The sequence below is a fragment of the Pristis pectinata genome, chromosome 7, assembly GCF_009764475.1.
Source record: "Pristis pectinata isolate sPriPec2 chromosome 7, sPriPec2.1.pri, whole genome shotgun sequence".
In the NCBI taxonomy this organism is placed as follows: Eukaryota; Metazoa; Chordata; class Chondrichthyes; order Rhinopristiformes; family Pristidae; genus Pristis; species Pristis pectinata.
In genome coordinates, this window is record NC_067411.1 from 22,227,042 (window position 1) to 22,296,711 (window position 69,670).

General features: G+C 40.1%; 1 protein-coding gene across 1 annotated transcript; it reads left to right on the forward strand.

The window, feature by feature from the left end:
- Positions 1-33,476: 33,476 nt before the first annotated feature.
- slc30a5 (solute carrier family 30 member 5) lies at positions 33,477-60,146 on the forward strand. The gene is made up of 16 exons (XM_052020210.1): positions 33,477-33,908; positions 37,277-37,399; positions 38,758-38,824; positions 41,699-41,784; positions 42,884-42,971; positions 45,135-45,222; positions 45,349-45,425; positions 46,448-46,618; positions 47,869-48,157; positions 50,035-50,243; positions 52,200-52,357; positions 53,074-53,203; positions 53,456-53,687; positions 55,580-55,806; positions 57,328-57,456; positions 59,064-60,146. Exons 1-16 carry the CDS (start codon positions 33,838-33,840, stop codon positions 59,232-59,234), a joined length of 2,316 nt encoding a protein of 771 aa, XP_051876170.1. The 5' UTR covers positions 33,477-33,837; the 3' UTR covers positions 59,235-60,146.
- The last annotated feature ends 9,524 nt before the right edge of the window (positions 60,147-69,670 follow it).

Here is a 69,670-nt window from a genome sequence, read left to right on the forward strand (position 1 = left end):
ACCTTAGAAACAGAGAATAATAGACCTTTACAGCATAGAGGCCATTTGGCCCATCGAAACTGTGATAGTTCTTTGTTCGAGCAATCTAATCAGTTCAAATCCCCCACTCTTTCCTCATTGTCCTGCAGTTTTTTTAAACCTTAAATTATTTACTTGACTCCCTTCTGAAAGCCACAGTTGAATCTGCACCCAGCACATTTTCAGGCGTGAATTCTCGGAAATATTGCTCAATGCATGAGAAAGTCTTTTTCTTACATCATCCCTTCATCCTTTGCCAATCAGCTTCACTTGGCATACTGTGGTCCCGGACTCCTTTGCTAATGAAAACTTATGTAGATGAGCTTTGACTTTGTATATCTACATCAAATCTCCTCTCAACTTTCTCTGCTTTAAGAACAACAATTCCTGGTGACATTGTTGTGACGATTTTTGTTTTCCGGGCGTTTTAAGAATGGTGGAACCTTTCATCATAGTCCCATTGTTATTAAGGCCCTCTAATGGATGAGTGCACACAAATAAAAAAATGACTTCTTACACAGCAGAATTACAAGTGTGTTTTCAGTCAGTGACTGAATATATTGAACAATGCCAGTATAACCCACTGAGTTCCTCCAGCAGATTGCTTGAATGCCAGCATGATAATTGGCAATGAGATTAATGAAGACTAACCATGATTGTTTAAGACGGAGATACAAGAGACTGCAGATGCTGGAATCTAGAGCAAAAACCAAACTGCTAGAGGAACTCAGGGGGTCAAGTAGCATTTGTGCAGGCAAAGGTATGGTCGCTGTTTTGGGTCAAGACCCTGAAACGATTGTTTAAGATTTGCCTTTCATGCAGTTTAGGGGTTCTTTCTCTGGAACTGTGGAGCAACAAGGTCTACAGAGTCCTGGTTGAACCATTATTTTGTCTTTGGTGCTTGCATCAATTGGGTGTGGGAAGGTGCTGTGGGGGGAAGAGGGAGGGGTTAGTTGGTGTGGGAACTGCTGAGGTGCCAAATATTAAAGCAGATGTTGATGCTTTAATAATATTGAGGCAATTTAGTTAGAAATCCCACAAAAAAGTCTGATGGAGTTAATTGCACTGATGAAGAGTCATTGACTCAAAACATTGTATTTCTCTTTCCACAGTGGCTACCTGCCCAGCTGAGTATTTCTGACACTTTGTTTTTACCGAACAGATGAAACTAAATTAAATCTACAGAAATGGCATATGACAATAAAACAAACAAAAAGCAACTGAATTATGGATAATAAACTTACAATATTTTCCAGATAGTAGACTGCATTCAAATTATCCTCAAGTAATGAAAAAAGATGAAGAACATTTGGTGTGTTACAAAAGGCATGTTTTGGGGCTCTGAAGCAGGTTTTAAATACAGAATTCTTCCATCTTTGAAGTGAGACTAAAATAACTATTAACAGGAGCGAAGATAATACTGTAGAACTAATCACTACATTACTTTAGCTCAGTAGAGGCACAAAACCTAAATAAGGACACAAGGCCTGAAGTTTTTGATTTGTAAAAATTCTGTTGGTAAATTAGCAGTGAACTTTCTGCCAGTACCCATGCATGTGAAATGTTGTATTCTCACTATAGTGAGGATTCCACTGGCACTATATGAAGTCGTTCAATCTACTGAACTTAATAATGAAAATCAATCAATTTGATGAGCAGGAATGGAATCTCTTGACTGTTTATGTTGGCAATCAGCACTGGAAAATGCAAGCTGCCAGGAAGCAGTGTGTTTTATGAGATTGAGGAGGACTTCATTATTCATGAAGTGTTAACATGGCATTTAGCCATGTCTAGTACAAAACATAATCGCCTTATCCCTATAGCGTGTAGAACTTTCCCTGCGGAAAATAACAAACTTAGTAAATCTTATCTTTAAAATATTAAGCATTTGAAGAAATTGATTAGTGAGTGATTAGATTTGAACTGGCATTTCAGTGGAATGGTAGAATGAGATCCTGGGCTTTTTACCAAGAATTATATTAGAGATGAAATTCATATGTTCCAAATGATGCCACATGTGATCTTATCTGAGATGGTGATACAACATCTATTAGCTAACAACAGTTCTGCTCTGACTGAAGTTAAGTTCTGTTCATGAACCAATCATGGGTATGTTAGACTCTTTATGGCAATTTACTTAACATGATAAACAAGAAAAGATAAAAAGTAGTTATAAAGATCTTGCAGTGACAATGGAGAGATTGTTAATGTTTCAGGTTGATGACCTTTAATCATAACTGTTAAAGGTTGGAGTTTTGACAAGTTTTCAGCAAGTGCAGGGGTGGGACAGTTGGCAGTGAAAGAACACACAAGGGAAGGTCTCTTACAAGATGAAAGGCAAAAAGGGTGACAATGCAGGGCAGAAGTGGCAGGTAATGGGACTGATAAAGTTGCGTCTAGAGGAGGTATACGTGTGAATAGCAGAATCATTATCTGAAATTGCTGAACACATATTGCCCGACTTGCTGAGTATTGTGTTTTTTTCAGTTAGAGATCTTTATTTTCAGCTGAACTGTAGCTGTCAATCTGTCTCTGTGAGTTTGTATGGGACAAAAACCCAACATCTATTCCCTTGCTCCCTTCTTAGTTTACTGTCTCAACTCTCAGCCCTAGGCCATCGTGGCAAGTATTCCTCAGGGCAGAGCATTCGGCCCAACTATCTTCTTCAGCTATTCTTCTGTGACCTTTCTTCTATTATAAGTTCGGGTATGAGGATATTTGCTAATGACTTCACAATGCTCTATTCCATTTGAAATTCCTCAACAAATGCAGCAAGACCCAGAGAAGATTAAGGCATGGGCTGTTAAATGGCAAGTACATTTGGCACGACAAATGGCACAACAAAAGTGCCAGGCAATGGCCCGCTCCACCAAAAGAAAGTTTAACAGCAACCATTGACATCCAGTCAATAACCTTGGGTTCACCATGGACCAGAACCTCAACTGGACCAGCTGCATAAAAATCACGGCTACAAGAGCAAGTCAGGGGCTGAGTATCCTGTTGAAAGTGATTCAGTTCCTGACACCCGAAATCCTTTCCACTATCTGCACAGTGCAAGTCAGGAGCCTGATGAAATACTCTCAATTTGCCTGAATGAGTTCAGCCCCAACAACTCAAGCTCAAGTTCAAGTTATTTTATTGTCATTCATCCATGCTATAAAAACACATGGCGGAATGAAATGTCGTTTCCCCCAGACTCACACAACGGAGGACATACATAGAACAGAAGACACACAATAAACACAAATGAAAAACAAAAAAAAATTGTGCAAGTACAAATAGTGCAAAAAAACGGTATATACAAAATACAAATTTAGTGCAGAGTTAGTGTAAAACCGAGTTGGACGAAGAGAAATACAAAGCTCAGTGTGTTGTACTAATTGTATAAACACGTTCAGCATCAGCCAAAGTTCTTATACACCGTTGTGCAAACCGGGGCTTTTGACGCGGCATTTGTCTACCAGGGTATTCAGGAGCCTGACAGCCTGGGGGAAAAATCTGTTGTGCAATCTAGTAGCTCTGGCCCGGATGCTCCAGTACCACTTGCCAGACAGCAGTGGGACAAATAGGTCATGGGAGGGATGAGAAGGGTCATCTATCATTCTGTAAACCTTACGTGTGCATCGTGTATTGTAAATATCTGAGATGGAGGGAAGAGGTGCTCCAATGATCTTTCTCGCTGTACAGGCAATTCTCTGCAAAGACTTACAGTCAGAGATGTTACAGTTACCGTACAGGCAGAGATGCAGCTGGTCAGGACACTCTCAATGGTACCCCTGTAGAATGTGGTGAGGGTGGGGGAGGGCAGGTTTGCTCTTTTCAGCCGCCGTAAAAAGTGGAGACGCTGCTGTGCCTTCTTGGCGAGGGAGGAGGTGTTAGTTGACCAGGACAGATCGTCTGCTATATGTATTCCCAAGATCTGTACAATGATGCCATTGAGGCACAGGGGTAAGTGGTCAGCCTGAGCCTTTCTAAAATCCACAATCATCTCTCTTGTTTTGTCCACGTTCAAGGAGAGATTGTTGACTGTGCACCAATCCGCCAGCCTCGCCACCTCCTCTCTGTAAGCTGTTTCATCGTTCCTGCTGATGAGGCCCACCACTGTTGTATCATCAGCAAACTTGATGATATGGTTGGAGCTTGAGTTGGCAGAACAGTCATGGGTCAACAGCGTGAACAGCAGTGGACTGAGCACGCAGCCCTGGGGGGGCTCCAGTGCTCGGCCTGGTGACTTTTGAGATGATATTTCCAATACAAACTGACTGTGGCCTTTCAGAGAGGAAGTCCAGAATCCAATTGCAGGTGGAGGTGCTAAGGCCCAGTAGGTGTAGCTTCCTTATGGGGTTCTGTGGGATGATAGTGTTAAAGGTGGAGCTGAAGTCTATGAAGAGCATCCTAACATGTGTCCTTTTGATCTAGGTGAGACAAAGCCAGGTGGAGGACAAAGGACACTGCATCTTCGGTTGACCGATTGGGGCGGTATGCAAACTGAAGGGGGTCCAGTAAGGGAGGGAGAATGGATTTGATGTGTTGCAAGACTAACCTCTCGAAGCACTTCATGATGACTGAAGTCAGTGCCACGGGGCGGTAGTCATTTAAACAGGTTACAGGCGTCTTTTAAGGCACTGGTATAATGGCGGTAGATTTGAAACATACAGGGACAACTGCTTGGCTCAAAGAGACGTTAAAGATGTTGGTGAATACATCTGCCCGCTGGTCTGCACAATCCCTGAGCACACGGCCAGGTATGTTATCAGGTCCCGCTGATTTCCGAGGGTCAACCCTGGATAATACCTTCCTCACACTAGCTGAGGACAGACAAAGTACCTGGTCATTGAGCGGTGGAGGTGTCTTGCTGGCAGGTTCATTGTTAACTCTCGAGAAGCTCGGGACCATCCAGGACAAACTTCATTGGTATCCCATCAACCTCCCTAAGCATGCATTCTTCCATCACCAGCACACAAAGGTACCATCTACAAAATGCACTGCAGTTACTCACCCTGACTACTTTGACGGCGCATACCAAACCCACAACCTCTACCATCAAAATGGACAAGGGCAGAAGGTGCAGGGGAAAATATAGATAGGGCAGAGTGGACAAGGTGGGCTGAAGGGCCTGCTTCTGTACCATGTGACTCTATGACACTACCTGCAGATTCACATCCAGGTTGCACACCATCCTCAACCGGAAATTTATTGCTGGTCCTTCTTCTTCACTGGATTTAAATGTCAGAACACCCTTCCCAACACAGTGGGACCAACTTCACCAGAAGGACTACAGCAGTTTAAGGACATCTCTCCAAGAGCAATTGGAGCTGAATAATAAATGCCGCCTCTGGCATGACTCCCAGATCCCCAAAATCAATACTAAAAAAAAATCTATTTCCCAACTTTGGCTCTGGACTCTGGATTGTCATCTGTACAGCTGTCGACAGCACATGAGGATTAAGTGAATTCATTCAGAGTTCAGTGAAGAAGTTGAAATGCTGGAAACATGGCCAAGCAGAGCTTCACTGGTCAAAAGCTGGAGGAAAGACAAAAGTTGGCGAGCTCTGATTCCCTAAAGCTGGGAGTCTGCACATGGAATAGGAAAAGTTGGTTTTACCCCCATTTGGAGGAGGAAAGAGTTGATGTGAATGTAAAGGTTGAGGAAATAGTTTAGGAAGGCCTGTGGTAGCACAACGGGGTGGGCACAGCAATGCATTCAGCAGAGTCCATAATAGAAGGGCATAAGAAGAGTTCTGAGGTGACAGCCAAAGTTTGGGGTTGATGGGACTCAGTGTTGAGCCTGCAGTGGAGTTTAGTGAGTAAGTATTGCCTTCAAAAATACTGTTTCTTTGTATCAGAGACAAGTGGCAACTTTTTTATCCAATGAGGTACAGCTATACATGTATAACCAATCCTGGAAAAGAACATGGCAGTCACCATATAGTTCCTGTAAAAGGCTGCCTCCAATTTTAATTGTTGTTTAATTTTATATTAACAGATTATAATTGAAGAAATCCAAGTGTGTTAATCAAAGGATGAATGAAAGAACTGTTCTGTGTTTAGCCACATTTCCCATGGGTTCTCTTAAACGTTAATTAACGTTATATATCCATAAAAGTATAAACCAGCAGAAAGGCTAGAATAGCTGTACTTGATTCTGGTAATAAAATTCCATTTAAATTCACATTATAATCCAACACTATGACTCAGATTTTAGCATTTGCATGGCTATCCCGGGAACTCTCAGCACAGCCAGTCTCTGCACCTGGATTGTACAGATGTGCAAATGGCCACACTGGTGAAGACTTGGTATAATTGTCCCTGTCTCATTTGTGTGGGGATTTCATAGGTTCCTGTGGGATGTTGCTAACGCTGCCATGAAATTTTGAGGCACTCAATTCTTCAGCCTTGAGCCACCAAATGTAATGTAAATGTCTGCACACCTGGCTGTGGGCAACGGATGTGCAGAATTCCATATAACATAGTGCTTTGTAACCGGACAGCACACTTCCACCATTCATGTGGAATTTGGTGGGTCAAGGCTGAAGAATTGAGTGCCTACACAAGGTCCGTATTTCTCCACTCTCTGCATGTTCGTGTGCCTATCTAGGAGCCTCTTAAATGCTTCTATCATATCTGCCTTCATCACCACCCCTGGCAGCGCATTCCAGGCACCCGCCACTCTGTGCAGAAAAACTTGCCCCACACGTCTCCTTTGAAATTTCCCCTTCTCACCTTTGCCGTTGGTATCTCCATTCCAGCCATCTCTGGATCTTTTGTTTCATTTATGGGATTATGGAAATATACAAATGTTATCAGCAAACTGTAAGCAAGTCCCAGTTCTTGGTTTTAGTAACTTTGAATAAAGGAGAAACAGGAGTCAACTGAGAACCAAGGTCTGTGGAAATCCTGCCATCATTAGGGATAGCTATGCCCATTCTGACAGCAATTGAATGCCTGTCAATAAACCTGACATCCATTGATGTATTTCAGTGAAGATGTTGAGCACTGAGGTTGCCTTAGTTAAAGCATATTCAATCGTCAGGCGCAATATCAACATATACGCCTTCTTATTACAAGTTCAGAGAATGTGCTACTTTACAGCAAGTATATCACATCTGTTTTTTTTTCTCTTCTGACCCGCACTGGACCTGAGCTGAAGATGTCAGTGTTCTCAAGGCGCTGTTGGTAACAATATGCCTTGATTCCTTCCAATATTCTAATAGTCAGTGTGGCCTGATTTTTGGGAAAACTTAAAAGCTATTTATAACCTTGTTAAACTTCCCAGGCTGTTCTGGTTCTTGAAGACTGATCTTAATTAATTTGAGAAGGTTGATTCCCATTGGTCTAAATGCAGCAAGCCTTTAAGCTAGGAAAATTTAAAGAGCTGAAACCAAAAGAAATTCAATTGGCCTTAGACATAAGTAGGCAAACATGAAGGGAAACAACAGACTTGCAGACTAAATAAAGAAGCTTGTCACATGTTGGAAATCTTCACAGTAAAGTATGCTGTCCCACATACAAAGGCAGCTCAATGCTAAACCAATTAAAATACTTTATTTAGTAGTTTGCTGACAAGTCAAATTTGCATGTGTTAGCAAAAATGGTTTAATATACCTTCCATTCGACGGAAAACTTACTTTCTCACACAGTCAAAGAAGGTTTCCAGTGAATGAGTCATCTGAACTATTTGCGGACACCTCAGATCTGGTGACCAGCTTTTTCATTACATTAGGAAGTCTGCCTGGTCCATTAGGCAGGATTTGGTATGTATGGGATTCCTAAAGCAGAAACTAAGTATTAAAGAATTTGGAAAGAGGATGGCAGGAGACTCTGAAAGAATGGAGATATCGATGATGAAAACTGCCAACCCCTGAAAATCACAGCGTGGTTTTTCCTCCTGTAGAGGACATAGTACCTAATACTTTAAAGTGGTCTTAGTTTCATGTTTCACTGCTGGATGCCCAAGATTTTCATGTCCCAAATTTGAATCAAATTAAAATTCATGGGGCCCCATAAACAAGATTTTTCAGTTCTGGGACTTATTACTAAATTGAATTCATTGCTGGAAGTGGGAGGCTCCACTTTTGAATCGGGAGAACAACAGGAAGGATTGAAAGATAAGTCACACAACAAAGTTAGAGAACACGCCTGTCTGCTGATCACAGAAGAGCAGCAGTTATGATGAAAGAAGTCCACCTCATTTTAATTTGTTAGCTAGAAGAGATTACTGATACATTTAGCAAAAAGCTGTATTCATTGGAAAGTAGGTATCTCGATATAAATCTGTCAAGCTTAGTTGTTGAACGTTTACTTTTTTGCCAGTGAGAAGGCAAAACACTGATGTTACTTTCAAAATCATCCCATTTCCAGACAGCAAGAGGGTTTCACCAGGACCATAAGCTCCAGACTTCATGACAGGTCCCAGCATGAACAAAAGAGTTGAATTCCAGAGGTGAGGTGAGAGTTAGTGACCTTGACACCAAGACAACATTTAGCTAAGAATAACATCAAGGAGCTCCGGTAAAGCTAAAGTCACTGGAAATCCAAGGAAAATCTCTTCGCTGGCGGAGACATACCTTGCACAAAGGAAAGTAATTGTGGTTGTGGAAGGCCAATCATATTAGCCGCAGCGTATTGCACTAAGGGTTCCTCAGGGCAGTATCCTTGGCCCAACCATCATCAGCTACTTCGTCAATGACTTTCTTGCATCAAAAGCTCAGGATTGTACAGTGTTCAGTTCCACTCACAACTCCTCAGATAATGAAGCATGTCTGTATGCAGTAAGGCCGAGGTAATATTCAGTCATGGTCTGGTAAGTGACATAAGACTGTAAGAAACAGGAGTAGGCCAATTGCCCATCTGAGCCTGCTCTGCCACTCTACGTTTAAGAGGCATTTAGACAGACACCTAAATAGGTAAGGCATAAGATATCTTTATTAGTCACGTACACATCAAAACACACAGTAAAATGCATTTTTTTTGCGTAGAGTGTTCTGGGGGCAGCCCGCAAGTGTCACCACTCTTCCAGTGCCAGTATAGCTTGCCCACAACTTCCTAACCCGTACGTCTTTGGAACGTGGGAGGAAACCGGAGCACCAGGAGGAAACCCACGCAGTCATGGGGAGAATGTGCAAACTCCTTACAGACAGAGGCTGGAATTGAACCCAGGTCGCTGGCTCTGTAATAGCATTACACTAACCGTTACACTACCATGCCTTTCCAAGAAGGAAATGATCCTAATGTGGGCAAATGGGATTAATGTAGGTGGGCAAAAAGGTTGGCATGGACATGGGTCAAAGGGCCCATTTCTGTACTGTCCAACTCTGACTCAATAAGATCACGCCTGAAGCAATCATTCCCATTCCCTCCCCGTACACATTGACTCAATTGTAATTAAAATATTTGTCAATCTTGATCTTGAATATATTCAATAACTCCGCTTCCACAACTCTCTGGGCAGGGAATTCCAAAGAGTCACCACCCACTGAGAGAAGAAATTCCTCCTGAGTTCAGTCTTGGAACATAGAACATTACAGCACAGTACAGGCCCTTCGGCCTACAATGTTGTGCTCATATTTTATCCAGCTCTAAGATCTATCTAACCCTTACCTCCCACATAGTCTCCTATTTCTCTATCATTCATATGTCTATCTAAGAGTCTCTTAAATGTCCCTAATGTATCTGCCCCCACAACCTCTGCTGGCAGTGCATTCCACGCACCCAGCACTGTGTAAAAAACTTACCCCTGACGTCCCCCTTATACCTTCCTCCAATCACCTTAAAATTATGTCCCCTTGTGTTAGCCATTGTCGCCCTGTTGTCTCTGACTGTCCACTCGATCTATGCCTCTTATCATCTTGTACACCTCTATCAAGTCACCTCTCATCCTCCTTCTCTCCAAAGAGAAAAGCCCTAGCTCACTCAACCCATCCTCATAAGACATGGTCTCCAATCCAGGCAACATCCTGGTATAAGGTCTTGGCCTGACCAAGCTCTCCCTATAACTCAGACCCTCAAGTCCTGGCTACATCTTCATAAATCATCTTTGCACTCTTTCCAGCTTAATGCTAACTTTCCTATAACAGGGTAACTTAAACTGTACCCAGTACTCCAGGCACAGCCTTGTACAATGGCAACATAATGTCCGAACTCCTATACTCAATAGGGTAGATTGTGAAGTTGTTCTCCTTAGCAGAGCACTTAAAACACCAAAGCATAAAAAGCTATAGACTAAGGATTGGAAAATGGGATTATTATAGTTAGGTACTTGACGGCTGGCATGGACATATGGGTGGAAGGGCCTGTTTCCATGCTGTATGACTACAAATCTATGATTCTGTGAGATGTCCAGGTCAGATATGGTATCTCTGAAGACCCTTTAGGAATACGCTTTTGGCAGATAGACATTTCTTTGCCTGTTGCGCTGATGTTTCTGACCTCTAATGGGTGGTTGGCCACACATCTCACAAAGCCTGCGGTAATGCAATGCTCTCAGTTGTGTCATCACTGAGGCAACAATGAAAAGAATGGATCATCAGCTCAGTGCTGGATAAAACACTCAATGTTAGTTGTAGCACACTGTGGATTTTGGAAGGTGCTGGATCAACTGAAGTCACTTCTGAAGGTCCCTGGTCAGATCTCCTGAAGTCATTGGTATTGGTTTATTATTGTCACTTGTACCGAGGTACAGTGAAAAACTTGTCTTGCATAACCGATCGTACAGGTCAATTCATTACACAGTGCATTGAGGTAGTACAGGGTAAAAACAGTAACAGAATACAGAGTAAAGTGTCACAGCTACAGAAAAAGTGCAGTACAGGTAGACAATAAGGTGCGAGGTCATAACAAGGTAGGTTGTGAGGTCAAGAGTCCATCTCACCGTATAAGGGAACCATTCAATAGTCTTATCACAGTGGGATTTAAGTAGTAAGAAATAGGAAAGGCTTTGATGGTGTCAGATGAGCAGATTTTCTGGATTATTGAACGCTGTTATATTAATATTCTAATACATTTTTAGTTATCATATTAGATTAGAATCATAAATTGTCCAGTAAACCTGGTAAATTTCAAGGGCATGTGGAAAATCGAACCAGATGAGTTTCAAGGGAGTGTGGGAATCGGGGCCCCAGTGGATTGAAGGAAATGCAGGAACCAGGGCCCTGGTGAGTTGAAAGAGAGTGCAGGAACAGGAGCCTCAGTAAGTGGGAAGGGGGTGTGGGAACTGGAGCCACTTTGAGTCAGAAGAGAGAGAGAACCCAGTGAGACTTCTAAAGCTGTCACTGAGAGGACCCTTCCAATTTATCGGCAGGAACCTCCATTGTGTCGTAAGTGATAATACTAGGAGCAAGCCTGATACCAAGAGGTCGTCGGGCACACTTAATGTGGCACAGTTTTATGCAGAACTTAATGTTAATGTGACCCATTGCAGGTAAAATCACTTTTTAATCCCATGGCACTTAGCGATGCATGATCTAATTTCTAGGCTGAGATATTTCAGGGCTTATATCTCAGTAGATAATGAAATATTTACACCAGTTCACTTGTTGGTAACTTAATGGTTCTTGCTAACATTACAAAGCCATCAAATATTTCTGTATGACCTTATTTAACTGCAGCATCCCACAATCACCTTTATCTCTGATACTACAGAAATTCTTGCTTAGTAAAATTCCAAAATCCAGTATCCAACTATTTGGAAATCCTAATGGTTCAGCATCTGGCCACTTGGTGCTGATTCCCACTTTCTGTTCTACTCACAGGGGCTTTGGTTCAGGCACCACCTTATACTGAGTGGGGTCCCGGTTCCTATGCCCTCTTCCACTGACCAGGGCCCTGGGTCCCACACACCTTTTCCACTTACTGGGACTCCAGCTCCTGTGCACTCTTCCACTCACCAGGTCCCAGATTCCTGTTCTCTCTTCTGAATCACCAGGGCTGCAGGTCCCACAATCCCCAATTAGAAGGACACTAGTTCCTGCACTTGCGTCCACTCACTGGGGCTCCAGTTCCCATATTCCCTTTAGCCCACTGGGACTCTGGTTCCCACACTCCCTTGAAACTCACCTGGTTCTCTTTCCCACACTCCCTTGAAATTTACCAGTACTCTGGACTACTTATGATTCTACTGCCGAATATGTTAAATAAAATTGTATGAGAGTATCAATACAATAACATCCAATTATCCAGTAAATCTGCTCGTCTGACAAAGCATGCCAGATTAATGCAATTTTACTTCACTAAACATGGGATACAGCAGTTTATGTGAATTGACCTCAACTTCTGAAATTTGACTCCAAGAAGCTGACACACTTTGGCAATGGTTTTGTGAACAAATTGATGAACTGATTGTACTTCCTAGAAACATGTCTTTGACTCTATGACTCCAAACATGTAACTTCAAAGAAGCTGGCAAAGCAATATCACTTGCAAAATATGCATCCTTATCTGAATGAGACTGTCTAATAATAAAATAATTAATAAGAGGCTCTTTCAATATACCAAGGAAACTTTACAGAGATATGCAGTTGTCAGGAGATGATGTAATGGAAAAATGTCATTACATTACTTATTGCAGCTTGGTAACCTTCAAGTACTTGATTATATTTTTCTGATTATGTTGCAGGCACGTAGGTATCAATGTTCATTAATGAACTCTGTGTATTTATTCTGATATTTCTTCAGTCACTTTAACACTGTACCAAAAGTAAAGTTATTATTTCAATATGCTATTATGAACATGATATATTTTTGTCAGTATAAGCAAGCTTAGCTGTGCAGATATAATTACAGGTTTGTGATGTTTTAAACCTTACTGTCATTATACATTAATGGTGACTAAGGTCTTGTCCTATTTTACATAAAACTTTTAATTTGAAATTTGCTTTGTATTTCCAGATTTTGTAAGTAGTTATAGACAGCAGAATTTTTTGTGTCATTCAGAAGGTGACAAACTACTAGAAAGAACCAGATATATGACATCAGAATAATGGAATAAAAACAGAAAATGCTGGAAACACTCAGCAGGCCAGACAGCATCTGTGGAAAGAGGAATAGAGCTAGAACATCTGGTTGAAGACCCTTCATTAGAATGTTGGATAAAAGATTGTCTCTCTAACAGGAAATGGAGAGTAGGTATAAATGGGTCTTTTTTTCTGGTTGGTAAGATGGAACAAATGGTGTGTCACAGAGATCAGTGCTGGGGCCTCAATGTCCTACAATTTACATAAATGTCTTGGATGAAGGCATCAAAGTTTGCTGATGACAAAAAGATAGGTAGTAAAGTAAGTTGTGAGGAGGACATAAATAGATAGCAAACAAATTTAGATAGGTTGAGTGCATGAGCAAAGCTCTGCCAAATAGACTATAATGTGGGAAAATTTGAAACTTTCCATTAGGTAAAGAAACTTATAAAAGAAGCAAATTATCTGAATGGTAAGAGATTGCAGAGCTCTGTGATGCAGAGGGATCACGTGTATGATTTGCAAAAGGGCAGTATATAGGTGCACCAAGTAATGAAGATAGCTAACAAAATGTTATTGCTTGATGCAACATAAAAGTAAGGAGTCTGTGCTTCAGTTATAGTGCATTGGTAAGACAACATCTGGAGTACTGTGTACAGTATTGGTCTCCTATTTAAGGAAGGATGTTAATGCATTAGAAGCAGTTCAAAGAAGATTTACTAGACTGTATGTATGGATGTCTTATGAGGAAAGGTTGGACATGTTAGGTTTTTGTTCCTGGAGTTTAGAACAATGAAAGGAATTTGATTAATTGAAAAAATAAGGGTCACTCATTAAAGACAGATGAGTTTTTTTTCCAGAGGACTTTGAGTCTTTGGAACTCTCTTTCTCAAAGCACAGAGAAAAAATAGAGTTAACATTTTAAGTCAAGGTGGTTTGAGCTTCTATGGTCACTCTTTCCATAAGGAGTAGGAATGTCTCCTCCATTCTGGTAAGATACTGAGCATACAAGGGCCTGTCCTACCATAAGGATAACCTCCCTTCTATTTCTTGCTCCCTAAGGTTGCTTGGAGGGGATGCAGGACACTGAATGAGGTTTTGTAAGATTGACTTCTGTGTTGGAGGAAAAGCGGGTAGAAGGTTAATGGTGGGAGAGGATGGGGAGAGCAGAAGGTGGGTTGTGTGGGAGATATGGATGGAGTGACAGTTTGTGTAAATATGCCTGAATAAGTGGGTCTGTGTAAGAGAGCAGTATTTGTCATGGTGTACAGCTCACCTTAATATCTCTTGTAAGATGGTGACATTTCTTGTGGCTCTGCTCCGTGCTGTGGACATTCTCACTCCTAGAGGAGCCCATGACCTGTCTCTTTCCAGGCTCTCTTAATTATGGCCCTGCCATATCTCCACACCACCACTAGCATCCTATCCCCGATACACAAGACATCTGTCTTGGCATCTTTCTCACGTAAAACATCAAATGTCCATTTCAGAGAATCTGGGGATTCTCTTCCGCTGTTCCCTGCAGCCTCAATCTCCTCCAATGACAGCCAAGTGTGTGTTGTTGCTGTATGGCTGCCATAGGGAATGTGCCTTTAAGGGCTGACAATTTTCTTCAGATTGGTGCACAGTGAAGTGTGAGCAATTATATTCAGTACCTGATCTCATTCAGAACCACATTGGTGCCGTGTTAGTGCTACAAACCACCTCATCACTGCTTCAAACTGCAGTTTGGACAATTTCATTTTGCAGGCGTCCTCACCGACAAATCCAATAAATAGATAAAAACACCAAAAATAGATCCCATCCAGTTTCCAGGTGCATACCTCCTCTTCCGCACCTTGTCTAAAAGAGTATCAAGATCCTTATCCAGGAAATTCATTGTTTCACCTCTCCCACTCCCGAATGCGGCCCCAAGAGCCTGCATGCTTTCTGAATTGTCAGTGCTCTCTCACTGTAGAAAAAAGATGCGAGTCATAGATGTTGTGGAGATATCAGAGCAGAGCTGAAGGAATAACTGCACCAAGAAATGTGCCTGGAAACTGAAAGGTTTTTATATTCACTCTTGGACTACTAGTATTGCCCATCCCAAGTTGGTCTTTAGAAGGCAGTGGTAGTTTATATTCCATTAGACTCCATGTGGGGAAAACTACTACCGCAGTGTTATTAAGTATGGAATTCCAAGAGAGCGATGATATTCCCCCGTGCCTTCTAATTTTCCTAGTAATGGAAACCATTTGTTTGGAGGGCCCAATTGAGCTGGAGAAGCCCTAGCAATTTGCTACAATTGATCTGATCGATAATACACACAGACCAAAGCACAGTCATGGTGAGAGAGAGGATGTTAATCTGATGGGTGGGGGAGCCGATCAGGTTGACTACTCCTCCCCCAATGGGGTTGTGGGCTTCTTTTACGTTAGTGCAGTTACACCCAAGAAAGCCAGTGAGGAATACTCCATTCCAGTCCTGGCGTGATCCATGGATATAAAGTTTCTAAGTTATCAGGAGGTGAGTCACTTGCTGCAGAGTCACCAAGCTTCTGACATGCTCTGCTTTGGAAGCCTTACACCCACCATAACAAGTAAGCAATCTGGTTTATGTCCTTTCCTTTTACTTAATTATATCATTGAAATGTGTTCCAAAAGTATATTTTTTTTTACTAGTTTTTAATTTTAGCGATTTAGATCTATTACAAATCTTTTTCAATGACTCTCACTATCAGAAACAGTTGAAAAGCCCTTTGGCTGCATGAACTGTCAAAAGGCCACCAAGGCAGGGCCTCAAGGTCCACCACCTCTCTGTGGTGCAGAGAAGTTGTTAGCGGACTGCACCTTCCCAGAGGTTGGCTGCAGCAGCGAGGCCTTCAGTGCAACTGGACTTGCAGGGTGATGAGAGACTGGTGCAGCGTCAGAGATCTTGTAGGGTTGTGCTGCATGTAGGCATGGGCTGCTTCTTTACCTGAGGAACTGTGAATGGAGCTGGATACTGCATTTTTAAACAACTGCCTCAGTTCCAACCTTTTGATGGAGTGAAGGTCTATGATGAAACAAATAGAGTAGACCGGGCCCAGGACACAGTGGCAGCATAGTGATGTGGCGAGTACACAGCACCAGAGACCCAGGTTCAATCCTGACGTCGGGTGCTCTCTGTGTGGAGTCTGCACGTTTTCCCTGTGACCTTGTTGGTTTCCTCCGGTGCTCCAGTTTATTCCCACATTCGAAAGTCATGTGGGTTGGTCGGTTAATTGGCCGCTATAAATTGTTCCTGAGGTGTAGGTGGGTAGTAGAATCTGGAGGGAGGGGTTGAAGAGAATGTGGGGAGAATAAAAAAACAGGATTAATAGAGGATTATTGAAATATGGGTGGTTGATGGAAGGTTTGGACTTGATGGGCTGAAGGGCCTGTTTCCATGCTGTAACTCTCTATGACTCTGTGACCCAATGACGATACCCTGAGGAACACTTGCAGCAATGTCCTGGGACTGAGATTACTGGCCTTCAAGCACTGTAATCACACTCCTTCCTTTGCATTAAGTCATGCCAGTATACACATTAGTTCATTTGCTAATTGAAACAAAAACAGAAAATGCCAGAAATGTTCAGCAGATCAGGCAGAATCTGTGGGAAGAGAATGTTTCAGGTCAATGATCTTGCCTCAGAACTGAGAACATTTTAAAGACAGGCATGTTTTAAGTTGCAGAGAAGGGAGAGGGGCAGAGAGAACGAAGGGAATGTCCGTGGTAGGGAGGAGGCCAAGAGCAAATGGATGACACGTTTGTGCTGACTGATAAAAGGTGAAGAAGGTTTGTTAATGGAAGCTAATCTGTCTGGGGGAGGGGCAAACAGAGGGAGAACAGAGAAACAAACAAAAATGTGCTGGAGTTGTGAGGTATAGAATACAGCAGTTGCAGGGAATCTGATATCAAAAAGAATGCAGGGAAAGGTCAGCTGGTCAGGCAGCATCTGCAGATAGGGAAGAATGGAGTTGCATCAGAACTGGCCTGGGCTTGAGAAACAAATACTGGAAATCTGAAACAAAGACAGAAAATACTGGAAACACTCAGCAGGACAGTTAGCATCCATGAAAAGAAAAGCAAAAGTAAGACTCCAGGCTGACAATCTCCACTATGAGGGATCACCAACCCAAAATGCCAAACCTGCCCTCTCCCCTCAGATGCTGCCCAACCCACTGAGCAGCCCCCAACCACCACCATATTGCCCATTTTTACACCCTAGAACTAGCCAGTTCTGACACAAACTTTTTTTTATTATTATTCCAAAATAAACTTTATTCATCATAAAAAACAAACTATATACAACAATAGATTAGTGAATACATTTGTGTATGGATCAATAATTAGTGTTACCTTTTTATATATATAAAAAAAGCACAGCACCGATGCTCCTCCCTGGGCTCCCTGACACAAACTGGAAAGGGTAGATATCTGAAATAGGTGAAATTAGTTTTGACCCCTGAGAGCTGTAGTGTTCCTAGGCTAGAGAGATGTGGACTTCACTGGAAGAGTGTTGCCACAAATACCCAGTGGATCACACAGCATCGATGCATGGAGGAAAAAAAGACCTTTCTTCAGAGCAGGCCAGCAGTTTCCATAGGTTTAGGCTTTTTGATATCTGTTAATCGAAGTGCTTACGATATTGGCATGCAACTCCCTCTGCTGGTGAACAGTGTAACTTTCGAGTACAAATGACAATTAGAACCAACATCAAGGAAATTCAGTCTCTGCTTAAGTTTGTAGTGTATGACTCACTGTAAATATTACAAAGCTATAAACACATACCCTAAGTTAAATGTAAATATGAAATACATTTTGAAGTCTTTTTTTTGGTACTGTTAATAATTATTTATAGTTCTGAAATTCTTGGAGTATAAATTATTAAATTTGACTCCTACCAACTTTGTCATAAGAACACAAGCAAGATGTCCAATCGAGCTTCCTCCATCATTCAGAAAAATCACAGTTGGTCCAATCTTGGCCTCAACAGGAATTCCCCACTCTCACCCCATAACCTTTCACTCCCTTGTCACTTAAATGTCTGCCAAACTCTATGTTTATTAGAGTCAATGAGTCCACCTTCATAGTACTCTGGAATAGAGAATTCCAAAGACTCATAGCCCTCTTGAGAAGAAATTCCTCCTCAGCTCCATCTAAAATGGGTAACCCTTGTTCTGAAACTATGTCCCTAGTTCTACATACCCTCTCAAGGGGAAACATTTTCTCAGTATCTATCTTGTCATTCCCCCTCAGAATCTTATGTGTTTCAATAAGATCATAACATCACTTCTCATTCTTCTATAATTCAATGAGTACAGGTCTAATTTCCCCATCCTTCCTTCATTTATCCCTTTATCCCAGGAATCCTAGTGAATCTTCTCTGCACTGCCTCCAATCCAAGTACATCCTTCTTTAAATAAGGAGACAAAAACTCCACTTTGTTCATACCTGCGAGCACAAAGAAGCAGGCAACATTCAGGCATTGACTGAGAGGTAACTTGTGTGCAATGACCATCTCCAACAAGAGAGAGTCTGACCACTTACACCTGACATTTGAGAAGCAAAATATTGCAGATACTTAAAATCTGATACAAAAAACAGAAAATGCTGGAAGGTTCCAGCAGGTCAAGCAGTATCTGTTGGAAGAAAGTGAGTTTATGTTTCAGGCACTGACCTTTCATCAGAGCTCGTGTTTATATTGGTATTTAATTTGATATTTGATGGATTACTGTCATTGACTATCAACATTCCAGGGGTCACCATAGACCAGAAAGTCAACTGGTCCTGCCACATAAACACTGTGGCAGAGCAGAGGGTGGATATGCTGCATCTCGTCCTGACACTCATAGCTCTTCCACCATCTACAAGGCAGAAGCCAAGAGAGTGTGGAACCCTCTTCATTTGCGCAGATGAGTGAAGCTCCAACAACACTTAAGAATACCAGCACTATCCAGGATAAGGCAGTTTGCTTTATTTTCACCCCCATCCACCACCCTAAACATTCGATCCACTCACCACTGGCGAACCTTGGCCGCATCACAAAAACACACTGCATTACCCACCTAGGCTGCTCCCAAACCCATAACCTCTACCAACAAGAACAAGGGCAGCTAGCACATGGGAGCACCATCACCAACAGCACCCTCCAAGTTGCACACCTTCCTGACTTTGAAATAAATTGCTGTTCCTTTATCATCAGTGGGTCGAAGTTCTAGAACTTCCTCCATAATATCATTGAGGAAGTACCTTCACCAGAACTAATGCAATGATTTAAGAAGGCAGCTCATGGGGAAACAGGGATGGGTAATAAATGCTGGCCTTGCCACCATAATCCAACTCCTAAATAATAAATTGTAAGAAACAATAACAGTGCAGCTGACAGCAAGAAAATTTGGAGCCCTGATTTTAATTTCTAATTGTGTGACTCATTGACATTGTAAATAGCACAGAGATATGAATAACTTATTCATAAATATTTAATGAATTTTGGGACTCCAATTTTAACCTATCCTTTTTGACAAGAAGGAGATCAGGTTCAGGTTGAATGCACATTTTACACTTGTCCAATTTTGTTCTTCATCGAAATTAATGGAGAGCAATTGTGACAGGACGTAAAACGGATGTCTGGACTAAATTTTTCTGATTCCCGCTGAGTTCGGCTAAAATTGCAGCTTGTGAAAGCTTTTTAATGCAAGGAAAGACATAACAGCAGAGCTTTAAGGAGAAATTTTGAAGACATGAGCAAAATGATTGAATGGTCTGTCATTCACAGTGAAGCAAAGGATGGAGGAGGTTGTGCAATGGAATGAACATCAGGAGATTAAAATGGGGACAGAAAAAATAGAAAAAGAGAGGAATGGAGAAAAAAGATGGGGGACACAGAGAAAGAAACACAGGAAGACGGAAAGAAAACAAAGAGTTGTATTTTTATGGCCTCTTTTATGATCACAAACTGTCCCATTATACTTTATAACAGTTAAGTGGCATTTTGAAGACTGGTCAGTGTTGTAATGTGAGAAGATTTTGTTAAATTATTGGAGGAAATAATGCTACCAACAGTGGATTTATTTCTAGGTACTTGTTCTTCCTTCCTTCCTTGAAATGAAACTGCTGAGCGGTGACCTGATATTTATGACTGATATCAGGAAATCTTTACTCTCATAAAAACTGGTCAAGAGAGAAAATAGGCCTTTGGATAGACTAATGGAGATAAAAAAAATGTGATTTTTAAATAAACCAATGAGTGCCACAGAGGGGAATTTTATCATTTTCTAGAAAAGTAACAAAGATAAACCTAATGGATTTCTTCATCCATAATTATACTGCAACCTTTGTACAGGATAAGATCCAATATTCACAAATACATACTTATATTGGATATCAATCAGATTTTCTCTCACTCAGTCAAAACGTAGAACAGTACAGCACAGGAACAGGCTCTTCGGCCCATGATGTTGTGCTGAACTAATTAAGCTAAGGATGCCTAATTAAACTAGTCCCTTCTGCCTGTAGATGGTCCATATCCCTCCATTCTCTGCATGTTCATGTGCCTATCTAGGAGCCTCTTAAATGCCTCTATTGCAAGTGCCTCCACCACCACCCCTGGCAGCGCATTCCAGGCACCCACCACTCTCTGTGTAAAAAAACTTGCCCCACACATCTCCTTTGAACTTTCCCCCTCTCACCTTACATGCATACCTTCTAGTATCAGACACTTATTACTAGAGGGCATGCACTTAAGATGAATCTTTAGAATGTTCAGCACAATGGTTGATGCAGAAAAACTTTACTCACATTAGACTGGATTAGGGGTGGAAGGAATGCGGTTGCAAATGTTAAGTTAATAGTCGGCTTCCAATGAGTTACCACCAGTGCATGGTCCAGCGTTGACAATTGAAATCAAATCTGAGACATTGGTCCCAGAGCTTTGAGTGTCTATTTGACTCATCTTCCTGAAGTAACCAGCCCCACTTCTGAACTGTTACATTTTATTTCGTAGTTAATGATTTGAAAAGAAGATGAAAAAACATGCACCAAAACCACATATTGGTGAGAGTCAACTGGCCTGGTTAAAAGCATGACATTTAGCACTTCCTCTTACATAGTGAAAGAGTGGTACCGTTTGTTCAGAAATTGTTCACATCTCAATGCTACCTTACAAGAAAAGAGAATAGACAATATTTCAGGAATAATCCAAGAACGTCTGGCAGGGACATGTTTGAATTTCTCTGGGAACTTGTGGGGATTGTTCTGGCTCTCCTGTATCTCTTCCACTGAGGTTATGATGGACACATGGGAAAGTCCCCGTAGGATCTCCACCCTTAACTGGAAAGCATGTCAGTCAGCCAATGGTGGTAAGCAATGGCCCAGAACTTCGAAATGAACTGGAAACATGTGTTGGCATAAGTGGCATCGGGTTCAGCATTCCTATTTAAACGTGGGAGATCCAGACTTGCTGGTCATTTTCTGCCTGCAGTTCCCTAACTGTGCTCAAACATTGGATTTTTCATATAGTCTGACAACAGAGCATATGCTTACTGCAATTTGCCAGCAGTTACTTTGGGATTTTCCCAAATGAACCTTCTCTGGATCAGTCACTGCAACTCCTTTTGTGTGAATGGGGAACAGGGATGAAAGTAACGCCAATTTCTTACTGGTGAAGTAAACTTTGGTCCTTTAACCCATTTATACTGATGCATTGGCCACCTTCTTACTGGTGCCCTATACTGGATTACCTCTCATGGGGAAAATGGTGTGTATAAGAACATGATAATTTATTCGAATTACTTTAATTTGCTTATATGTTTTAATTGTTTAAAAATGCATTTAAGCATTTTAATTGTTTTAATTATTAATAATTTTATAGACATGTTAATTGTTTCTTTATCTTTGACAGTTTTTGAAGTTTTGAGTCAGGCTCAATTAGGAATATTCAAAGTCCCTGATAAGTCTGACAACTGATTAAGCTTGGGGCATTGCTTGGCTGGCTGTCATAGTTTCTCCTAGTTTTTTTCAGGTGTGGAGCTTGTTCAGACCTCCATACGTCACATCATTATGTTGTACAAGGTCATGATACCACACAAGGTGTTGCCAGTTTGCAGTGGGCTGCTTATGGGAAAAAGTTGACCCCAGCAGATCCAGTAAAAGTAATTAAAACTTAACATTTCCCACTGGGATCAGCTTCTGACCCACCAACTCAGCTCTGCAGCAGGGTGATGAGAGAAGAGAGAAATCAATGAGTATGATGACTCCAGTTTCAAGGAATTCAATGAAATTCTCATCAATTAACTAACTGGGAAAAGAACAGAAATTGTCATTGCTCATCAATGCAAAAGTATTTCATCTAAATTCCAATATAGAGAGATCCAAAAATATTTTCGGTCTCATGTATTTCTAACTGTTCTCAGTGATATGGTTAGAGTGATTATTAGAAACTCTTATAGGTGATACTTGATTGTGCAACATTTTTCAAAGATATAAAGAGGATCTGTTTTCATCTAAGATAATTTTCAACTATTAAAAATACTAAGAATCTGAGATAAAAACAAAATGTGGGAAATCCACAGCAGGAAATCCTGGTGAATCTTCTCTGCACTCTCTCCAAAGCAACCACATCCATTCTATAGTGCAGTGACCAGAACTGCACTCAATACTTCAAGTGCAGTCTAACCACTGTTTTATAAAGTTGCAGCAACATCCCAACTTTTACATTCAGGTGAGCTGACCTATAAAGGCAAGTATGCCATGTGCTTTCTTCACCACCCTATCTACTGTGTTACCACTCTCATGCACTTGTACCCTGTTGATCAACATTCCTTAGCACCCCACATCTATCCCTATTGGACTTCCCAAATGCAGCACCTCGCGCATGTCAGGATTAAATTTTATCTTCCATTGTTCTGCTCAAGTTTTCATCTGATCTCTATCCTGTAGCCTTAGACAACTTTCCTTGCTATTCACAAACCACCAATTTTTGCGTCATCTGCAAAATTACTAATCATTCCTCCCACATTCACATCCAAGCCATTAATATATATCACAAACAACAAGGTTCCCAGCACAGATCTCTGAGGTACACCACTGGTCACAGACTTCCAGTCACAGAAGTATCCTTTCACCGCTATCTTCTGCCTCCTATTATTCAGCCAATTTTGGATTCAATTAGTCAGCTTGCCTTGGATCCCATGTGCCTTAAGCTTCTGGACCATATAGACATCATCTACTGCCTTGCCTTCATCAGTCTTCCCAGATACCTCCTTAAAAAGTCCATCAAATTATTGAGACAAGATTTCAGGATTTCATTAACCTCCATATCTACCTGTTCTTCTGATAGCAATTGATGGCAATTGATGAACTGAATAAATTAACACCACTGACTACCAGTAACTGCATATAGATGGTGTATGGACGTCTCATCTTCAAAGTAAGTTCGTAATGAACACCAGAGTGAGCAGCCATCAGGAGATTTTGCTATTGTTTATTGAGCATTTTCAGCCAAGGACCAAAGGCAAACCTGAAATTCACTGCCAAGTTTGAAAAGAGTAAGACAAATGAGAAAGTGAATATTCAGTGATGCCTTGGTTCTCAAATTTCAGGTGTTCAGAGTAACAGAGATTTCAGAGAAACACAAATTTCAGAGCAACAGAGTCAATGTTTCAGGCTGATGGCTTGTCATCAGATCAGTATTGATGAAAGGTTATCAACATGAAGCATTAACTTCTAACTTTTCTCCATAGAAGCTGCTTGACCTGCTGAGTATTTCCAGTATTTTCTGTTTTTATTTCGTATGTTTGAAATCCCAGCAGGCAATAGGTGGAATTGTGCTGGATTTAACCGGCAACCCACTCTCACCACCCCCAGTGCTCACCCAACTACCCATACTTACCTTTCCCACTGAAAAGGGGCTGACAAGCTTTCCTCTGCACCCAAGAGGCACCCCATAACACAGAGCATGCTGAGATCCCTCCCCAAACCCTTAATTGCCTGCTACTTTCAAAGGTATTTTTGGATGGTTTTTAAATGTCTCTGATAGTTCAAACAGATTAATATGATTAGAAAATTTAAAAATTACTTTAAAGACACATAAAATGTTTATTGAGAACTTTAAAATTAAATAAATTAAAATAAGCACTTACCCACTCTTTCCCTTTTCAACAGGTTCCTCAACCCCGTTCAAGACATTCTGCAGCTTTTAGAAATAGCCAAGAACCTGAAATAAAATCATAATGCTGGAAATACATGGTTGGTTTGTCAGCATGGAATTCTGCTACAGGTCATTAACCTGTAAACCTGTAACATTGGTTCAGTTTATCCCCCTCCACAAATTCTCTTTTACAGGCCATCCCCCGGGTTATGAACGCCTGACTTATGGACAACCCTACATACAAACATCCCATAATATTATTAAATTCAAAGGTCCAACTGTATATAAGCTCATTCCTAGAAACAACAGAAGCAGTTTTTTCTCTCTCTGTCTCTGTCTCTATCTCTCTGTCTCTCTCTCTCTCTCCCTCCCTCTCTCCCCCTCCCTCTCCCCATTCTGTAATTTGTCTTGCTATAGACCTGACAGAAGTTTATAAAATTACAAGAGGTATAGATAGGCTAGACAGTCAGAATCTTTTTCCCTGGGGTAGAAATGTCAAATACTTGAGGACATGCATTTAAGGTGAGAGGAGGAAAGTATAAGTGAGATGAGCGGGGCAAGTTTTTTTTTACACAGAGAGTGATAGGTGCCTGGAACAGGCTGCCAGGGGTTGTGGTGGAAGCAGATACGATAATGGCGTTTAAGTGGCTTTTAGACAGACACATGATCACATGAATATGCAGTGAATGGAGGGATATGGACCTTGTGCAGGCAGAAGAGATTTAGTTAATGTGGCATTGTGTTCGGCACCACATGGCGGACCGAAGGGCCCATTCCTGTGCTGTACTGTTCTACGTTCCATATGTTCTTATCACTGTTATGTGCTCTTGATGCCACTCATTGCGATACTGTGGAGGTATTGTTGCCAAATTGTGTAATTTTTGTGTATTTTCCGACTTACAGACAAAATCGACTTAAGGACATCTGTAAAAATGGAATCTGTTCATTACTTGGGGATGGCCTGTATTTAGAATTCCAGCAACTGTCTCACTCTCCCTGGTTACATCTCCTCCAGACAAATCAGCTGAAAATAACAAGTCTTCACCTTCTCTCTGCTGGCATCACTGCCCCTTCCAGCTTTTAGTCTCTCTCGGTCGTCTCATCATGGACATTCTCTTTGTTCTCTTCACCCTCCCCCCTTCTCTGCAGCTTCAACACACTTGCTTCCTAATTTTTCCTTGTTCTGACGTAAGATGATCGACCTGAAGCCTTAACTCTTTTGGTTTCTCCACAGATATCACCTGACCTCAATATTTCCAGCACTTTCTCTTTTTTATTTCCAGTTTACAGCACCTATAATTTTGCTACAGATCATTGTTAATTCTCCTGTTTGGAACCCTGCAATAGATAGAAAGGACATAAAAACTATTGTTGAGTTATTTATCTCCTTCAATTCCTACAAGGGTGATATCAAGTAACAATACACTGGATCATTTATCATAATTAAAACAAGACAAATGGAAATCTAATTCCATTTCTTGTATTTTGGCCAATTTTAGGTAATAATGGAATGAGTGATATGTGATTTTGCAATGAATCATGTTATATTAAAATTCTCCTTTGCATTAAAATAACAAAATGGAATCTAACTTGATTATGATGGTGATATATTAAACTCCATTAATAGTTCAACACATTTAGCAGTGGAAGAGTTTTCGTCAATGATCTTCCTTCTGCCATAAGGACAGAAGTGGGGATATTTGCTGATGATTGCATAATGATCAATTCCATTCCTAGCTCCTCAGAAAATGAAGCAGCTCATGCCTGCAGGCATAAGATCAGGCATCGGCTGTTAACTGGCAAACATAAGAACATAAGAAACTCTCACTTTCCTAAACTCTGAAGAATATCGGCCCAGTCTGTTTAATCTCTCCTCATAGGACAAACATGTCATCCCAGGAAAGAGCTGGTACAAGCAGGAAGTGCAGTAAGATTCTTTGAAATAACATCCTTGCTATGGCCTCTCTCCCAATAATTACCCTTCTTAGATAACATGGAGACATTTATGAACTTGAAGTCGGGAGTTACTGAGAATGAACTGAAGAAATGTGTTAAGCTTCCTTATCTGGGGAAGTAGGAACAGACAACTTTTTAAGAAAAGTCCTCTAGGTTTTTTTAATCTATTTTCTGAATGGTTTGTAAAAATAAAATGTGTTTCTTGTGAGTGGCCCTTAGATGTTTGGATTATAAATCTGGCCCTCCCCACAAAAAGGTTGTGCACCATTGTTCAAAACATGGCTGGTTTCAAACGTATTCGTCGAAGGTGGCTTGTGGGATGACTACATTTTTAAATTATCTGTGCTACACTCAATATATTCCGCAAATATTTACAGTTATGTCCAAAAACATATGTTAGATTTGGAAGCAGATGGAAAGGTGAAGACCTAGTTCAAATTCTTGGCAGACAGGTTGTAAATCTGGAACTGGTAATGGTTCTGTGTGATGGAGTGCTGGTTTGGGGAAAAACTGCTGACCAGCCAAACTCCCTCAGCTTATCACTAGTATCTAATGCTCCCTACAGCCTTAATTCATAACTTCAATGCAAAGTAGAGTTGAGCTAGTGTTCAATATTTGCTGATTAGTCACAGCCCATTTTGTTCTACATCCCATGACAAAATCTAACCACTTGCCACCAGAATTTCACCCAGGTAACCCAAACAAGATCAATCAATATCCTTCCATTATTTTATTAAGTTCATTCTCCAAACAGCCTTGAAGTAGGAAGTGGAAAATCTAACATTGACTCCGATCCTTTTCAAATCAGCTGTGGTATTTATAAATCCTATGTTGTTTATTCTAATATACCCTCAGCTTAAAAGAGAGATGATCTCATTGAAACATTTAAAATCCTTATAGGGCCTTGACAAGGTAGATTTAGGAATGATGTCTCACCTGGATGGTATGTTTAGAACCAAGGGTCACAGTCTCTGTGGCAAGCAGGACAGAGATGGGAGACTGTCCATTTCCCTCCATAGATGCTGCCTGACCTGCTGAGTTTCTCCAGCTCCTTTGTGTGTTGCTCCAGATTCCAGCATCTGCAGTCTCTCTTGTGTCTCCTCTTTGCAGAGATGGGAGGAAATTTCTTCACCCACAGAGTTCTGAGTCTTTGGAATTCTCTACTTATGAGGACTGTGGTAGCTTGGTTGTTGAGTATATCCAAGATAAAGACTTACAGTTTTTGAATATTGAGGGAATCAGGGGATATGGAGTTGGTGCAAGGAAGTGGTGCTGAGGTAAAAAATCAACCAGGGTGTGATTGAATAGCAGGGCAGGAAGGAGGGGCCAAATGGCATACTCCTGTTTCTATTTCCTGTGTTATGTCTGTAAATACATTTTTTTTATTTGCCACGACTAAAGTTAATTTGCCATTTGTCAGTATATCCCATCTAAGTCCATTCCAAATGCTTATAGCTTCATTAAAATAATAGAATCCTAACAGTGTTATGTCACACAAGGAGCCCATTTGGGCTGTTGAGTCAATGTCAGTTCCAGAAGAATAATCTCATCAGCCCCATTCCCCCACTCCTTTCCTATAGCCCTAGAAATTATTCTCTTTCAAGTGAATTAAATTGAATTAAATCGAATTCCCTTTCAGAGGTAAGAAAGGAACCACATATTTTTCAAACACTATCTCTTTCCCTTTGAACCTTACCTTAACTGGCACTTCTTCACATATACTCTCTCCTCTTCAGTGTTCACACCAATTTGTTGAATGTTCGTGTTTTCAGTTTAACATTCTCTTCCTTGTGATTAAGTCCCTTCGTGGCCTCTCCTCTTCCCAGATAATGTTCCCCCCACCCCACCCCCAAACATATATACTCTTCATTCTTCCAATTCTAACCCCTTGTGCTTCTCCCTCCATTGGGTTACCATTTGCAACCATTCCTTCAGCCAACCGGATCCCATTCACCAGAACTGTTTCACTCAGACCCACACATTCCCACTTCTACTTAGAATCCACCTGATCAGCCCCACTGCCACACCATGCACTGCTTCCCCCCAAATCATCCCACTCTTCCACTGAATTACTCACAATCATTTTGTCTGATTAAAATTGTACAAAATACAATTGCCTCCTACATAAATGCAAGTTGCCATTATCAATATTTTACACCATGGTCTTTGGCCCGACAACTGCATCTTCCAAACCGCACAAATCCTGCCAGGAGTTCTGGGATGCAGAACAAAGGAGGTGAAAAGCCGTGTTGTTAAAATATATCTCCTGGCAGACCACTGGCCTAAATAAAAACAAATTGCTGCAGAGCTGGCACAATGAACTAATCATTAATCACACTGGCACATTTATCTCCAACACTTGTCTTTCAAATTCAAAGCAGTAAGTCCTCAGGTGTCATGGTTCCTCAGCTATACACTTTTGCCTCCTCCAGCTTCAGTTCTGAAGTTTTCTTTTGGCCAAGTATTGTAAAAGCTCTTGAGAAGTTCTTTCTTCAAAAATTAGTTGAATTTGTATTTAAAGCAAAAGCACAGTATGCACAATTGTCCCTAGGGCTGATAGTCACATGTTTATTTTTCTAGCCTTACTGCTCGAAATCCAACACGACCCAACAATATCCAACACTATCCAACACTATCCAACACAATCCAACACTATCCAACACTATCCAACACTATCCAACACTATCCAACACAATCCAACGCATTCCAACACTATCCAACACAATCCAGCACTATACAACACAATCCAACACTATCCAATACCATCCAACACCCTCCTGGCTTGTGGATGGAAAGAAAAATATTTTAGTCCTTGTTTTATATTAAACTCTCCAGTGGCTGAGCTCACAGGTTGGGAAGGGTACTTGTGTTAGGGAATTGTGTGAGGTTGAAGAGGTCACAACTCATCCACACATTAGTATGTAAGGTGTGCCTACAAATTCTAAATGCAATGACTTGCTATCAAATAATTAGCTTGCTGCACAACCATGGTCCAAAATAGGATGTTGAAATGTTATTCTGTGTGCCAGCTCTGTCTCAATTTGCACACCTTCAATTCTAACCCCGTGGGTTATAGGCTCACATCTGACTTCTGAGCTGAGTACAAAATGTATACTCATACTGCAGCTGAAGGAATGCTGTAGCTGCTGAGGTGTTTTTCAGCTGAGATTTTAAATCAAGGCTCTAAATGCACTCTAATATACTGTAGATGAAAAAGATTGCATGATAACTTTTGTCCCTCTCTGAGAAATTTTGCTTGATCTTTTGAAAATTCCCTTTCCATTTGGATGGTAAAGTGGCCCAGTTACCAAAACTGCTTCCTCAGCCTCCAGCGACCTGTATTCTGGTACTGTCTGTGTGGAGTTTATACGTTCTCCCTGTGACTCAGGGGTTTCCTCCGGGTGTTCCGGTTTCCTCCCACATTCGGTAAGTTAATTAGCTGATCTCGAGGTGAGTGGTAGAATCTGGGAGAATTTGATGGAAATGTGTGAGGTTAGATTATGGGGAACATTAGTGGAGGACCATGAGCTAGCATTTACTCAATGGGCCAAATGGCCTTCTTCTAAATCATAAGGACATACAGAAATTTTTTGTTAGAACTTATGTACAGCTTAGCATGAATGTTAATTTTACCAAAAAGATACTTTAAATTTCTAATTTTTTTTCATCTCCACGATTATCAACGAGAATCCCAAGGAATCAAATGAAACGTTGATTTTATGTTTTGACGAGTATCACCCTCCGTTAATATCAATGGTGTTACACCAGTCTGGTCAGTTTTCTGACAGGCATATTAGATTACAGATCTGGATCAGCAAGAACCAACTGATGATATCCGACTGATATTTTGATTATTGGTCAGTTTAAGAAGAAAACTTGCACCTCTTGTGACAACCTTAGCCCCAAATCTACACCATGGACTACTTTTCTAATGGTCCTGGGCATGGAAATTTCCTGGCTTAAATACTCCAGGCCAGCTTTATGTCCCTCCTCCCTTGATGTCCCAGATTTAAAATTATTTGGCTCATCCACGTGCGGTCGAACAGCTGGGAGGTCAAGTAAAATCAAGCCAAGTCAAGTTGCCCTGATTTGTGTGGTGATTAAAATAAAAATGAACACCTTGAAGCATGAATAAACACTAACGGCAGGGTGACACGGTGGTGCAGCTAGTAGAGCTGCTACCTCACAGCTCCAACAGCCGAGGTTCAGTCCTGACCTCTGGTGTTGTCTGTCTGGAGTTTGCACATTCTCCCTGTTACCACTTGGGTTTCTTCTGGGTGCTCTGGTTTCCTCCCATGTCCCAACGTGGGTTGGTAGGTTAGTTGCTCACTCTAAATTGCCCATAGTGTGTATCTAAGTGGTAGAATCTGATGGTGAGGAGGCCACGAATTGATAGGAATGCAGAGAGAATAAAATGGGTTGTGGTAGGTTTAGTGTAAACAAAAAGTGTGCCTGATAGTCAGTGCAGACTTGGTGGGCCAAAGGCCCTCTTTCTTTGTTGTATTTCTCTATAACTCTATGATTTTATAAGCAGAAATTGAAACACATCAGGAATTGTGTGGTGTAATGAGCCAGTAACCACCATTGAGCTTGCTTTCATATAAAGAGATCTCTAGGCTGGGGAGCACTGTGCCATGAAACAAAGAGAGGGGAAGGCAGCAGAAGACAAAAGAGACAGCAGATGCTGGAAACTAGAACTAAAACCAGAATGCCGGGAGAACTCAACTGGTCAGGCAGCATCTAGAACGAAAAACAGAACTCTGAAAGAAAGCAGGTCAGGCAGCATCTAGAACGAAAAAGATGCTGGAAGAATTCAGTGGGTCAGGGAGTATCTAGAACAAACAACAGAACACTGATAGAACCCAGTGGGTCAGGCAGCATCTATGGAGTTTTTTGTTCCTCTAGAACAAAAAGCACAGAATGCTGGAAGATTTTTTGCCTCCATAGATGCTGCCTGACCCACTCAGTTCTTCAAATGTTCTGTTTTTGTTTTGTTGGGGGAACGACAGCAGCACGGTGGTGTAGCGGTTAGCGTAACGCTATTACAGAGTCAGCGACCCCGGTTCAATTCCCGCCACTGTCTGTAAGGAGTTTGTACCTTCTCCCCATGACTGCGTGGGTTTCCTCCGGGTGCTCCGGTTTCCTCCCGCATTCCAAAGACGTACGGGTTAGGAAGTTGTGGGCATGCTATGTTGGCTCCGGAACCATGGCAACACTTGCGGGCTGCCCCCAGAACACTCTACGCAAAAGATGTATTTCACTGTGTGTTTCGATGTACATGTGACTAATAAAGATATCTATCTATCTATCTATCCAACACAGCCAACAGGAGATGATGAGGGAGAGCAGAAAGTCTGAGTAGTCTGTCAACATATGCAGCAGCCACCCCCAGTTCTCTATACAGCGCTGGCCAGGGTGTAGCCCTGAACCCCACATCACAACAGTGCACTGCCCAACATCAGCCCTCACAGGCAGCCTTTCTGCACCAAGTCATGGATGATTCTTCGCTGCAGGAGTTCTAGCAGAGGGCAGAGATTCGTGGCCAGGTTCCCAGATAGCAGTACGCAGTTCAAGCTGACGTTTTTTCTAAAGTACAGTCAGGTATTTACCCCATGAGTACTCATACTGGAGGACCGAGAGCACTATAATGAATCAGCACTCCACAGTGCAGGCTACCTGTATAATGGTATTACTATTCTGCATCATTAGTATTCCATAGACAACTGAGGATGAATTGGATATTCAGTCAAAATATTGGTATGACGGTGGCTAATATTCATGTATCTACCAAACTGAAATATATTATTTTAATATTTTTAGCTTCTCTTACCTTTTGGAGACTATTTTGCTTTTGCACAATCCTGGATAAGAGTGAGGAGTGAGTTAGTTTTTACAATACCTCACATAGCTCAAACCTCTGCATATGTTTCAGACTGGCATCAGTCATTAATGGAGGGGTGGGGTATCTTAAAAGTAAATACATCAGGAATATGTAGAGTAGGAGTTGTGCAAGAGAGTTCAATGTGATCATAAAATCCAGGACATCAGGTTCCCCTTTAGATTATGGTGGTCAAGCTTAGTGAGAAGCCTCCTGGAGGGTAGTTAGGCTGAATGAGTTGCTTAAAACTGTAATTTATTACCCCCTCCCACTCCCCATAATGGATGCAGGGAAGAGGTATCTATGGTCATGGGTGCAAAGGAACACATTTTCCAAAAATTAATAGAAATCAGTAAAAGAGTTTTGAGTTTATGAATTAATTGCATGGAAAGAAACACTTTGTATTTAAATCCAGTCTTCAATTTGAATCATTAGTTACTTTTTCTCTCCACAGATATTGCCTGACCTACTGAGTATTTTCAGCATTTTTGTTTCTATTTCAGAATTCCAGAATCCACATTATTTTGTTTTGACTCACTGTAAGGGAAGGATTCTGTATCAGTGTTGATCCAGTCCAGATGAAGGGTCTCGACCTGAAACATTAACTGTCCATTTCCCTCCACAGGTGCCGCCTGACCCACTGAGCTCCTGCAGCAGTTTGGTTTTTTGCTTCAGATTACAGCACCTGCAGTCTCTTGTGTCTCTTTAATGCAATCCAAAATAATCTCCCTGGTCCTTGGCATTCAGGGTACAAGAGCTAGAAGCAAAGGACAATTTTAAAAACTGCAGATGCTGCATATCTGAAATAAAAATAAAAAGTGCTGGAAACACTCAGCAGGTCAGGCAGCATCTGCGGAAAGTGAAACAGAGTTAATGTTTTGGGTCAAAGGATAGAGATGCTGGCTGATCTGCTGACCTGGTAAAGAAAGAGGTGCTAAGGTACCGAGTAGTTGCTACTGCTGCAAGCAAGGTTTTCATTGCACCTGTACCTCAACCCTCCTGCTCATGGCAATAATCTCGGTTTGACTTGAGTTCAAGAGATGGCAACCCCAGGCTGCGGAATATGCGGCTGCTGGAAAACACCGGGAGGTCGGGAGGGGGCGGAAAACCGGGAGGTCGGGAGAGGACGGCCGGGAGGGGGCGGGATACCGGGAGGTCGGGAGAGGACGGCCGGCAGGGGGCGGGATACCGGGAGGTCGGGAGAGGACGGCCGGGAGGGGGCGGGATACCGGGAGAGGACGGCCGGGCGGGGGCGGGACAGCGGGAGGTCTGACCGGGAGGTCGGGAGAGGACGGCCGGGAGGGGGCGGGACAGCGGGAGGTCTGACCGGGAGGTCGGGAGAGGACGGCCGGGAGGGGGCGGGACAGCGGGAGGTCTGACCGGGAGGTCGGGAGAGGACGGCCGGGAGGGGGCGGGACAGCGGGAGGTCTGACCGGGAGGTCGGGAGAGGACGGCCGGGAGGGGGCGGGATACCGGGAGGTCGGGAGAGGACGGCCGGGAGGGGGCGGGATACCGGGAGGTCGGGAGAGGACGGCCGGGAGGGGGCGGGATACCGGGAGGTCGGCGGAGGCCGATCGGCAGCGCTGCCGGGTCCGTTGCTAGGTGGCGCCGAATTTGGCCTGGCGGAGGTTCCGACAAGCTCCGCTCTCACCCGGTGCCATTGAGTGACGTGGCCGCTGTCCCGGCGGGGAATCCGGGGGGAAGTCAACAGGCTGACCGGCTGGCAGTCCGGCCCGGCCTCACACTTGAGCCGCAGGCCTGGGCTTGGGCCTATCAGGCGGTCGGACTGCGGCGGCGAACCGGCCGGGCGGTGAGCATCATGTTGTGAGGAGAACCCCCGTGAAGGCTACACGCAGTCTCCCAACCCCGGGCCGAGGGCAGGGATGGAGGAGAAGTACAGCAGCAACATCATCTCCAGCGCCCGCCTGGGCCCTGTGGATGTGCCCAGCTCCAGGTAAAGGGGAACGGGCATGGTCAGTGCTCAATGCTGTCCGATTGCAGAGCGCACTGGAGTTGTGGGTCGGACGTCGGATTGACCATCCCCACCCCCTATTCGCTATATTGTCTGCAGTGGGCGCATCAAAATATAGAAGTTATTGGAGAAATATACTTGTCCATCCATCCTACCTGGTGTGTTGTGACACACGTATCCCATTACACACATGGTACTCCCCTTCTCACCCAGAGGAGATATAATCACTTTGCCTTAATAATCTAGATCAGCCTACCGTGAGAAGCCTTTTTGAAAGCTGTATAAAAGTCCATGTAGACAACATTCACTGCCCTACTCTCCTCAATCATGTTTTTAATGTTATGACAAAGTGTCTGAATTCCATGACACCTGAGTTCTGGTTTTAATATCATGCACACACCCTCTGTCTTGGATTTCCCCCGCCAGAGGAAATGATTTCTTAGAGATCATTTCAGACTTTCTGGTTGCCTTATAACCTTTTAAACTCCCAAGAAATACAGACTACATTCATACAGTCAGTTTCATAATTTAATCCTTTAAAGTCCCACATCAATCTGCTGAATCTATTTTGTACACCACCTATAAGGTCATTGTGCCAAAACATATGTACCTTTGATACACATTTTCATAGATAACTACCAGAGAAGTCCTTCTCACAGGTCAGCTCAGTTGTCACCTGCACCTGCACAGATGCTCTTCACATCTGCCCCCTAAGCTAGGCCATATTTGGGGTGTTGTATGCAGTCCTGGTTGCCAAACTATACAAAGGATGTAGAGGCTTTGGAGAGGGTGCAGAAGAGGCTTAACAGGATGTTGCCTAGATTGGAGTGTATTAGCTATAAGGAGATGTTGGACAAACTTGGAGACACAAGAGACTGTAAACATGGATTGTTTATGTTGGAGTGTCAAAGGCTGAGGAGCAACCTGATAGAAGTATATAAAATTAGGGGAGGTATAGTCTTTTTCTCAGGCTGGAAGTGTCAAACACTAGAGAGCATATGTTTAAGGTGAGAGGAGGAAAGTTTAAAAGAGATTTATGAGGCAATTTTTTTACACAGAGAGTGATAGGTGCCTGGAGTGCACTGCCAGGTGATAGAAACAGATATCATAGCAATGTTTAGGAGGCATTTAGACAAGCACAGGCATATGCAGGGAATGGAGAGATGTGGACTGTCTGCAGGCAGATGGCATTGGTTTCGATTGGCATCATGGTGGGCGAACAGGCTTGTTCCTGTGCTCTGCTGCACTGTCCTATGCAGCATGACCCCATTCATTTGATTGGGGTCAATGACTTTGAGTAAAAGCAGGAGCAGATGAGTCATTGTTTACTTCGTGTTTTAATTCATTTTTAATACTGTATGGTGGTTTTAATTAAATTTACTCTTTTTTTCATTTTTTTAAAATAAGTTTTTTTGAACAATTTAAATATCTCATTATCAAAGACTCTTAAAATTAATTCAAGAATATTTGACAGCACCGGATTGTCAAAAGGACATTCCAGACCAGGGTTTTGGGATCCACTGCCTGTGACCTGGTCACCGTTCCCAGCCCACTCCATTTTGTGGAGGGCTCTCAGATATAGAACCTCAGCTTAGTTGGCCCTCCATATCCAGAGCAAGGAACACAGGCAGGTGAGCACAGTGAGCAGTGAGTTAGGGAGTCAGGATGGGTCCAGTGTGATTTAACCCAGTAATTCCTCCTGAGATGCACTAAACAGGACTATACAGAGTGTTCAATGTTCTGAGAAAGGCTCTATACAACTGAAGTGTCATTTCTTCAATGTTAAAACAAACTCAACAGAAAGACAACATTCCATTAGCTTTTTTGATTACTTTTCATACCTGGCTATCTGTGCATTTGCTCCTCTACAGCTAATGGTTTATCATCTCTCAGAAAATACTCAGGTTCATTTTTGCCAGATGCAAATATGTGGTTTGGTGAAAGACCTTGTACTTTTTCACTTGGAGTAAAACTTGCTCATTCACATTATTCTGTTTTTTTAATTTCCTGTTCCCATCTGCTTAGACCACTGTACTTCCTTTCTTGTGCTTCCTAATCTTCATCTATTCCTTCAAGTTACTAAATATTGAAAAGCTGAAACACCAGGATAGAATGCCACATGATACCCCATGGCAATCAGAAAGCATCACCTTTTTCCGTCTGTCTAGTTTTATGCTTTCACTTTTGTTAATAATTTCTGGTGTGCAACTTTATCAAATACCTCTGGAAGTCCACCCAGTAGCATACATCCCTTTCCACCATGCCTTGCAAAAAAAAAATTCAACTAGTATGGACATGATCTATCCTTCACAAGTATATGCTTATCCTCTTTAATCAGCTCATATTTGGGTGTGTGTTCAATCATTGAGTCCCAATTGGTAGAATCCAGTTACTTCCTCATGGCTGATGCCATTTTGACAGATCTATAGATACCTGGTTCTCCTTCCCTCCTTTAAACATAATTTCCAGTCTAAAAACATGGTTTCCAAATCTATCAAGTTTTGAAATTGATGTCTTAACTATTTGAAATATGTTTTTTAATATTTGAATGTCCAAGTTCATACTTTAACATTTTTTTAAAGAGAAAACCAAAGGTCTGTACTTCTGTATGGACTATTTCTGCTGTAAGGTTTGGACAGTTCTTTTAGATACAATGACAAAGCAACATAATAAGTAACATATTGATTAAAAAGGCAGTATGAGCAGAATGCTTTACCACTCCAGGCTTTTGCAACGTTTCCATATACTACATGCAGTGTGTGAATTAGCACCAGTTCCCCATCTGACCTCCTTAATCCTAGCTTTGAGATCAAAGTGGAGGATGCAGCATGGAAGCATAAAGTCTTTCCCCACCAGGGGAAAGGAATGAACTGACACAAGATGCACTCCAGAATGTGCTGATGGACAGCATGGCCAAAGACCCCAGGCATCTAGTCTCCTCACAAAGAATTTATGGCAAAAGAACAAGGAACTTTTTTTTAACATAGTAATTTATGATTGGTAATGTACTGCCTGAAAGGGTGTTTGAAGTAGATGAATCAATAACTTTCAAGAGGATTGAATACATATTATAAAGGGGAATATTTTGCAGGACTAGGGAAAGGACAACTCTGGGAACAATAGGATAATTGTGTTTCGGGTAAACTGGAGCTGTGATAAATTGAGTGCTGTGCTTTGTAAAGTTTGGAAGGAGATAATAAAACTTACTAATGAGGAGATAAAACAGTACTAGATAATGTCTTATAAATCCACAAACTTCCTGTACCTACAGTCCAAAAGTTATATTGTGATTTAGAATTTGTCTTATTAATTCAAAAGTAACTCATCCATGTTTGACATTTTTACTTCAGGTTAACTCGGTATATTACACTGCTGTGCCTGGCTAAGTTCCTTAAGGTTATTGGAATTTTTGAATCATATGACCTCCTTAAAGTCGTACACATTGTCCAATTTGTCTTCATAATTCAACTAGGGTAAGTTTAATCTGAAAGTAATTCAACATCATCCTGTAGATACTATAGGTTGTTTATGTAAGTCATGGGTAGTGATTGAATATAATGTAATTTTGTAACAGTGCAGTAACTTAAAATCTGTGAATCTCTATTGGCCTTCATGCAGAAGTTCACAAAAAGCTAACAAAAAAGTGGAAAGCTTCTGTCCATGTGAAAGTTTTATCATTTTCTGTTAATGTGTTTTAACTGTAATAACGGAAAGAGAGGCTGGAGAAGGAGTACTTGACTCACTATATCATGATTAATTAGGCAGAGTGGAACTTAGTTAATTTTAGGAGTTGATTCCTTTCTAAATTCAATTTAATATCCTGCCTGAAGTTCCATTTTAAAGATACTTTAGAATTAAGGTAGAGTCTCACCAACCTCTTCACTTTTTCCTTGCCTTAGCTACAATGATGAATAGAATTCCATACCTATTCTAGGCATTGTTATACCTTGTCCCACCTGGTGTGGGAGGGAAATGATTTCATAGACATGAGTGTATGAAATAATTGTATCCCTTTACCTATACGATTTATGACAAAGAAACATAACATGAGGCAATTTGATATTAGTCTTCTGATAGTAAGATTTTTGTAGCAGTATCTTGCAAAACCAACACTGCATCTTTATTTGCATTTTAGCTTTTCAAAATCATCTCATTTTTGTGCAAAATAAGTCAGATTTACTTGACCCTTAAAAGCTATCAATTATATATCTGTCTCTGCCATTATGTTACAACTTTTTACAAAATCTGTTAATAAAAAAGAATAAATTCTGTCTGGCCTATAAAATAATTGGCAGTGTGTATAAGTTGTTTGGTTTGTGCTTCTCTTTCCTTAGGCTGTTGATATGAAATTGCCTGACTACTGGCTGTGGGAGTCCTTTGAAAATGCCAGACTAATTTTACAACCAAGTAATGTTCCTAATTTCACATCAGTTAGGAATGTTAATGTGATAGGATCTGTGTTGATTTCTGTAGGAACTAGAAAAATATCTATGGTTGGTGTTAAATTCTTGGCTGGAATTGCCAAAGGGATAAGTTTGTCTTCTGTGGGAAGGTAGATGTGAATCTGGAATACACTTACTCAACGGAGCAGTGGCAGGTCTTTGGGTTCATTCAGTTAGTAAGTAAGAGGGAATTATTTAAGACGAAAAGATAGTTGATGAATTTATAATAATATTAGACTCTTCTGTATCCACTAACCTTTACAACTGATAAAGGATGAAGTACCCAACGGCCTCTTCTGGTTCATTTGTCTATTTATTGATCCAAGTTGGAAAGTTGGGCTGTCTTTAAGCACTCATTCTATTCTCTCAATGTCTCTCTCTGTTGTCAGATCTGCAATATTCTTAGTTTTGTTCCAAAAACCATTTTCTTCAGGCAAGCCAATCTCAAGACGGCAGGTGAGTTAAACAGTATTGCTGTAAGCTAACTGCTACTGTCATTAACCATAACTTAATCTAGCATCAGCCGGATTTGTATCTGACAATTGGCATGTGGGTGCGAATCCTTTCTCTGTCCCTCAGAATACCTTCCACAACTGACGTCAGGCTTACCAGCGTATAATTTCCCGTCTTATTCTTAGAGCCTTTCTTGAACAACGGAACAACATTAGCCATCTTACAGTCCTCTGGCACCTCACGCATGGCTAAGGACATTTTAAATATCTCTGGCAAGGCCCCTGCAATTTCTGCACTAGCCTCCCACAAGGTCCGAGGATACACCTTGTCAGGCCCTGGGGATCTATCCACCTTAATTCACCTCAAGCCAGCAAGCACCTTCTCTTCTGTAATCTGGATACAGTCCATGACCTCCCTACTCTTTTTCTTCAGTTCTCTGGACTCTGTGTCTGTCTCTTGAGTAAACACAGATGCAAAAAATCCATTTAAAATCACCCCATCTCTTTTGGCTCCACGCATAGATGACCACGCTGATCTTCAAGAGGACCAATTTTGTCCCATGCTATCCTTTTGCTCTTAATATAGCTATAGAAATCCTTTGGATTCTCTTTCACCTTGTCTGCTAGATCAACCTCATGTCCTCTTTTAGCCCTCCTGATTTCTCTCTTAAGTGTTCTCTTGCATTTCTTATACTCCTCAAGCGCCTCATTTGATCCTAACTGCCTATACCCTGATATGCACCTCCTTTTTCTTTACCAGGGCCTCAATATCCCTCAATAACCCTCAATAACCAAGGTTCCCTAAATCTGTTAGCCTTGCCTTTTATCCTAACAGGAACATACACGTTCTGTACTCTCCATATTTCACTCTTGAAGGCCTCCCAACTTTACCAAGCATCCCTTTGCTGAAAACAACCTATGCCAATCCACATTGCCAGATCCCTTCTGATGCCTCAAAATTGGCCTTCCTCCAGTTTAGAATCTTAACCCTAGACCAGTCCTATCCTTTTCCATAATTATCTTGAAACTAATGGAATTATGATCACTAGATCCAAAGTGTTCCACTACACTCACTTCTGTCACCTGCCCCGTCTCATTCCATAAAGAGGAAATCCAGTATCATATTCTTTCTAGTTGGGACCTCTACATGTTGATTAAGGAAACTTTCCTGAACACATTTGACAAACTCGATACCATCCAGTCCTTTTACAGTATGGGAGTCCCAGTCAATATGTGGAAAGTTAAAATCACCTACTATCACAACTTTATATTTCCTGCAACTGTCTTGCTAACTCTCTACAAATTTGCTCCTCTAAATCCCGCTGACTATTGGGATGTCTATAATATAATCCCATTAACGTGGTTGTCCCTTTTTTATTCCTTAGTTCCACCCAAATTGCCTCGGTAGTCGAGCCCTCCAGTATGTCCTCTCTGAGCACTGCCATGACATTTTCCATCATGAGTAATGCCACCCCTCCCCCTCTATTGTGTCTAAAACAACGGAACCCCGGAACATTGAGCTACCTGTCCTGCCCCTTCTGTAACCAAGTCTCACCAATGGCTACAACATCATAATTCCACGTACTGATCCACACTCTAAGTTCATCTGCCTTACCTACAATAGTCCTTACATTGAAATAGACGCAACTCAGAACATCAGTCCCACCACGCTCAACCTTTCAGTCTCCATCTTTGCTTGTAGTCTTAACATCTACTTTCCCCATGGCCTCTCCACTTGATGTCCTGCCACTCTGGTTCCCACCCTCCCGTTGCAGGGGGGTGGGAACCATAGTGGCACTGAGGAAGAATGACATGGAAAACTAGTTGATGAGCTTTAATTGATAATTTTTAATTAGTTTTACCTTTATTAAATTTTATCTCAGGTAATGGTTATAGTAGGAACTGAGGATAAGTTTGTGGTAGCACTGGTGCCTTTGAGTAAGCAAGGAGTCATCCAGTGCATCAATGGTTCTATGAATGTCGAAGATTCCTCTGAAGGAGAGCACAAAGTTCCCTTTATCAAGTAATTTCTGTTTTTATACTTGTGTAGATCTGATCTGACGTATAAAATCATAACTAAGTCTGACAAAGGAGGAGGTCCCTTTTGGCTCTCTAACAATAATAACAGTAATTACATTTTTAAAATAATTCATGGTATAATCAGAAGCTATTCCAAAGTAAGGTTATTCTTTTTGCATATCTATCCCCCAAGAGTTGTATTTACTACAATAAGCCATTACCCTTGAATCTTCCTGTAGTTTGTTGAAATGTTTCTCACTGCTTACACTTCCTATAATTTTCCATCTCACCAAATATGTGCCCTTCTCAATCCATGGATGTGCAAGGAAAACAAAAATCTGTAAAAAAATTTTGTTGGTGGTTCATCTTTGTTTATAAGCTTCTCCAGTACCTTACAAACCTTGTGTTAATACTTTGGAAAATAGAGATTTCCTTGGAGAAAAATAGTCTTTTTTGGAGAGCTGCACTTGTAAAATAAATCATAAATTCTAATATATCTTTGGTAGCAGTATTAGTCTAAAGGTCTCAAAAATATTTTCCACCTGATGCATGCTTCAAAATTTTGATTTAGCTTTAGTTAAATTCCACTTGTCTGGGAGATTGCAAATACTTTCCACCTGAGGCCGACCTGCTACTTTAACATTAAAATCTGCTGGCCTGCTACGTTCTGGTTCTAAACTTAAACCATTGTGACCTCCTGTCAGAAAGGTGACACGCCTGTTCTCCTTTGTAGAAACATCATGAACTGCAGTGATGTATTTAATAATCATTAATCCATTAAAAGTAAATCTATTTTGTCACAGTTGTACAAGATAGAAATGCATAACAACCTGAACTGCATACTTTTAATTTTTTGAAGTGGATCAAGATTGGCAAACATGCAGTTGGTGGCTGCATTATTTTGCTGTTGTGGTTCTTCGGACTCACACTTTGTGGACCATTGAGGTAAGTGTAAAAACAAAATACTGATTATATTTGTTGTATTTGTGTAGCCATCACACATTTCTAGTTTGATCTGGTCTCGGCATTCAATTGAAAGAAACAATGCACGCCAGGTTTTCTCGACAAATTGATGATAGAGTGTATTTTTGTAGGTTATTCAAAGCAAGATGGAGGGAAATCAGAACAACAGAAAAAAAGACCAAAATTAAAAATGAAGTAATCTTTAATGGCAGATTTTGGATTTTGTATAATTTTATTAGAGTGGTTGTTCAGTAGGATGGTTATTTCAAAGTTATCCCTTTGAATTATTTCTCAGCTAATCCTGTGAATAAGAAAACATTCATGATTTGACTAACTAGGCCTATCTCTAGTCACAGGTTTGAATTTCTGTACTGTAACACAGATCCACTGAGTTTGATCGATTAATTATACCTATCCTCATCTGTGCTTGGAGCTGCAATCACCTTCTGAAATATTATAGCAACACTTGGTGTTGCATGACTTCTGGAATACATGTTTCAGAGATAGTTTACAGCCTTGCTTTTAGCAATTGTGATCTATTAAGTTTTAATTAAAGTTCAAAAATTTCCCCTTGCGTGCTTGTCATCTCATGGTTTTTGCTTCCATTCATTTTAGTGAACAGAATATGTGGGTATTGGTCAATTATTCATCCCTACAGTAATTCAGTAGCTTGGTTCAAGATTATTAATTTGGTCTAGTTTTGTGACACTTGCTGCTTTTTTTAATCTCTTCTTCAGCCTTGGTTTTAGGTTCTCTTATGCAATGCATCTATGCCTGCCCCAGGAAAATGACATACTTTTACAAATACCTCTTGTTTAGCAGAGCATGGGGGAAAATGCAAGTATCTTATTTTTAAAGGCTGCGTTGACTCTCATTTCCTCCTTAAATCCTTGTATCAATTTGTGGATTCCTTATAATCCAGTTAAAATCACATTTTAATTATGTTGGAAAATGATATCAACATATCCTTTCCATTTTGTGGTACAGTATGTGCTCTTGTGATTTATGGAACTGCTGATTTCTGATGATATTAATGAGAAACTTGGAGTATTAAGAATGTGCATGTGTTCTCTCTGTATAGAACAATACTTCTGTTTGAACATAGTGACATTGTGGTCATTTCACTGCTTGGTGTGCTGTTTACAAGCTCTGATGGAAGCCCAGCAAAGGTATTGTGCATCACTAATGCATTCAGTGTATTTTACCCAACTGAAGACCTGGAGCTTAAGGAATAACTTCTGTAACATTTTAGATAAATTTATAAAAGATGTAGATGCATGCTGGTTAAGCAATTTCACCACAACATTAAGTTTTGCCTAGCAAATTGTCTCTGAATTATGGTATTAGTTGGTGATTTTTTTCACTTGACTAAAAGGTACAAAAGAAATAGATCTGTGGTAAGAAGAAATTTATTTAATTAAGTAATTGCATTTGGGGTTGTGAAATATTTTTAAAAAGGTGTAAATATGAGTGTTAAACTATATCTTTATAGATTGGTAGAATTATTTATATTTACAACAAAGGAAAATTTTTTAAAATGACATTTACAAGTGGAAACAAATACTTGTCTGAAGTGTAAAAAAGAAATTACAATAAATAAATTGCCAACAACATACGAATTAGGAGCAGGAGTAGGCTACTCATCTCTTGAGCCTGCTCCACCATTCAATGAGGTCATAGCTGGTCTGATTATAACCATGCCTCCATACCCCTGGTAACCTTTCTTCTCCTTGTTTATCAAGAATCCCTCTGCCTTATAAAAAAATATTCAAAGACTCTGTTTTCACTGCGCTTTGGAGAAGAAAGTTCCAAAATTCATGATCCTCTGAGGGTAAAAAAAAACTTCATTTCTTAAAAAAAAACTTGCATTTATACACCGATCGTGGTCTCTGTCCATTCCAAATCCAATGAGTAACTTTTGAGGTGTAGTCACTATTTTAATATTGGAAACACAGAAGCCAATGTATGCATAGCTGGCTTCCAGATCACAAGATTTTGTTTTGCCATCAAATTCCAGGCAACCTCCAATTGAAGTGTTTGCACATTTAATATTTGGACATGTGGATTATGATATTTTGTAGGGCAACATAGAAAGTTGAAGCAGAAGAAGGCCATTCGGCCCTTTGGGCTGCTCCACCATTCAACACAATCATGGCTGATCACTTCGGTGCCCAGTTCCTGTCTTCTCCCCATATAACGACCCCTTTGACAATAAGAAATGTATATGAAACTTGTAAGACCTGCCATTTTGGAGAACAAAATTGATCAGGCTGGACCTCTGAAAGTGGTTGACTTCAAAATGCCCTGTGAGCTCTTCCTATGAAGTAGGCTAACTTTTCTCGAATCCCTACTCGTCTCCCTCACCAATGTCCAGAACCTCCTTTGATGTCGTCAGATCATATGATTTTCAGGAATGTGTAATTTGTCCAGACCAACAGGTTCTTATATAACAGCTGTTTCTATGACAAAAAAAGGAGCCCCTGTGACTACATATCCAGCAAATGTCCTGCAGCTCGCTCCACAGCTCTGACAGCTGAGCTATAATATTCACACCTGTACTAGCCTGATTAGGTCTTAAGATGTGAACATATTTAAATGCAGGCCTTGACCCAGGCGAAAATGTTTTGATTAGGAAATATAACAAAAGTATATTCTGACAGGTGGGTATACATTTTTTTTAATTGAATATTTTTCCTACCTCATTCTGTTCCTCAGTCAACTCGAAAATGTTCTTGTATCTCTTCTACATGAAAAGACATGTCATGCCAATACTTAGCCAAAATCTTCATTAAAATGCTTCAAGATCACTACATGCCACTCATGCGCCAAACTCCTATCAGTTGCTTTGAGAGAGTTAGTTGACTTTGCACACACTTGATGAGCCTGGAATATGTCTAGTCTGTAACTGACCTGAACTCAGTTGCTCATTAGTTAAATTTATTCAGCCTGGTGGGAAATTACTGAAAACAGTAGTTTAAGCACATGTTTTATTTCTCAGAATCCAGGAACCTGAGGCTCTAAACAGTTCAAGGATTAAAGTACTTAATGACATTTCTGATTTATTTTCAGTATTATAGACTGCTAGCATACTATTTGAATATATTAACTGTTTTCTTTTAAAGCACTGATTTTCTTTCTGCAGTTGATTCTGTGTTTTGGAAACTTTTAAGAGAAGGGATCCCTAGGAATGAATCTGTGTATGTCTGAGATCCTCCAGTCAGAAAGCCATTGGTTTGAAGTTTTGCTTCTAGTAAAGATAAGCTGCTGAATTCCCATTTCATTAATCCAATAGTGTAATCTTTCTCTATCCACCCTCCCCATCACAATCACAGACGAGAGGAGCTGCATTCTTCATTATTGCTGTCATTTGTTTGTTATTATTTGACAATGATGATTTAATGGCCAAGATGGCTGAACACCGTATCCTTGTCTTAAGTGTGTAAGAATTTTTTCATTAATTAACAGTAAATGATTTATCTTGCTATTGAACATAGAGTATTTTAAATTCATAGCATATTGTGTTCCTTAACCTAATTTACCATGTAGCTGAGGGACATCATGACAGTGCTTTAACCCATGCACTATATACAGCTATCTCTCTTCTTGGAGTTGCAGACCACAAGGTAACTTTTTTGTAATAGCAGACATGGCACTAACTGGCAATTCATTCAAATTAATACACTCATTCTTATGGTGTCAACTTCTGAAGCATTTTCAACTGGCATTTTGCACATTTTAAATATTCAAAATTATCAAATGATACCTCATACTAAAAAAATTCAAAATCCACCTGATTTCTAACCCCATCCAAAAACTATAACATAGTTTTAACATAATGGAAAGTGGCAAAACATTATACACGTGTTAATGCAGCATAATCATTTATTCATATGTTTAGATAAGATCACGTAGGCAGTATTGCTGCCTGCTATTTTTCCCATTTATTGTTTTAACTTATTTGTTTCCTTTGTTCATCCCAAATTTATAGTAATTTCACTACTAATGGTATCAAAAGTTGTGTACTTCTGATTTCAAGTTTAATAATCTGCAGAAACAATAGAGAGTTGAGATTTCACTCTCACTAGAAAGTATCTCATATCAATTCAATCTTTAGTATAAACTGTTTTGACATGGTTAGAATATAACTGAACTTGCATGGTGTTGGCTATAGAAGGCTAGCCCTAATGAGTTTTATAAATCCAGTGGTTTCTTTGTAGCTGTTTACATGACTCTCTTTCCAGTACAAGAATTAAAATAGTTCACCAGCAGAATGATGGAATGCAGATTTGAGCCATTGTGAGGAGTTGACATTTTTGGTCAGTGCATCCAGGTGAAACACTGAATGCACCCTGATTGTTTTCCCAAAAGTACTGGTCAGCTTTGTTTTCCTCCAAGTAGCTAGCTAAGAATGACATTGTTAAAAGTTAGAACTGTCTAGGTTGTCACTTCATGATCTAAGGCAAAGACTGATGCAATAATTGCCCAATCTAAATAGATGGCAAAAATTGGTGGAGACAGGATCATTTATTTCTGAAACAAATGTATAAACCAATTCAGATTTAGTTTATAGAACTTTAATTTACATTCTGCATTTCTTTTCATGTCTTTGAAAATTCACCACCTCACTCACTTTTGTCTGCTTTAGGGCGGGGTTTTACTACTCGTGATGTCGTTATGTTTCAAAGTTGGCTTTCATACAGCCTCCAGAAAACTGTCCGTGGATGTTGGTGGAGCAAAGCGTCTCCATACATTGTCTACTCTAATGTCAGCCCTATTACTGTTTCCATGGGTAATCATATTGACTGCAACCACAGAGGTAAATTCTGCATAGAATGCACTTATCAGATGTTAAAGCAGATATTTATTGACTTAAGCAAATGAGCCACCTTGATGACAAAACTCAGAATATTATAACTAAATGTTTCATTCTCATAATCACAATTTGACCTTTTCTGTGTATAAAACCATCACAGTTCTGTTCTTTCCCATGACTTCTAACTTTAAACACCTTTAATGAATCAACCTTCTGCCCTTTATTGCCATTAGTGCAGAGGCTTTCGATGTTTGTGTCAAACCTACTGGAACCCTTTCTACAAAGCAATGCACTTCTATCTCCACCACTAAGTCATCCCCTGAAACTGTCAGTCCACCTTCTCTTTTGATATGGTGTCTGTTACTACCTTCGCTGCTAAGAGCTTCTGAACATTTTTCTACATTTGAAAATTCATAACTTTGTTTTGTTGTAGAGTATATATTGTTTGAGACACAGCCGAATATGTACATAACAAAGATGCATTTTTGGGAGTGGCCAATTGCAAAATTTTGTGTTCAGCATCACCCTGATCCCCTGTACTTTCAATGTTCCCGTGTTGTACAGAAATTCAATTTTAATAAAAATGCCTAATTAAATCCACTGTGCATTACTTCCACGAATATCCAATAGTATTTTTTATGCCCTTCAATTCTGCTAAGAAATGTATATTTTGACAAACACTGGCTACAAATGTTAGGGGTAATTTATGTCTTGCATTATTATTAGAGATATATTTTCTCTTAATTAAGCTGCCATTTTTCATCTAGCTATGATTCCTTCTCTTTGAGGAGGAGCTTAATGGTACCTAAATGAATTGGTCTAGCCAGAGCTAAAATAGGTTTCATCGACACATCTGGGATGTAGTACCATTTTTAAATATGGATGGAAAATATAGCATAAAGTTTTTTTTAGAAAAAGCACATGTACTAGGTGATACATTAGACCAAGTACCATTTGTGGACTATTGAAGCAAGGTATATTTTCAGAACCTTTTACAGGTGAAAATCAATATTTTTCCATTGCAGTACACATCTGTAAGCTGTTGAAGACTTCCACAGTATATCTTTTTGTAATACAGTATGTTTAATAGTGATAAAGAGAAGTCTAATTATATTTTTAATACCTTTTCCTTCATTTATCTTTATGCAAGGTTTTGACTAATATTCAGGTGTATAAAGCAATAGCACATTGCTCTAAATAGCATCTTTAATAAGGACAAATGCCTTATTAGTTATTTTGTTTTTTTTTTAAAGAGTAAAATCGAATCCTGGTCCTCTCTTATCATGCCATTCGGGACAATCATCTTCTGTGTACTAATACTGGACTTCTATGTGGAATCTATATGTTCAGCCAAGATTGAAGTTCCAAAGTGTGCACGATATGGTTCATTTCTAGTCATCTTTGGTGCCCTACTTCTTGCTAATTTCTGGACACATCCAATAACTGATCAGCTACGTGTGATCAACAAACAAACCCTGCATCACAGTACTGAACATGTACTGTCAGGTGGAGTTCTGGTTAGTGCTATTTTCTTCATACTAGGTGAGTAATTTTATTTTTAGATACTGTAAGGTAATGTAAACCTCTGCAGAGGATGAGTCCATTCAGCCTACTGGCATGTTTCTGCCAAAGCCATTAATTGTATTTAAATTTCCTTCCCCTGGGTCATATTTTGTTTTTCAATATTGGTCCCTTAACATTTAAATGATGGTATAGCCACTGCTGCAGGAGTAAAGCATCATAAATCATTTGTGTGTGAAAACATTTCTTCTCTAGTGCATATCCTTAGCCTGTTTCCTTATTACGTAGAGTGGAAATGATGAGTCACTGTTTACCTTTTAAAACTCTTCCAAATTCAGAGGGAAGTTATTAAAGCTCTGAATTACAGAATGATTACAGCATGGAAGAAGGCCATTCAACCTGTTGAGTCCATATCAACTTCCTTGTAATCTCCCCTTCATCTTCCAGATCACTTCCTTTCAGATACTTATCCAGCTCTCTTTTGAATGCTACAATTGAATCAACCTCCGCAGTGCATTCTTGACCCTAACTATTCACTGCATACGTCCACATAACTTTGGTTTATTTGCAGTTATCCAGTTCTCAGCCAGCACCCCTGAATCTGTCAATTATGGGAAGATCATAGGCAGATTCTCCGCATTTCCTCCTCTACATCCCTCAACAACTGAGGATGAATCCCATCTGGACCAGGTGATCTATCCAGTTTAAATGCAGCTAGTATTTCTACTTCAGCTATCAATTATTAGCCCATCCAGAACTTTAACTACACCTTTTTTTAAGGGTCCTGTAGTATCTTCTTTGGTAAAGACAAATATAAAGTACTCATTTAGTAGCTGAACCATGCTCTTTGCCTTCAAGAGTAATTTTTTTTTGTCTCTTTAGCTAAATCACTTACACGCACTTTCCGATGTTCATGCATACATAATATTCTTGGATTCCCTTTTATGTTTGTTGCCAGTCTTTCCTCATTCTCATTCTTTACCCTTTTTTACTTTTTCACTTCTCTGCACTTTCTGTAATCAACCTGATCTCACTTGTGTTAACAACGGGGCAACTGTCATATTTTTTTCTCTGCTATATTTTACTCTATTTGGTTGTTCAGGGAGTTCGGGCTTTAATTTTCCTGCAGATCTGTTCTTATCCCATTGAAATTTTTATCCTGGTGTGGCTGTAACCTTTTCTGTAACTATTCTGAAGTTTATGCTTTTATGCTCACTATATTCAATGAAAAACTTCTTGATTTTTTTGCCCCATTAGTCTTAAAGCTGCAACAATGAGTTAGATTGATATGTCATTTCTAACAGATTTGCATTGTAGTTCAGTGGGTGATCTGTTGAGTTCCTTTCCTGTGTAACTCAACCAGAGAAGCTTTCCTCCGTAACAACCAGAGAAGCTTTCCTCCAGGGAATAATTTTCATAGTTATATTTTGTTATATTACCTTTGGGAAAACCAGTTTCTATTATGCTTTGCAGTTTATACATCAACATTCAAATTCAATTATAGCCATGAAATTCTTACCCAAATATTCCTCCTTGAAACCCATCACTTAAAGAACACTTTACACCATTTGTTCATTCCAGCTACATTCCATGTATTGATCACTCTGTACAAAGAAGAATATGCTATATTCTCTCCTTTCTCCATGTGAAACTTATAAGCTTTTGATTCCCTCACTTAATTGTAGATGTAAACTGGTTTCTTGCTCTAGTTATAATTCTGTGCCAAATTGTGAAATTGTAGTTGAAGGGTTTTAATCTTGTTTTGCTCCTTATCTTTTCTGTATATTCACTGTTGGTATCAAAAATAGGAAAATTTCAGAGAAATTGAAAAAGGGGTAAATCTCAAAGATTGGATACAACAGGAATTTATTTAACTGGCTTGCCTTTTCTTTTCCTAGCTGCCAACATCTTGTCCTCGCCTACCAAGAAAGGCCAGAAGGGTACTCTAGTTGGTTACTCACCTGAAGGTACCCCACTGTATAATTTCATGGGTGATGCCTTGCAGCATACTTCTCAATCATTGCCTAAGTTTATCAAAGAATCCTTAAAACAAATTCTGGAAGAGTATGATTCTAGACAGATCTTCTACTTTCTCTGCCTTAACCTTGTGAGTACTTGGTATTCTGTGCTTTTTATTTCCCCAAAGAAATGTTGTTATGAGCAAAGATCTATCATTAAACACTTTTAACAAAGAAATTAGTGCATATGCCAGACTCTCGCTTGGATTACAGAATTTCAGATGAAAATTTGACTTTAAATTGCTTTGTTGTGAAATGAAATTGGCACTCCTTATCCATGTTGGATCAGATGGTCTTTGCCCTACCTTAATCTCGTGGAAAACCTATGGTGCGCTATTCTTTTTGTGGCCACCTATCTCTCAATGACTTTGGCTTCACCATCTCGGCCATTCCATGAGACGAAGAAGGCTGCAAGCAACAAGTAGACCTTGGGCAGTGCAACATAAAACCCTGGCCACTGATAGCCCTCATAGCCTTCTATCAGTCTCTGATCTGACACATTTGGAAATAGTATAAAATATTTAAATAATTAATTTGAAATAGTGACAATAAATTTAAAAGCACATTCAACATATAAATTAATTGAAATCAATAACTAGAATTTGGGGGGAAAAGACAGTACCTTCACTTATCCTTTTAATAAAGGCTGATGACTCCATCCAAATAAATGGGGCCAAGTCACATGTGCCAGCGACAGCTTGCATAAAGATGAGAGGCCAGATAGCGAGTGGTGGGTCCCGAGATGTAGTGGGAGGTAATCTAACCTTTCTTGCATTCTTTACCTCTGTAAGGCATAGAGTTAAAAAATGCAGATATGCATGCTGCAGCTACCAGGTATTTCTCTATCCGTGTTAACATCCTGTGCAAGGCCACATATGAGGACGCCTATTCTTAATTCATTCATCTAAAGTCCCAAATGTGTCACTTTGCACCCTTGGTTCATTAGTGATAGATATTTTCATCATCACAGTAGTTCATCTACATTTTGCATGGAGAAAAATGTAAAGTATTCGATCTTGCTCTTTTATAATTTCTTGAGCTTATAAATGGAATATTTGGAACTTGGTATTTTTATTTATTTTCTTCCACATCCGAAGATCAAATTTACAAGTTTACTTAGTCTTAACTATTTTCAACCATGATATGTTATGGGATTAGTTCTCTATGTTCCCCATTTTTTTAAATGGCCACTGTAGGTTATCTCCAGTGAGATCTTTTGAGATCTTTCTGGAAAGAGTAGCAGAATGCAAATGCAGGTGTTATTTACATAACATCTTTTCACCAAAAATAACATTGTGGACTTTAAAGAAAATAAGGATCAAATGAACACAACAAGAGATGACTGTAAGCTTGATCAAAGGTTTGTGTTTAAACAATTTTAAATGAGAAAAGCATGGAGGGAAAAGTTTTATGAACGTACTCTAGAACAGGAGCCTGTGTCACCACAGGAAACGCCATCAATGGTGAAAGTATGGAAGAAGACCAGAATTGGAGAGTTTGGGGAGGAGATAGTGTGTGGTTGATGCAGAAAATGGTATTGTGAAGGGAATTAAATATAAGAACGAAGCCTTCAGGTTTGTGTTATTTGTGGATTGTAAATCAACAAGGACAGGAATGATTAATTCTTGTGGCACTGGAGAGAGGCAGTACAGTTTTGGATCAATTGATATTGATGCAGGATTACTGCATAACACTGCAGTAAATAAACATGGAGGTGACAAAGGCAAGTGTGAGGGCTTCAGCGGAATCAGGCTAATGTGTGGATGCAGTGATACAGTGTTATGGAAATAAAAGTAGAAAATTTTTGTGAAGATGTGCAGAAAACCTACCTTTTAACAGATGTACCATAGATCTTCCCAAAAACACTTTGTTACATTTTTGCCCATTTGCTTCATGCATATTCATGTATTCTACATATTTTTAACCATATCTTTGATATTGGTAAGAAAATATTTTTAAAAATCCAAAGAATGAGCAAACTTCTTCAATGTTAACCTGGATATGAGCAAACAATCCAATACAGAGTCGTGCTGTTTTTGTTTTAGGCCTTTACGTTTGTCGAATTATTCTATGGTGTGTGGACGAACAGCCTTGGCCTTATTTCTGATGGTTTCCACATGCTATTTGACTGCTCAGCACTAGTCTTGGGTCTCTTTGCAGCTCTAATGACCAGATGGAAAGCAACTCGAATTTACTCATATGGGTTAGTTTTTCTAATGTTGATCTTTTTATCCCTTAATACTTGCATAGGGAAGTCATTCTATTATCAAAATCAAATTACATCTCTCAGAGCAAATGTCAACTCTTCTTATAAGCAACTTGCAGTGCAATTCCTGTTATGCACAGGAAATGGCAAAAGGACGAATGACCATTTGCTACTCATTAATTGTGTACTGAAAGAATCTCTTGGCATAGAAGTTGTAGTATTCTGCCCAAGTTAAGCTGGTTCCATTTTGCTATTTCAGAACATACAGTATGTTTGAGTGTTATATGGCAATATGATGCAGCTGCTTCGTGAAATACAATAAAACTCTGATAATACAGCATACTCGGGACTTTGATTCTGGACAGGCAGGTGTTCCAGACTATTGGATATTATTTTCTTAATACCCCATCATGCTTTTTTTTTAAGATGTTACACAGTATTATAATAAATTTTCCAGTAAACCTGAAGAGTTGAAAGGGAGCATGGGGACCCAGGCCCTGGTGAGTTAAGAGGGAGTGTAATAATTGGGGCCCCAGTGAGTTTAAAAAAGCATGGCAAACATCTCCTGATGAGCCAAATGCCAAACTATCGGGATTTTCAAATAATCAGATCGCGGATTATCAGAGACTTTGATTTTAACATTACTTGTTGATCTTAATAGTGATTCATCAAACAAATTAAAATTGTAACCACTTTTCTTTTCTTCACTGCAGATATGGCCGCCTTGAAATCTTGTCTGGATTTATTAATGGCCTTTTCTTAATGGTTATAGCATTTTTTGTTTTCATTGAGTCAGTGGCAAGAGTCTTTGATCCTCCAGACATAGACACAGAAATGTTAACGGTGGGTGTTTCGTAATGCTTACTGAGTGTCTGTTTATAAGTGTATATATTAGAAGTATTTTTGTACAACTAGCTTGGGAAGGGCATAGTTTTCCAATTTAACTTTACAAATTTAGTACAAATGGTATTTATTCTTGGATTTTAATATTAAATCTGTATAGTAAAAGTTTTCAGTGTAAATTCAAATAAATGAATTCCAGTATTGCACTATATACTAGATTTATTCTGTTATACCTCTTTTAATCTTGCACAGCCTGTTTCCATTGGAGGTCTGATAGTGAACCTGATTGGCATCTGTGCTTTTAGCCATGCCCATTCCCATGGTGGTTCTCATAGCAGCTGTTCTTCACATGAGCATGGCCACAGCCACGGACATGGACATTCACATAGTGACCATGGGCATGGAGGACATGGCCACAGTCACAGCCACAGCCATGGTCATTCTCACGGATCTTCAGCAGGAGGAATGAACGCTAATATGAGAGGTAAAACGTTAGTGTAATTGAGTAAGTTTATGCTGAACATAACCAAATAAATTTGAGCATTAAAGTTTTTTAAGTATAATTTTAAAGTCGTAAAAAATTTCTCTTTATATGAAGTTGTTGGTTGTGTAAGAGCACACAAGTCAAACTTGAATCCATGAATTATAGGATGTTACAGTATACAGGACAAATACTAGTGTTTTTCTCTACAAATCTATTTCTCTTGACCCAACCCTAATATATGTTCCCATCACTAGAGTTATTACTCAATATTTAATGTTAAATGAAATGCAAGGTTATCTGTTCTTACTCCTTATATTTTAAAGACTATTTGAGGTCTTTTCAAAAACTCAGATTCTGTGCAATTAAGATGTTGCAGCAGAGCATCCAGCGGAACATGTGCAGGATTTTTCTGTAGTAAAAGTGTTGTATAAGTTGATTGCCTTGTTTTGAGCCCTGGAACTAGCTGGGAGAAATGTTGCCCTCAAAAAAAAATATTAACTATGAAAGTTTATCACTTACCACTTTTATGAAATGTACTTCTATGCCTGCCTAGTAAGTAATTAAAATTAAATATCTAAGTCCAGAAGAGATCTATTGTGAAGATTTTTCTTCCTTTTTCTCATCCAAAGGTATTGACTCTTAGCTGAATGCCCATAAAACTCAATAGATTAATCTACAAAACTACCTAAATTTCAGTATTACTTGAACAGATGTCTTTGGCCGAAGATTATATTGTCAGTGATATTTTTGGAAGAACATAATGTTAAATGTTGTGATACCAGCTGTAGCTTGCTGCTGAGCCAGATGATTGTGGGTTGAGCACAAAGTTTTGGCGTGGCACTTCTAGAAATCCATCTTTTGGATGAGATTTTAATCTGAGGCCTTGTCTGCCTTATCAGGTAGATGTTTCAAAGAAGAGCTGGAGCTCTCAGCAGTGCCCTTGCCAATGTTATTTCATCAATCTACACCACTGAAACAGGTTCTATGGTCAACGCATTGCTGTTTATGGGACTTTGCCTGGCACAGACTGACTGTCAGATTACAACTGTGACTATGTTTGAAAAGTATCATTGGTGGTAAAAGTTATTTGGGTCATGTCCTTGAGTCTTTTTTTTTCCTGAAACTAAATGTTTAATAGTCATACACTTTAAAATAAAAGGGCATGCATCAACTTGAGAGTATGAGGGATAAAGTAAGTTTTGATTAATGCTGGCAGTGAAGAATGTATGGCATGAGCCTGTACTTCAGGTGTAGTCCAACAGTCAATTTGTACACAGCGAATTTCCTGTAACAGCATTGTGGAATGGCAACAATAGCACCATCAGTGGTGAAAGGGCTTAAGTATGATGAGCGTTTGTCGGCTCTTGGACTGTACTCGCTGGAGTACAGAAGGATGAGAGGGGACCTCGTAGCGACATTTAAAATGTTGACAGGTAAGGATAGAGTAGATGTGGCTAGGCTGTTTCCCTTGGTGGGCGTGTCCAGGACCAGAGGGCACAATCTTAGAATTAGAGGGTACAGTTTCAAGACAGAGATGAGGAGAAGTTTCTTTACCCAGAGGGTGGTGAAATTGTGGAACTCCTTGCCACGCACAGCAGTAGAGGCCAGATCAGTGGGGGTATTCAAGGAGGAGATAGACAGATATCTAAATAGTCAGGGTATCAAGGGATATGGGGATAAGGCTGGCAAATGGGATTAGAATAGTTTTTTTTTCTCTCTCTTTTTTCCCACCCCATTTCTTTTTCCCTTTTCCTTGGAGCAGACTCGATGGGCCGAATGGCCTGCTTCTGCTCCCTTATCTTGTGATCTTGTGATTTCAAGATATTGGACTGCCAAAACAGACTTCAGATATTTGTTTGCATTCATTTTACAATAATGCATTTCTGTTACAGGAGTATTTCTGCACGTGCTGGCAGATACACTAGGCAGTGTTGGAGTGATCATCTCATCTCTTCTAATACGGCAATTTGGATGGCTAATTGCAGACCCTATTTGTTCTCTCTTCATTGCTGTGTTAATCTTTTTAAGTGTCATCCCACTTATGAAAGATGCTTGTCAGTTGTTGCTGCTACGGACCCCACCAGAATATGAGAAACAACTCAGTAGTGCCCTTAATAAGGTCAGACTCTGTATATTTCCTAACATCTGCTGCTAATTTTTCTATAAAATGCCATATTCGCTGAAAACAACATTGCAAATTGATTAAACATTAATACAGCATGACTTATCTATAGTGTCCTTAAACCACACAGTGAGGGTGAAGTGCATGCAGAGTTTAATTTAGATTAGGTGTAAGAGTTTGATTATTATATATTACCAGATGCTTCAGGTTTTTATAAATGGATGCAGGTAGACAGGATTGAAACCCCTCCAGGAGACTTTCCACAATATCAAAATAAAACCTGATCCCGTTCTCTTCTGAATGTCAAGACTGATTCAGCATTTAATTCACAGTGACTGTCCATTCTGGAAGCTGATAGCTCAAATATTTCTTTGGTTTAGTTCTTTTAGCTTTTAATTATTCTCGGTATTTCATTGTTATGTGTTGTATATAATTGACCAATCATCTTTTATCTTTGAGAATTGTTGGCTTCCTCACTCTTATATAAGATTATAACTTCACCACTTGATTATTTTTATACTTAAATAATTTGTAGTATCAAAACAATAAAAATAGGACATTTTATCATTTTGGTGAACCATAGTTGCAGTGTGTACCATTTGTAGTTGAGATCCATTTAGCCAGATAATTCTTACAGCAACTCCTAAAGCCATGACCTATACCACCAAAAAGGGGTCCCTTTTAAGTCGAGCACAATCTTGACTTGAAAGTATATTGCTATTCCCTCATTGTTGCTGTGTCTGAAACCTAGAATTCTCTACCCAACAGCACCTAGAGTACCTCCACCAAAGGACTGTAATGGTTCAAGGAGGTAGCATGCCACCGTCTATTCAAGGGTAGTTAGGGATGAACAATACTTTGGCTTTGCTGGCAAAGGCTACCTCCCAAAGTTTGAATTGACAAAATCCAATTGTACTGCCCCTCCTTCTCTGCAACTTAAAATATGCTTGTTTTCTAACTCTTCCTGGCTCTGATAGACAGTCATCAACCTGAAGCATTAACACGCTCTCTCTCCCCAAATGCTGTCTGAACTGCTGAGTATTTGGAGTGTTTTCTATTTTATAATTATACAGCTCCTCTAATGTACAGTCTTCACAAGAGTATTATCAAACAAAATTTCATATCACATGGTATCAGAAAAAAACAAAATTTTGGTCAAAGAGGTAGCTTCCCAAGTTAGTATGGAGAGATATAGAACTTTATGGCGAGAACTCCAGAGCATAAGTTGAGGCAACTAATATCACATCCACCAGTGGACCAACTGAAATCAGAAATGCGTAAGAGGCTAGAATTGGAAGAGTTGAGAGATCTGAGGGTTGTAACATTGGAGGAAATTGCAGAGAGAGAAAAAACAATGATTTTTTTTAAAACTTAAAATGCACTTCAGTACCTGAAACTCCATTGCTGATCTCCAGCACCTTTATAAGGCAACTCACCACTCAAACAGCAGCTTGATTCTTCATTGTGCTTTAAACATTACAGTTGTCTTAATTTTTTTTATTAACTCAAATTTTTCAGATCCAGAAAATTGAAGGTGTTATATCTTATCGAGATCCTCATTTCTGGCGCCATTCAGCTAGTGTAATAGGAGGAACCATCCATGTGCAAGTCATGCCAGATGTTGTGGAGCAGAGAATCATACAGCAGGTATAGTGTTGCTTATATTTATTTGGTACATTTCTAGTTTCAGTATATTTAAGAAAGCACTAATGCAAAGTAAATTCATTAACTATTCAAGTTTGCCTTTATTTAATTTGCTGTTAAATGGTTATCTAATGACATATCCATTTAGTTGTACCTTTATATAGAATCATGTGCCATATTAGAACAATGCCTAAAATTATTAAAAATATGAAGTTATAATACACATCTTTAAAAGAAATTAAATTGTAGTTCATCTGGTCATCCCCAACAATAAATACCAATGTAGTAAACAAAAATGAGATTCATTTGTGTAGTGACTTTCTCATCCTTCTCATCTGTGCATTAGAGTCGGGAAAGTTTGTGTGGTCGCAGTTTTAATGTAGGAATTGCAGCAGCCAATTTACACTCAGAATAAACTTCTAACAATGTGATAATGACCAGTTAAGGTCTTAAGTAATGTTGACTAAGGGATAAATATTAGCCTTGCCAATTGGGGAAAAAACTGCAAAATAGTGCCATAGGAGGTCATTTACATCTACTTAAGAAAGTTGAAGGGACCTCAGTTTAACATCCAAAATATAGTATCTCCAATCATGTAGCATTCCCTAAGTCCTGTACTAGGTGGCAGCTTAGATTTATGTTTAGTTCTCTAGAATAGGGTCTCAGAGGCCGGAATGCAAGCAATTGAGCCACTGCTGATGCCGACAGTCCCTTGGATGTTTGGATAATTCATTTTAAATGTTCAGTATCATCTGCATTTTGAAAACAAAAAGCATTTTATATACAGTATAGCTACTGTATAAACTTATTGTTAAGAAATGCAGCGACAGATTGAAGTTTTCTGGTCCCGCAAGAATTTGTTAATCCCAACAGTTTCATCTAAATTGGGAAGATGTGCAGTGAGTTCTCTTTCAGGTCACATGGTGCATTCTAAACCTGACACAAGGCATGAATACCCATTTAAGGACCAGATCATCCCTTGATGTACTTGCCAAACAAAATCCACCTCCCCACATATTACAACCACCACGAGTTAAATACTTCACTTAGGGTGCAGCCACATGTTAAATATGAGACAACCTCCTGAGAATTATATCTCTTAACCCGGCAGACTCCCACAAATATTTATATCCTCCTCCCTTATCTCTCTCCTCTTTATCTCCGTTATCTCCCTTTTCTTCCCTCAAACTCTCCCTTCCACCTCACCAGCATGCTGATTCCTCTTCCCTCCCCACCCCAAACCCGATCATTTCTTTGCTCCTCCCTATCACTCCCTTTCCTACATTGAAAATATTATTTGAACCAGTTGTTCACTCAAACGTTTATCATTGTGCATCCATTCAGGAATTCCCATCGATGGACTGCATTGGGTAAAGGAGAAAGTCCAGCATCTCCACCTCTTGAATTCTGTGGATATTAAGTGTCTTACCCACTTCTCCCCTATCCTGAGAATAAGTTAAATCTCTTCAGTTCGAACAAGTTACAGGATGAGTCCAAAACACAAACCTCAATTTTGTTGATTTAGAAATGTAGTGTATTAGCAAGGAACTTTGAAAGATTATTCAAAATCCACATTTATGCAGTATATCCTTCCTGTGTCTTGCAATTAGGTGGCGGCTGCTTTAAAAGATGCTGGCATAAATAACCTGTCGGTTCAGGTGGAGAAGGAGTCGTACTTTCAGCATATGTCTGGGCTAAGTGCAGGTTTCCAGGACATCCTTGCTATGACGCAGCAAATGGAAGCTGTAAAATATCTGAAAGATGGTACTTACATCATGTGACAAGCCCAGAAATGCATCTACCTTAAATCTACGGAAGAGGAGCAATGGCAATTCAATGTAACAGGGATTTTATAAATAGAATATTTATTTTAAGAGAAACTGGACAAAATTGGATGCAATACATAGTTGTTTTGGAACATTTGTTGAATTTTTAATCCAGATTGGTGAATAGAAATTTGAATAAAAGATCTGGATTGTCAGCAGCAGTGAGGTGGACATTTTCAGCATTAAACCCATGGAACAAACTATTCTCAATCTGTATCACACATCCACAGGATTTGGATCATGTTTACATTTTAGCTAAAAGGATCAGATTTATTATTTTTCTTATCCTCCGCAAAATGTCACATAAAGATCACGTTGATGTTATAAATTGTTTTGGGAAGGTAACAAAAGGGACAGAAACTTGGTTTGACTGAGATTTTTTTTCTTGTGTTGAATGCTGCATCCAGTTTGTTTTGTGTGGAATTGGCTTGTTAGTAATTGACCAACAATTTGCTGTTGTTATCAGGTTTGTATCATTTGTCGTATTTCGCATGTATTGTGTATACAAATCCTGTGGAATTTTTTTCTTGGTGAAGCATTGGATGTCAAATAAAATTCTACCCTTTACTCATATTTTTAATAAGTAAGTTGAAAAACAAAAAAAAACTGTACATGCAGTAAATCTGAACTGAAACAAAAACTGCTTAAAAATACTCAGCAGATCGGGTAGCAGCTGTGGAGATAGAATCAGATACAAGGTTTCATCTGATGAAAGTACATCGACCTGAAATGTTAATTCTCTTTCTCCATCATGCTGGCTGGCTTGCTGACTGGCATTTTCTGGGGTTTTTTTGTAAGATGTATGGGGAAAATATGAGCAAATTGCACCTAACTACTTAAGGATTAAATAGCTATCATTCTAATGGATTCCACTGCCTGTACAAATAGTGTTTTTGTTTCCAGTCTAAGCCAGTGTTGGATGGGTGGGACAGTCTAGTTCATGGATATTTCCATGGAGATTTCTCATTTCACTGCTTTTCATAGATGTAACCAAAACTGACAGAATTACTCCCTGAAATATGCTGGTCTCAGTGTGATTTTAACTTGGCTTCTTATTTAAGAATTTGATATTAATATATTACTCCCAATGATACCATTGGAGGAATGTTCAACTTTTTTTTCTAGGTTGCTAGAGTTTAAAGTAGCACCCACAATATATTATTCTAAATTCTTGTTAGTCTTTTTTCAGTTATAACTAAAATATAGCCTACTTCTTAGAAGTGTTTAAAAATATATAGGCAGCTTTTCTGTAAATATGGTACTAAGCTCCCTTTCATTGATTCAGTAATAGCAACACATGGAACTAGAACATGACATTGTGTTCCAGTGATCTATTAGATTGTTTAATGATATTTTCCCTGCCTCTTACTTTAAAATTTCATGTAAAAACCAGGGTTTATGCAAAAGAAAGGGTAGAGTATGTATTTACATTAAAATGAAACAAAATTTATTGAAACTCTTTCAGAATTTTTTCTGTGCAACATACTTTTCGATCCTTTAAAAAGATGTGATGTTGTAACTCTGCAGTATGTCCAGAATTCAAAATGGCAAAAGTTTGAAATTTTCAAAGATTACCTGTTAAACTTGATCACTATTTACTGAGATAGTGAACCGAAGAAATAACAGTATTTGCATTTGGAGATCAACAGGTGCTGCAAGAGAAAGATTCAAAAAGGAATAATTGTACATGGGCTGAGGACAGACCAAGCTTGCTGGCCTCATTGCTGTTCACTTGCTTCAGATTTTATATGCTTGCAATTAGATTCTGCAGAAAACAAGTATATTTTGTGCTCTGCATATACGTAATTAACTAATATCTATAGTGCTTGTCCTATGACATTGAACTCTTAATTTTCCATTGGCCTGATTGTGTCATTGTTAGGAAAAATAATTCTGTTAAGGTTATTTATTGGGATGGTGTTATACATATACACACATTTGTGTATACACTGTGTATATACATATACACAGCAATTGAGCTGAATGCAATAAATTTGAAAATAAATTGGCTTAAAAATTCCATTTTAGGGGATGTTTTTAAAGAGAAAAATTAGAAGTCATTGGATAAAACCAAAAATACCAGTGGAGGATGTTCAGTTTAATGAGACGGTGAACCCAAAGAGGTAAAATACCTTCCAAACAAAAACACACATGGATGACTCATCAGGGAATGAATAGCGCAAAACAAAGGAAATACATACAAACTATCACAGATCCTGCTATCTGAGAGTGATGCAAAGACAAAACATGACAACTACAATAAAGAGGGTATGAAAAGAAACTTTCAAGGGATATCAAAATCAATTCTTAAAAAAAGGCACAGGGGAAGTGGTTGGATATTGAAGGCCCTCTAAAAATAATATTGGAATTGTGAATGAAAACAAGTATGGTCATGATGAATAATTATTTTACAATCAATACTTACAGTAGAAGAAGACAGCATCCTACATATACCAAGGCAATAATTGATCAAGGATAGGGACATCAGAATTAATGCCAGCAGCAGAAAGTCATGTTGCACAACATGTGGCCTACAGAATGGTCCATCAAATTGCATTCACCACCACTGAAGCCCTGGCACACTGGGTGCTGGAATCAGGGAATATATCAGGCTAATTCAATCCTCAGGACCCAAGTCCACATCCAGCTCTCGTTCCAGATGTATTAATACTGGTGGATGTGGATCCATCCCTATAAAAGTTGTTATTCTATCACGCTGCAGCAGAGATCCACTAAGGTGAGAAAAGGCACTGCATGTGACAAATGGACCAAAATGAGGGTAGTAAGGCTGTAAGTATACCTTATGTGTTCTTGTGAGTGACCCTCAAAAGTGGTTTTGATTCTAAATCTGGCCTCTCAAAAAAAAAATGCATCATTGCATTAAAGGAATGGACATCAGAGTGTCTATGGATGTTACTTACCTGGACTTCCAGATGTTTGATATGGTCCCTTCTGAGAGGGTATGAAGTTAAATTTCATGGAATTGAAGACAAATTATTTACATGGTTAGGAATTTGGCTGAGTGGTAGAAGACAATAGGGTTAAAAGGCAGACACTCAAATTGGCAGGAAGAAGTGTTTTGGATTTCACTGAGTAATGTAATAGTTTCAACTTACCAATTTTATTCTCTTACCTCTGCTGCCTGGGTATTGCCATGTCTTCAGCATCCAAACTATGCTCCACAGGTACTTAAAACAACCACATCTTCAAAGAAAAACATTTCTCTACACAGATAGAACAAGAAATGTGTGAAGGAAACAAGCAAGTAAAAGCCACACTGTCTCTTGTACTTGCTTCACATTCAGTAAGATCCTCGCTGATCCCCGACCACAAGGCCCTTTCCCATCTGATCCCCCAAATCCATTAATTCCATTAGTGCCAAAAAAGATCAGTTCAGCTCAGTCAACTGATCGTCCAGAGCCCCTCCACTTTCAAAGATTCAAATCCCTCTGCATAAAGACAGTTCTCCTCAACACAATGCTAAGTGACCAACCTTGTTTTGAGATTATGATGCTGGTTCTGGACTCTCCAGAAACAATATCTACCTATCAATGCTTTTTGTTCTTTTAAAGAAGAGGAAGAAAGTGAGAAAATAAAACACGAAAGTAATAAAAAGTTTGTGAAATGCAGCCAGAGAGTTGTGTGTGTATGCACACGTGTGGTGGTTGGATTATTGTATGCATACTTTGGCATGATTGCATGCTAGTGCCTAATTTATAAAATGGCTCAATCAAATGATTAACAGATCACTCAGTGTTAAAATGCTCTCTGCCTTTACCACACTTCATAAATCACATTATACAGTTCATGTGGCTGGACAGCCACTTGAGTAATTCCAGTTCTGTAACTCCTCCAAGTCCTTCTGCAAGTAATTTACATTAAACACAGACTGATGTGTTATAAATCAATAACTAGTCCACGATTTCAGTTCTAAATTGGAGGATAAGGGGCAATACCTGAAAAATTCAGCTGTGTGGTACTTAATGTTTGTGCACCATATGTACTGATTTGAGATGAACTTGGCCTGCACTCCATACACACACGTTTATAGCAAATGTTGTACCTACATCTATGTAAGCATAAATCATATAATCCGTATCATCTGGCTGGACAGCCACTGAGCATTTCCAGTTGCGTAAAGCTCTAACTGCTGGAAGTATGCAGAATCAGCAGATTATGGAGTCAACATTGACTTAAAACCAGCACCATCAAAACTGGACTTTAGCAATGGAATTCATGCTGTGTGCTCAAAATACACAGGAGTGTATGTTGGAATTACAAAGGACTTAGGAGCAGGAAAGACTCACTGCTTGTGCTATTTAAAAGTATCAACAACTACTGGTAGGTTGCAACTGATTGCTTTCTATAGAGTGTTCCAGTAGAAATTCATGCTTTCAGATTTATTTAGAGTTTGTACAATGTACTAAGAGTGGTCTGCCATCAGCTTGTGGAGTTTCTATTGACTTCAAGACTTCTGCAATACCCATTTGCTCCAAGAAACAAGTATTTCAGGAGGCATTCTTTTTTGGGGGCTACAGCACAGCAGAGAGTGTGATGGGAAAGCACAGAACAGGGAAACCTGCTAGAGACATACGGAAGAGGAGAAGGACCCTCAGCAGAAAGCATATCTACGAACAATTCGCTTCCCATATCTAGGGCCATAAAACCATAAACTGTAGAAAGAGAAGCAACCCATGCTTGAGACACAAGAGATTCTGCAGATGCTGGAATCCACAGTCCTGATGAAGGGTCTCGACCCAAAACGTCAACTGTTTATTTCCCTCCATAGATGCTGCCTGACCTGCTGAGTTCCTCCAAACCTTTGTGTGTGTTGAGCCATTCTCTAGCCTGCTCTGCCATTAGTAACCTGAAAATGACCCCTTATCTCTACCTGCTGCTATTTGCTTGTCAGACATTATCTATGCCTATACGTTAGCCTTAACACCATGTGCCCTTATCCTTCGACTTAACATTTATGAGATACATTGTCAAATGCCTTCTGGGAGCCCAAATACAATTAAACTACTGGTTCCTTTCTATCCAGTTTGGTCGAGAGTCCCTCAAAAAACTAATTTGTCAGACATAATTTCCCCTTCATGAAGCCATACGGACTCTACCTCTAGATTATACCTTTCAAATACACTGCTCTTACATTATTGATTCCAACATTTTTCCAACAATAGATTTTAGGATAATGGGCCTATAGTTACTTGTTTTTTGCCTTCTTCCTTTGTTGAATAGGGGTGTCATATTGGCAGTTTTCCAATCCTCTGGCACTTCTCCAGAACCTAAAGATATTGGAAGGTGGTAACAAATGCATCCACTATCTCCGTAGCTACTTCTTTTAGGATCCAGGCCAAGGGACATATCACCTTTAGCCCATTAGTTTGCCTGATACAAATTCTTTAATGGTGATGATAGTATTTAATTCCTCCCAGCATTATTCAGTGCAAGTGGAATGTTCACAGTATCTTCTACCATTGAGTCTTTTATAGAGTCGTAGAGAGAGTTGTACACCATAGAAACAGGCCCCTACAGCACACCGCATCTATACCGACCAGCATGCCTATCTCTACTGATTCCACTTGCCTACATTAATTCCATATCCCTCTATGCCTTGCTCATTCAATATTCTATCATAATGCCTCTTAAATGTTGTTATTGTTCCTGCCTCCACCACCTCCTCTGGCAGCTCATTCCAGACACCAACTACCCTTTGTGTGAAAAATTTACCCCTCAAATCTTCTTCGAACCTCCTCCTTCTCACCTTAAACCTATGCCCTCTAGTTTTTACCATGGGAAACAGACACTAGTTATCTATCTATGTCTCCCATAATTTTGTATACCTTTATCTTGTCACCTTTCAGCCTCATTCACTCCAGAGAAAACAAACCTAGCCTATCCAATCTCACCTGATATTAAGCCCAACAATCCAGTTAACATCCTTGTGAATCTTTTCTGCACTCTCTCTAGCTTAATCATCACCTTCCTATAGTGTGGTGACCAAAACTGTGCACAGTTCTCCAAGTACAGCCTAACCAACGTTTTGTACAACTGTAACAATGACATCCCAACTCTTATACTCAATGCCTTGGCCAATGAAGTCAACCATGCCATATTCCTTCCTCACCACCTTGTCTACCTGTTTTCCCATTTTCAGGGAACTATGTACTTGTACCCCAAGGTCTGTCTGTTCAACACATTCCCCAGGGCTCTGCCATTCCCAAAATGCATCACTTCAAACTTGTCCGAGTTAAATTCTATCTGCCATTTCCTTGCCCGCTTTCCCAGTTGACCCATACCCTGCTGTAACCTGGACAACCTTCTTCACTGTCCAGTATACCACCAATTTTGGTGTAATCTGCAAATTTACTAATCATGCCAACTACATCTCATTCAAATCAATACATACAACAAACACCAGAGGACCCAGTACCAATCCCTGCAGCTCACCAACGGCCACAGGCCTCAAATCTAAAAAACTCTCCACTACCACCCTCTGCTTCCTACCGCCAGGCCAATTTTGTTTTTAATTTGCTAACTCACCCTGGGTCCCATGTGTTCTAACCTTCCAGATCAGCCTACAATGCAGGACCTTGTCAAAGGCCTTACTAAATTCCATGCTGACAATGTCTACCGCCCTGTCCTCATCAATCTTCTTGGTCACCTCTTCAAAAGCTTAATCAAATTCATGAGACATGATCTTCCACACAGAACGCCTTGCTGACTATTCCTAATCAGTCCTTGCCTTTCTAAGTGCAAATTCTGTCCCTCAGGATCCCTTCCAATAACCATCCCCCTGCTGATAAAAGACTCACTACCCTCTACCTTCCTGGCTTATCCCAGCTGCCCTTCCTAAATAAAGGCATAACATTAGCTATCCTCCTTTTGCAAAATAGCTGCATTTTCTTGTCCCCTATAACTACTTCTCCAGCCTCATTTCTTAGCAGTAAATATTCACTTGGACTTCCTTTTTATACACCCAAGGAAACTCTTATTGTGTTTATATTCCTCCCTAGTTTGCGCTAATAGGTTACTTTCTCTCTTATCTTTTTTTGCCCTCCTGTGCCAGATTCTGAAATTATCCCTGCCTTTAGTTCTCCTTATATTTTTTCTCCTTCAAATTAATACTTTCTTTAACTTCCTTGGTTAGCCATGGTTGGTTAATCCCTCCTTTAGAATCTTTTCTCCTAACTGGGTATATTTTTGCTGAGAGTCATGAATTACCTCTTTAAACGTTTACCACTGATTATCCATTTCTCTTTGCTGATCTTCCTGTCCTGATACAGGGTCCCGACCCAAAATGGTGACAATATCTCCCCACTGCCCCCCCCACCCCACTGATGCTGCTCGACCTGCTGAGTTCCTCCAGCAGATTGCTTTTTGCTGATCAGCCTGTCCACTTCAGCCAACTCAATCCTCATTCCATTGTAATTCACTTTACTTAAGTTAAACAAAGTTGTTTCTGACCCAAGTTATTCCCTCTCAAACTGAACACAAAATTCTATCGATTATATGATCACTAGTTCTTAGGAGATCTTTAACTCTGACCTGCCTCATTATCTATTACCAAATTCAAGATTGCATGTTCCCTGGTTGGGTCTCTAACTATTGGTCTAGGACACCATCCACACTCACTCAATGAATTCATTATTGTAGCCATCCTTTCCAACTTGATTAACCCAATCTACGTGAAGGTTAAAGTCTGCCATGTCCAATTGCAACCATAGAGTCACGCAAGGTCCACTTTGATCGTGGCAGATAAGGTCACAGTGACCAAAACATATTTATTTATCGGGCTTCTTCCAGGCCCAAGCTGCAGACATTTGCAACATCTTTTCCTGCCTGAACTAATCTCTACGGTGGGTCTTGAGATGTCATCTGCTTAGAAGATAGTTCTATAGTTGTTATTTAATAAATGCACCAGTATACTCCTAGAAAATAGCTCTTAATCAAGTTGCAAAACAACACTACATGCATATTAAATGAACAGAACTAATCAATCTCAAAACCAACAAATCAGATCATAGCTCTACAATCTTACCACATCAAGTCCTGCCTTGTGGTGGATATTTATAGAGCTAATGGGAGGAAGAGACTCCAGAAACATCCCCATCCTCAATGATGGTGGACCAAAGCATCTGAGTACCAAAGATAAGGCCAAAGCATTTATAACATTGTTCAGCAATGAGTGCTGTGTAAATTCTGGCTTCACCATCACAGAAGCCAGTCTTCCATCAATTCAATTCACTCAACATCAAGAAACTGCTGAAAGCACTGGAAGCAACAAAGGCTGGCTAAAGTACTGAAGATTTGCCTTCCATAACCAAATGCATCTCTAGCCAAGCTGTACCAAGACACTTACAACACTGGGATCCTCTTGACAGTATGGTAGGTTGCCCAGGTATGTCCTGTTCATAAAAAGCAGGACAAATTGGGCAGCACAGTGCTGCAGCTAGTAGAGCTGCTGCCACTCAGCTCCATTAATCCTGGTCATGTCTGTGTGGTCTCCTGGTGATCACATGAAATTTCTCCACGTTGCTCTGGTTTCGTCCCACATCCAAAAGTTGTGCAGGTTAGCGAGTTAGCTGGTCTCTCTACATTGCCTATAATGTGTTACCTACACACTAGAATCTGGAGGGAGTTAATGGGAAGGTAGGGAAAGTCAAATGAGATTTATATAAAATTAAAAGGACACATGATAGTTGGTGCGGACTCGGAGGGCCAAACAGCCTGTTTCTGTGTTGTACGACTCTACGACTAAAATCAATTCACTTAGTTCCTGCCTAATCGGTCCACTGCCAATCATAAGCAAATGATGGAGAGTGTTGATGAACATGTTATTAAGCGGCATTTGGTATTGGTTTATTATTGTCACTTGTACCGAGGTACAGTGAAAAGCTTGTCTTACAAACCGATCGTACAGTTCAGTTACATTGAGTCAGTACAGAGTGCATTGATGTAGTACAGGTAAAAACAATAACAGTACAGAGTAAAGTGTCACAGCTACAGAGAAAGTGCAGTGCAATAAGGTGCAAGGTCACAACAAAGTGAGCTCAGAGTCCATCTCATTGTAGAAGGGAACCGTTCAATAGTCTTATCACAGTGGGGTAGAAGCTGTCCTTAAGTCCGGTGGTACATGCCCTCAGGCTCCTGTATCTTCTACCCAATGGAAGAGGAGAGAAGAGAGAATGTCCCGGGTGGGTGGGGTCTTTGATTATGCTGGCTGCTACACCAAGACAACGAGAGGTAAAGTCAGAGTCCAAGGAAGGAAGGCTGGTGTCCGTGATGCGCTGGGCTGTGTCCACAACTCTCTGCAGCTTCTTGCGGTCTTGGGCAGAGCAGTTGCCGTACCAAGCCATGATACAGCCAGATAGGATGCTTTCTATGCTGCATCGGTAAAAGTTGGTGAGAGTCAAAGGGGACAAACCAAATTTCTTTAGCCTCCTGAGGAAGTAGAGGCGCTGGTGAGCTTTCTTGGCCGTGGCATCTACGTGATTTGACCAGGACAGGCTGTTGGTGATGTTCACTCCCAGGAACTTGAAGCTGGCAACCCTCTCGACTTCAGCACCATTGATGTAGACAGGACCGTGTACACCACCCCCTTTCCTGAAGTCAATGACCAGCTCTTTAGTTTTGTTGACATTGAGGGAAAGGTTGTTGTCATGACACCATTCCACTAAGCTCTCTATCTCCTTCCTGTATTCCGACTCATCGCTGTTTGAGATACGGCCTACAACAGTGGTATCATCTGCAAACTTGTAGATGGAGTTAGAGCAGAATCTAGCTGCACAGTCGTGAGTGTATAGGGAGTAGAGTAGAGGGCTGAAGACGCAGCCTTGTGGGGCACCGGTGTTGAGAATAATCGTGCTGGAGCTATTGCTGCCTATCCTCACTGATTGCAGTCTGTTTGCTAGAAAGTCAAGGATCCAGTTACAGAGGGAGGTGTTGAGTCCTAGGTCTCGGAGTTTGGTGACAAGCTTGCTTGGGATTATTGTATTGAAGGCAGAGCTGTAGTCAGTAAACAATAGTCTAACGTATGTGTCTTTACTGTCCCACCAATCACTTGTGCACTGGGTTTTGCCAGGACCATTCAGCTCCAGACTACACCACAACCTTAATAAAACTGAAGTCAATGGGCGACCTTTGAAGTCAATGGGCGACCAGAGGATTGTAGTGGTTCAAGAAGGTAGCTCACCACCACCTTCCCAAGAGCAATTAGGAAGGTGCAATAAATGCTGATCTTGTCAGCGATGCCCAGATCCTGAAAGTGAACAAAAGATTACAAAAAAAATCACAAAGAAAACATTCTAATACCTTGTACAAAGCAAAATTTTTACTGGATGTCAATCAACCCTTCCACAGGACATCAATACAGGAGTTCCTCAGGG

Bases quoted from the DNA above. Each gene is read 5' to 3' on its own strand.
- slc30a5 (XM_052020210.1), top strand. From the start codon at position 33,838: ATGGAGGAGAAGTACAGCAGCAACATCATCTCCAGCGCCCGCCTGGGC. The intron at 48,158-50,034 runs GTGAGTAATTTT...TTCTTTTCCTAG, and splicing joins TGCTATTTTCTTCATACTAG to CTGCCAACATCTTGTCCTCG. The intron at 53,688-55,579 runs GTAAAACGTTAG...TTTCTGTTACAG, and splicing joins AATGAACGCTAATATGAGAG to GAGTATTTCTGCACGTGCTG.